Source organism: Typopeltis vanoorti, chromosome 6 (assembly GCF_054136105.1).
Source record: "Typopeltis vanoorti isolate ZY-2024b chromosome 6, IOZ_Tvanoo_1.0, whole genome shotgun sequence".
Lineage (NCBI taxonomy): Eukaryota > Metazoa > Arthropoda > Arachnida > Uropygi > Thelyphonidae > Typopeltis > Typopeltis vanoorti.
The window spans coordinates 79,553,323-79,614,270 of record NC_143554.1 but is presented as its reverse complement, the minus strand read 5'-3'; the positions used below and the strand labels follow the sequence as shown (position 1 = coordinate 79,614,270).

General features: G+C 35.1%; 1 protein-coding gene across 1 annotated transcript; it reads left to right on the top strand.

Moving 5' to 3' along the window:
- The first annotated feature begins 518 nt into the window (after positions 1–518).
- Positions 519–42,586, top strand: LOC150105607 (sodium-coupled monocarboxylate transporter 1-like). Its single transcript, XM_090394939.1, has 12 exons — positions 519–755; positions 2,023–2,088; positions 2,195–2,314; positions 14,181–14,335; positions 18,513–18,653; positions 20,954–21,089; positions 22,463–22,667; positions 27,154–27,308; positions 37,414–37,631; positions 37,821–37,918; positions 40,973–41,054; positions 42,219–42,586. Exons 1-12 carry the CDS (start codon positions 588–590, stop codon positions 42,253–42,255), a joined length of 1,581 nt encoding a protein of 526 aa, XP_090251065.1. The 5' UTR covers positions 519–587; the 3' UTR covers positions 42,256–42,586.
- The last annotated feature ends 18,362 nt before the right edge of the window (positions 42,587–60,948 follow it).

Below are 60,948 nucleotides of genomic sequence, written 5' to 3'. Positions count from 1 at the left end.
TTCTCTTATAGTAGTGAAGTTCTCAAAGTTACATCACAAGGTTTTTCATGGAACCTTAGTATTTTTTGTATTGAAAAAATCCGATAAATACCCAACTTGTTAAATGTAATCAATTTCATTATATCTTGGATTCCTCATGTATATAGCAAGAATTACTAAATTAAAAATGTATGACTGATTTTGTTCTTTAGTTAATAATGTGCTTTTGATTTTTCGGTAATTTTAATTGATTGTGATAACAGTATTTCCATTACTATAATTCACATATTATTCTGAAATTTTAATAATTTCTTTCCTATCTTTATTATTTTAATAAGATATTATCAGAAAATGTTACATTTTTATTTATACGAACAACCTTCATTATTTTATTTATTTATTTTTTTTGCAGACATAAATCTATTCTCACCAAGATGACCACGAATTATACTCTAGGAGTTGCTGACTATTCGGTGATTGCAGTTGCATTGACCATTTCTGCTGCTATTGGAATTTATGCCAGAATTGCTGGAGGAAAACAAGTGAAAATTGACGAGGTATTATTAGGAGACAAGAAAGCAGGCATTCTTCCCCTTGCGCTTTCTTACATGGCTACCACAGTGTCAAGCATCCAGACTGTAGGGTTTCCATCAGAAATATATAGATTTGGCATTGATGTTGTTTTTATGATTATAGGTGACATTATTGGGTTGAGCATAACGGTAGTGTTTCTCTTCCCAGTGTATTTTAAAATAGCAAAATTCACCATTAATGAGGTAATCAAAAGTTGACATCGTCAATTCTGTGTCTAAATATATATTTTGTGCATGCAATTTGCATCCATATTACATATCTAGAAATAAGTCAGAATGTCCGAGACAAAACACTGCCATGTCTGTAGAGTCCAGATAAATCTCTTTCAACTAAAAATCCTGATAAAGGTTTTTCTGATTCTAGACCGATTTAAATTCAGGTCTTTCCAATCAATGAGCTTTGGCGAAACCGAATGTGCTACGAGGATATTCGCTAAATAGTTTATATTTATCAAATATGACATTAAATCTCATAAAGAAACTAAACTATTGTGGGATTTGTAATGAAAGCAAACCAGTACCATAGTCATTTCTGTCATAAAGGAAGGTGATATATATGAGTATATATGAGTTCACTTAAAAGTACTGTATATCCTAATAGACAACAGCAACATTAAGTGAATTCATATATGCTTTACAATCAATTTTAAATTTCTTAACTTCTGAAGATATGAATGACCTTTTGATCTGAAGTGCAAAAAATATTTAAATAACACCTGCTCCAGCTAAAAATGCCAAAACCAGACATCCCCTTGACACTTCGCAAACTTTGAGGAAACAAATGATACCATTGGGGTATAGCATAAATTTAAATTCCTCACAACACGTTCAGAGGATCCATTTGCAATTTGTCCAGTGGGAGCTCCAAATGGGCCAACTGAGGTCAGTTCCACTTACTTTCTTTTAGCGGATATTTCTTCTAACCTAGAGCAGGTAAATAGAACAGATAAAGCAACAAGGGAAGATGAAATAATAATGAAACAAATCGTGCAGAAATATCTCTGAATGTCAACTTCTAATTTAGGATTGTTAGAAATACACTAAGAAATTGAATTTATCTTATCGGATATTTTAAAAATCTTTCATTCTCCTATATCGCGCAAAGATAGAATATCAGTAATACTGTGATAATTATTCTTAAGGCTTCATTTATTTCTCTTGAAAATTATATCTTTATTACAAGAATATGCGGAAATAGGCGAATATGGCAGAAAGAATCGAAGGATTTCCTGCGCCCACTTTATCATGAATGCATGGAAATTCTGGTAAGCAGTGTACGATCGATGGTTAAGCGAAAAAAAAAAGATTTTAGAAAGCTTTATAATCATGCAATTTTTGTAAACCAAAATATCTCTACATCTTTTGTTTTATTTTATTTTTTTTATTCAAATCATCGTATTATGGAGATTTAAACACTCCCTAACACTGTAAATTACCGTTTTTAATTTAGTATTTGCAGAAAAGATTCGGGGAGTGTATTAGGACATTTTCCTCACTTGCGTTTATGATGCAGACAGTAAGTATCATTTAGAAAAAAAATGTTTTAATTTTGATATTCACTGCCTTTTATTTTACTCTTTATTTACTTCATTTGTTGATGAAGTTTTCTTTTTGTTTTACAGATTTTCTTTTCTGCTTTGATTTTATACGCAAATGCAGTAAGTTTAAACTGTGTTACAGGAATGGCAGATTGGGCGCTGATTTTTATAATTGGAACAATCTGCACTTTATATTCTACAATAGTAAGCACCAAGTTATGTCTCAATTATTATGTCTTAATTATGTTAAAATATGATTATTGTTTATATGTATTTAATATATGTTTATAAAATTAAATTATTATTAAATTATTGTTGTTAGCGTGGGTTTACTAAAGTAAGATCGTGTTATAATAATCTTCTTACTTATTATAATAAGATGGCAAATACATTGGATCAGGGTGATGCACACATCAGTCGTATATTTAGATTATGGAAAGGAACTTTGATAGATTGACGGTTGGTAACTAGATTTGAAAAAATAGGGTTAGAAATTAGATTCGTGCATCAGGTTGGTGATTGTTTGTCTGATAGGTATAAGCATGTTACGTATGGGGAGATACGAGTATCTCAGAAAAGGAAAGCCAGTAGTGGTGTATCCCAATGGCCTGATTTGAACCGTTGTTTTATAACTTGTAGATTAATGATATTGGAAAATGTTTGAATGGTGATGTACAGTTGTTTTCAGAGGATTCAAAGTTAGGAAGACCTGTGAACAGGTCTTCCTAACTTTGCAAGGTTAAAACATGTAGAACACATGTTTTAACCTTGCAAGAGGACAAGAACAGTCTGTAAATGAGCAAATGCGTGAAATTACCCAGTTAACTGTAGAGAAGTATAAGGTTTTAAAAGTCAGTAAGTATAGATGGCTTGCACAGAATGCAATTGTTGGAGAGATCTTAAAGGTGACTCAGGATGTGAGGGATCTGGGTGTGATCACTCATCTCCTACTGAAATTTCGGGGGCAGCCAAAATTATGAAGATAGCCCAGCGGATTAAGGCATTGATGCGGAGGACAGTGATGTGTAGAAGGATGAATGGTATGGTTGTATTGTTTAAGTCTTTGGCAGGCTGCACATATAATAGGTACTAACGACAAGTTCAGTATGAGAAGGGATATGAAAGGGTTGTAGGAAGAGGGGAGGGTGAAGAGTGGGAATGTTTAAATCGTAAGTATATTACCTCGATATGAAAAAATGAATTAAGAAGTGATATGATGGCAAACGATTCGATGTGTAGGCTGTAGAGAAGAAATGGATGCGAATGTTTTTGTGTGTAGATTGAATTTTATGGATTGGAAAATTGGATTTGGATAAGAGGGACGGCCCACACGTGATTGCGCTTGGTATCAGGAGTCTTGTAATAGTAATAACAGTTATGAGATGTAACACAGAGAGTCAAGAAAAAACTAAATTATAATGAGAGGAATGTGAGCATATGTGTGTAAAAGCGACAATGTTATGTAACTATGTTATTGACTGGAATGGACATTATCATGAAAATGATTACGAGGAGAGAACGATTTCGATTTTGTGTGGTCCGGTTCAGTGTATCCGGAGAGTTCACCTAAAACAATTTATCGAAACACAATTTATCAAATAAACAATTCATCGAAAATCAATTCATCGAACAACAGTTAATCGAAAAAGCAATTCACCAAAAGACAATTTCCTGAAAAAGCAATTCACCGATCAGCAGTTAATCGAAAACACAAATTATTGAAACGCAATTCATCGAAAATACAGTTCACCGAAAAATGAATTATATGCATGTGGATTGAAGATTTTTGTGGCAATTTTTTATTTTGCTTTGTTTTGAGAGGGGATATACCTTTCATGTCACATATACAGTAATCTATTGATCATCTGACTCCGTTCAGAAAGCGATTTTTTGTGTGGCGAATATCAAGGACTGTTAACTAGCTGTACTGGTTGCAGTGAATGATAACCACTGAGGCGGGTATGGCAGATATAGTAGAGATGTTAAATGAACATTCCATAAAGGTGTTTCATTCTCGTGAAAATAACATCCCGAAAAACTTGAGGTCATTGGGGAGGGAGGGAGGAGAAACACTAATAGTGAGTGAATTGGAGGTATACATGAGGAACTGAGATAAACTCGGTGTCAATCAGGATGTAAGGATTGTTGATATATCAGAGCGTGTACTGAGGGAATGTTTCAAGGAGTTAAAATAGCTTAATGTACCTCTTTAACATTGCTCCTCTTCATAAATTGGGCGATATGACTATGGTTTCGAATTACATGGGTTGTGGTTAATTTATTAGAGAGGATGGTGAGTATCAGGATTCAGAATTATGATGATGATAACTTTATTTTCTTTGATGCACGGCATGAGTTTACTAAAGGAAAAAACTCGTGTTTTAGCAATCTAGTTTTTATTATAACAGGGAGACAAGTGAATTGGGAAAATGGGATGGAAATGGGAAAGAAAATGCGTACCGTTGGTATATTTACATTTTGCTAAATCTAAATATATGGATAGATTGCTGCATAACAAGCTGGTAATTAAAATGGAACAGATAGGATTGGATAATTCATTTGTGTGTTCGAGTGGAGATTGGCTGTTCTATAACTATCAGCAAGTTGGATGTGGTAGCGGATATCCCAGAAGAGGAAAGTCACTAGTGGAGTACTCCAAGAACCAGTTGAACATAAGGACCTTTATGCGGGGGGGGGCTGAAAAGTTCTAATAAACATCTAGAACAAAAATCAAAAATTATATTAAAGAAACGGATGTAAGTTACAATGAAAGCCATTTAAAAGCCGTTAACACCCATTACCCCTCAAATTGTAATAATGTATTCTTTTTCATTTAGATCTGTTCTTGGACCACTGCTATTTAATTTGTTCATTAATGATATAGGAAAGGATCTGAGTTAAACTGTACATTTATTTGCTGATGATGCAAAGTTGGGTAGAGCAATAGTGAATGCACATGATGACAAAATTTTGCAGGATGATTTGGATAGATTGACAGTCTGGGCTAATGAGAATGATGTCAGTTTAATGTGGCAAAGTGTAAGGTTATGCATTTTGGGGTGAAAAAATTTGCAACAGTATATCAAATTGGTGGAACTGTACTCCAGTAGGTTGACGAAGCCAGAGATGATGTGGGTGTGTTGGTAGAGAGGGAGTTGAAGTTTATGGGGGGGGCACATAGCAAAAGTGGCTAAATCAGCTCATCAAATCACTTGGTTACTGAAGAATACTTTGACGAGGCAGAGATAAGCAAGTTATTGAGCCTTAATTTATTGAATCTTGATAAGACCCAATCTTGACTATTATGCCCGGATCTGGCCGCCTGAGTTACTTCTTGATGGGGAGGAGGTTGAGAGGATCCAGAGGCGAGTGACCAAGATGATAGCTGGTTTATGGAATGAACTTTACGAGAACAGATTGAAGATCTATGGGCTACAGAAACTGATTGATAGGCGAAAAAGGAGTGATATGATTAAGACATTCAAATTACTGAAGCGTTTTTATAAGATTAATTCAGAAAACATTTTTCAGAACCGGTCTGGTGATGGGAGAACTAGGGGCCATTTTTGTAAACCGAGCAACAGTGTATTTAGCAAGGATGTTAGAACTGGTTTTTTTACTTGGAGACTGGCGAATGAGTGGAATAAGCTGCCAGAGTTTGTTCTGGTGCCATGACTGTAAATGTGTTCAAAGCTACGTATGATAGATACTGTGAGAATGCCGAATAGTTGTTCGTGATATGAGGTTTAGGGCATCCCTCAATGAGTCTGACTCCTTGGAGTTGCACATAATAATAATAATAATAATAATAATAATAATAATAATAATAATAATAATTTTTTTTAAACATTTTATTGTCTCAGATAAATTACATACATAGATTCAACAATAGTTTTATATACACGTATATATATATACATAATATTTATAATACATTACAATTGTGAATAACAAATACTGGCGAGTTATTAATATTTTTAAATTATAATAATTTTTTTTTAAATAAATAATATTTTTGTTCACTGCTAAAATATTTACACATACATATATACCATAGTTCTCTTGAGTATAATAGTAATATATTTTTTTAAAAAAAAAAAAACAATTTATATGTCTCAGTATAAGTTACATACAATAATAATATTTACCGTAATTACTATAAGGATTATACAGTATTTTTGATTTTAGAATATACATATTGCATACATAGCTGCTGTAGTAATTATATATATATATAATATTTCTAACGCATTACAAGTGTGTATAACAGATTCTTGTAAGTTAGTAATTTTCTTCCTAGAAGCTTGGCAGAGCTTATCTGAGGAAGATAGTAGATGAGAGAGAGTGGTGGTTTCATGGTTATGTTCCTATACTGGTCACAAGCCAGGTGTTGATTTTACTGTTTGTTGATACGTGCTTGAAAGACTTCGACTGCTATTACAGTTTAACTTTTTTTTATATTTTTTTATTTTTATTTTTGTGCAAATAGGGTTGTTTTTAGACGTGGTGTGTTTGTTTCTTTGTGTTCTTGTAGTGATAGTTTTTGAGAGGGGGGAGTTGTCATAGGTTTGTATGTTTGTGTGCATGTGTAGTGGGGAGAGAGAAACAGGAATTGCTCTAATTTTCATTCTCGCTATAATATTTATATAGTGCCTGTTTCAGCTCTCTGTATGTTCCTAGGTTTCTGTTGTCGAACGGCAGTTTGTTTATCATGTCAGGTACGTAGAAGTTTAGGGTGGCTTTGCCGTTGTGATTGTTGTACTTATATGTTATGTAGTTTGTTGACTGTGGTCTTGTTATTTCATATGTTGTTCTGGTTACTCTATATGTTGGGCTGTAGTAGTGTTTTAACATGACTGTGTAGTGGCGTAAGTGTTTCACCTTAAATATTTTGTGTTTTGTCCGTGCTTCTTGCATAAGAGTGGGTTGTTCCCAGAATATCAGTTTTATCATTTTATCTTGCAACCATTGTAGCCTGTTAAGTCTGTAGTCTGCACAGAATGCGTATGATGTGATTGCATATCTTAAAATGTTTTCACATAATGCTTTATAGATTAGTATTTTTATGTGGGTTGGGGCAATGTCTTTTAATCTGTATAGTTTGCTTGCTATTATCGTAAGCTTGGTATGTAGGTAGTTTGTATGGCTATTCCAACTTTGATCAGCATCGAAGTGAAGTCCAAGATACCATGTTGTTTTCACCTGTGTGATGGTTGTGATTTTAGGTTCTGCACTTTGTGTATAGCAGGATGAATGTTTGCCGTACTTCACAGGTTACATGTACCTCTTTGCTGTGTGCTGATCCTATACGTGTGATGTGCTTTCTGTTTTTCGTGTATGCTTTAAACCACTGGAGTAGACGACCTCCAATTTCGATATGGGTAAGTTTCGTTAACAAGGTTTTATGTGTTAGTGTGTCAAATGCTTTTGTTAGGTCAATGAAGACCACTAATGTTATTCTGTTTTGATCCAATGCAGCGTTTATTAGATCTGTGAAATCATCCAGGAGTGTTGCTGTTCCTTTATTTTTTTGAAAGCCATATTGTGTTTTGGGTATGATTTGAAATTTTTCAACGTATGTGGAGAGTTTCTGATGTACAATGCGCTCCATGATTTGGTTGATTACAGGCAGCGTGGTGATAGGTCTGTAATTACTTATTATGTTTCTTTTTCCCTGTTTGTTTATGGGTGTGATTAATGCAGTCTTCAGTGTTTCAGCTATGTGTCCCGTTTCGAAGATTTTATTTAACAGTTTTTGAACAACTGGAAGTAGGTCGGTTAAGTGTTTCTTGATGTCTTTTGGTCTGATTCCGTCTATCCCCGGTCCTTTGTTAGGATTAGTTTGTTGAATTGCCAGTGATAGTTCTTCTTTTGTTACTGTGGGGAACCACATCGACTGGGTTGCTTCCGTACCTAGTGGAGAAAGTTCTTTTGTGTGAGGAAAGGTTGTTTCTTGTAGCTTTTGGACAGAGTTCACGAAGTGCTGATTAAAGTTGTTTGCCAACTGTTTGAGGGATTTGGGGTCGCAGGCAAAGCTGTGTTTTATTGTTTCTGAGGTAGTGGTTCTGTGTATATTGTCCAGCATTTCATTAATCAGGTGCCAGGTTTCCTTTATGTCATTCTGCGCTGTTGTAAATTTGTTGCTGTAATAGTTTCTTTTTGCCGTTCGAATCTGGGTTGTTAGGAGATTCCGTTTTCTTTTGTATTCAGCTTTTAAAGCGATATTGTTTGGCGACTTCTTAAGTTGTTTCCATAGGGCATCTTTTCTTTGTATGTCTGTTAGTATGTTGTTTTGTTTGGGGGCGTATGTTTATTTTTGTTAATGCTTTGTTATATATTTTGTTAAATGCAAGTTTAAGATTATTATATACAGCTTCAGCAGAGTCTAGAGATGCTATCTGCATCCAGTCTGTTTTTCTGATTTCATCGTTCACTATTGCTTCGTTTACAATGCTATGATACTGTTTTGTAGTCTCAGTGATTTTTATGGGTTCTGGTTCAGTGTGTAACTGCAATGCTGTGAAATAATGGTCTGCTAGTTTGCATGTTATGACGGCTGCTGTGTGGCTGTTTGGAGGGGCCCTTATATTTATATGATCAATGCAGGTTGAGGTTGTTGTGTTTCGGAGTGTCTCTTCTCGTGTATAGGACTGTATGGATGGGGTTATGTTATATGCCGATAATAGGTCTAGGTATTGTTCTGTGTTGTTGTTATTTATGTTCCTAATGTTTATATTGTTGTTTCCTATTATTATCAAGTATTTTGAGGTACCTACTTTGGTGGCTGAAAGCCATCTGTGTAGTTCTTCTAGGAATTTTGTGGTGCTTAAGTTGGGTGGTCTGAATATTGCGTTTAATATCAGGGAGTTTTCTTGTTTGATGTTTTTAATTTCGATGAATATGTTTTCTGCGTATTCTAATTTATAGTTTATTTCTGTTACTTCTAGCTTATGTTTGGTAAATATTATTATACCACCGCCTCGTTTTGTTTGTCTGCAGTGTTTGTGTTGTTTGAAGTGTGGCATTTGGTAGGAGGTTGCCTCTTCGTTTGTCGTAGATACTTCAGTCAGTATTAAAATGTCTATTTCGTCTATATCTTCCTTCAGATAAGCTTGCAATAATAATAATAATAATAATAATAATAATAATAATAATAATAATAATAATAATAATAATAATAATAATAATAATAATAATAATTTATAAGACATGTCAGAGGTTTTGAAGAAATTCGAAGACACAGAGGTTCGGAACATCAAGTTTTTCGTGCTTAAAGAAAAGTCGTTAACTAAGATTAACCAAATTTTGTGTAAGTCTTTAGGGGACTATCCCCCCAGCATAACCAACAATTACTAGATGGGTGGCCAAGTTTAAAACTGAGCATCCTGAGACAACAAATGCTCACAGGTCAGGAAAACCTTACAAAACGATCACACCAGAAAACCTCGATCCAGTGCATCCCATGATCACCGATCATAGACAAATAAAACATTGTAAAGACTCTAGAGTTATCCAGGAAGTGAGTTAGGGTCATTATCCCCAAAATTCTGGGTATGCAGAAGCTCTCAGCAAAGTGGGTCCCCAAATGTTCGAATATCGACCAAAAGAGAAAACGCGTGATGTCACCTCAAGGGATTTTTGGTCATTTTGAGAAATCACGTACATATATGTTTTGGCTAGTATTGTGACTGCTGATAAAATATGACTTCGTCACTATGACACTGAGAACATACAACAGTCAGTGGAGTGGAACACAAAGGTTCTCCAGTGCCAAAGACGTTCCGAACCCAAAGTCACCAGGGTAGGTTCTTGCCATTGTATTTCGAGATATGGATGGTATAATCCTTAGTAATACATCAAAAAAGGTGAATGTTACAGTATCAGTTTATTTAGCAGCTGTGAAGGAATTGAAGGAGCTACCGAAGGATTTGCTGCAGGAAACTGAGCAGAGGCGTGTTGCTTTTGCAGGACAATGCACCTGCTTAAGAAACCTAACAGACAATACACAACTTGGACTTCCATATCTGCCTCACCCACCGTATTCGCAAGACCTGGCTCCATTTGACTGTTTACTTTTCCCAAATTTTAAGAAACACTTGAAAGGAACAAAAATTACCACAGATGATGAAGTCATATCTGCAGTTGCGGACTAGTTTGTACCACAAGGGAAAGCCTTTTTTCTCAGAGGATTCCAAATGGCACCAGTGGATTAACAATTGTATAACATTTCGTGGTGATTATGTAGAATAATATGTAAGTTACGTGGTTGTACCTCAGTTCCTTTTTGGTGATTATCACAAATTTTCAGCACACCCTCATAAGGTTTAAGTTTGGGAGGCACAGACGGAAGCAGAATATAGGATGGTGGGGAAATATCTTACTTGAGGTAGAGGAGATGAGGGATCTGTGATGTTGGTGGATAAGGACCTGAAATTTCCAAGATATTTTGCTAAAATTGTGAAGACAGCACAATTCATTATGACAATTACGCCTTGAAAATTGATATGTAGGCGTAAAGATGTAATGACACTTGCATAAGGCTCTATTCAGACAGCATGTCGATTACTGTGCCAAGAGTTCATTACTTGGTTTTCAAAAGGAAGAAAATATGTCGGCGATTCAGAGACGATTGACTAAGGTGTTTTCTAGTTTTTGGAATGTTGGACATGAAAACAGATTGCGAGAATGCCATTATAGCGTTTAGTGGATAGAAGGATGAGGGAGGAGGACGTATCGATACATATTAAGGGGTAATTATCGGATGAATGAGTATCAGATTTTTCAGGGAACTGGTGGAGACAGGAGAGAATGACCATTTCACGACCATTGCATAAAATGGTCGTGAACAAATTGGAAAGAACTGGTTTTTTCGCGTGGTGAGGGTAGTTGGAATGCGTTGCCTGGAAGTCTAGTGGGTGTGGAGACAGTGAATGCATTCAAGCCACAGTATGATGAGCTGTGTGTAATGGAGGGCCACCCGATATGAGTCGTTGACTCTATGGAGGTCTAATAATAATAATAATAATAATAATAATAATAATAATAATAATAATAATAATAATACATGCATACGGGCGTAGGACACGTTAGGTTCTAGACCACCGCCATATAGCGAATTTCATCGTGTAGTGAATTATTGCCTTTTTATATCAATTGCAGAATGCATGTAATAGCTAAATAACGTTTTAAGTAGTCATAAATATGCGTAAATGACGTAAATAAAGAATTCATTTACGTCAATTACGCAAATAAATATTTAGAATAATCGGAAACGTAAAAATTATTCTGAATCTCATGGCTTAAAGGAATAATCCGAAATATGTTTAGACATCAATCTACAACATTAAAAATTTTCCGATTTCAGCTATAAGATTGTCACGTTAGTATTAACTAATGTCGCCATTTTCACTGACTGGAGAGCATTATCTTTGTTTTTAAAGAAATACAACAACAGTAGTGTTAGGCAAGAGTAGCCTACGGCCCCTGTACGATGCATCGCTGTCAGCAAATTTAAATAATTTAATTCTTAGTAGGTAATATAATAGATAAGACACTTCTTTTTGCTGGAAGCAATAGCAACCATACTAGGAATTTTATCAAATTTATGACATTATTAACAACTATAAAAGAAAATAAAAGGTAAAAACAATTTACAATTCACAGCCAGAGAAATACCAAACCATAAGGAGAAACTAGCAAAGAACTTTGTAAATAAACAGCCACGGAAACGCAGGTGCGATTGTTTCACGGGAGCCGCTTGTTGCTAAAACATCGTATCAGCTACTTCTGCATTGTAAGATGGGGAGGCTAGAATGTTTTGATAAACACTTAGAACAAAACTCATATTAAAGAAACTAATATAACCTCAAGAAAGAACGTACCTTAAAATCCGTTGACCTCATCTTTCATAAAATTGTAATAATTTGTTCTTTTTCTTTTAGGATATCTATCGAACTTTATAGATATAATAGAGATATAGATCTCTAAAGGGAGTTCGAAATCTATCGAACTCCCTTTAGAGGAGCAGCAGAGAGACATTGCCTACAACAGAACTCGGGCCAGTGCATGGTCCAGTCATGTGTTATTTTAAGCGAACTCAAATGATGCAGGTTTTCCACATCAGATACTCTGGAATGAAACTGTCAACGTCCACCGATGTGGTGATGAGTTAAAGAGAAGAATTTTAGGGTCTAAAGAGATAGTTATCAATCCCGTCCATATTAATAACAACCTAAGCTAGAGCCTACCAGACTCTCACAGCTCCACCATTCAACATTGGAGCTCTCGAGATCTTATACGCGACATGTACACAATGATACAGTCAGAGTTCATTCTTCTATTTAAACTCTAGCCTTTATTCTTTTCAGTGTTACATACGTTACTTTATGTGTTAAAACATCAATTCCTTAGATTGGTTACTGGTATTTATGTTTATCTCACACCTGATGAAGTCTTAGATTTAGACGAAACTAGTAGTGTAATTAATGTTTTTTATTCAAACCTCGGTTCTACTCATTAATTGCCCTAGAACCGAAGCGCACAGCCACTAGGCTAACCGTGCGGACCTTCGACATATACTAGATAAATAAACAGACATTCTAATAGCGATACATGAATATAAAAATGGTACTCTCAACTTATCAGTGAGATGGTTCACTCTAATAATTAATTTATATATTGAAGTGTGGAAAAAATAATTCAAGTTATATTTCCACCCATTAAATTGGAATTAGTGGGCTTCCATAATCATTGATTTCGTTATATATAATTAAAATATATATATCATTTTGTTTTATATAATTAAAATATATATATCATTTTGTTTTATATAATTAAAATATATATATCATTTTGTTTTATATAATTAAAACGATGTTTACTACGCAGCACTATTCCATACGACTATTTCGGCAGTGCGCCACCAAGCGGATTTATAATTTTAGACAATTTTATATTTTATAAAGATCATTTTATATTTTATAACAACTATTGAAAAAAAAAGTAGAATTTAGTGAAATTATGAAAAATGTATATACACTTTACAAAATAGAGAATAAAAGCAAACTTAAATCTACTTGAATTAACGTGAGCTAATGCAAGTAGATTTAAGTAACTTAATGGGTGCATCTTTTTGACAACTCGTCTAGCAGTGTATAGAAGTTCTTTTCGCTATACCCTTTGGTACTAATTTGGTCTAGCTACTCACTGATGAAGCCTCAATAAAGGCTGAAACCGGTCTGGGTAGTGACCGCCCACCATAATGCAATAACAGCATATATTTCCTATATATATATATAGGAAATGTGTTTTTACATTATGGAAAATACCATGAATAGCAATCAGAACTTTACCACCTTTGCTGCGAGTTGCCCGTGATTGTACTACGTACTAGGACTACTTGCATTAGCTCACGCTAGTAGTCGCCGATACTTTTATAGTTTATTATACTATATTCGGCATGAAACTCTCTGATTCCAATCTTTGAGTTTCTTATTCGGTTTTAAAACAATGTGGTGTTTAATATCCCCTTAATTTAAATAATGTATAATATGTTTATTATATGAATGTACATATGTATATATAATGATAATGTATTATATACCTCTTTGCAACTTTATACGTATCGTAAATTGGACGAGCTTTTTGATCTTAGGTTACACTATGATTATCAGAATTTTGTACAAGAATATGAATCTTACAATAAAATAAATATCTATCTGAAAAAATTAATTTTTAAAAAAATGGAAAAACTCTTTTCAGAATTGTGTTCATTTCTACAGCTATTGTTACTCCCTGTAAAATGACTGCGCAACAGTCAAAATGCGCAACAATGTATTGTATCTGTATATATTAATGTTTTTGGGGTAATATTTGTTAATTTGAAATTTTTTACGAGAATTTCAAATTTACTACAAGTTTGAGATGTAAGAAAATTATTGATTTTTATGAATATATTAGAATTTTTAAAATCACTTCTCTGAATTTATGCATTGAATTTTAACAGACCCAATATATTTTGCCTTCAGCAGAATAAAAATACTAATTTTCCAACCTTATGATTTCTTTTCAGGGTGGAATGAAAGCTGTCATATGGGCCGATGCGTACCAGTCTGTGTTAATGTTTCTTTCTGTATTTCTGATGATTGGACGGGGGATTGTTGCTGCAGGAGGTGTTGGAAATGTAATTGATATCGGATACAAAGGAGACAGATTACATTCAGTCACGTAAGAAATAAAATAGGTTATATCATCCATATTTTATTAAAATATTTCATTTACATACTTACTGACAATAGTTGAAGTTTCCAGTTTTATTTTCTTGATTGGTTCAAATATGTAGTTATTTTTTATCAACCAATAATTGAATGACGTTCTCACTTTAGCTATGGTAGTTGGGCGCAGACAATACATTTTCATCTACATTGTGTACATCAGTGGGATTAAGTATTAATTCTATTTGCGTATTCCATATCTTTATAATCGACTAATTGTGGTCCTGGCATATTGTCTTTCAGGATAGTATTTAACTCAAACATTTATATCAGATCTAGAAAATAAACAAGTCATACAGACACCTTGAAAATGGCTGTATATAAGGATTCCTAACTATAAAATATTTAACTGATTGGTTTACTTGTAATTGCAGTGAATTGTTTCTGTGATAGATAGAAATACTCAGATCGGTAAAAGCATAAAACATGTATAACCACTTTAAGAATTTTGGAAAATTCAGAGCTATTGGTTTAGGGTAGAGGAATGTAATATCGTTCGTTTGACGAGCTGATGTCCAAAAAAAAAAAAAAACTAAACGATATCCTTAGCCTTCTCGATTCGAAAGGTAATCATATGCACTCTCTTAAAGAATGGTTGGTAAATAATCGAATAAAAGTAATCATCCTAGTTTAATTTATTTGTTTGCTTTTGTTTTTCCAAGATAGTAAACATTCTATTTCGAATTCATGAATGGCTGAACTCGAAATAAAATGCTAGTGATGCATCGTCTAACTTTATTAGCTTATGGTAATAATAATCGGTGTTCAAAAATCAAACATTAAATTTTACATAGAGGACAAATGGATTTGATCTAAACTTGAATATTTCGTTTTTAACCAAGAACATATGCGTTTACATAGAGATATTCTCATGACTAATTTTCATGTTTTATTTGGTTGTAGATATGACCCTCCATAGTTGGAGGGGATTTCAATGCACAAATCGGAAAAGATGTAGCTGGAAACACAAAAAACATAGGACAATATGCCTACCACGACTAAACTAATACAAACTGCCATCTTCTTGTGGACTTTTGCAACTCCCAGAACTTGTAGAATTAAAGTAGAATTAAACTCTGACCACAGCATAGTAAGTGCTCGAGTAAAGCTACGACTAAGGGCATCCAAATCACAGAAAAAACACCTCAGAAACAATTGGGAAGAATTAGAAGACTCTAACAAAGCGAATCAATTTCAAGAACTCACAAAAAACAACCACCCACCAGCAGTATCGAATGATAACCCAAACAATGAACTTAAAGCAATGACTAGCATCATTAATCAAGCAGCCTCCCAATCATTTCTTCAATCAAACACAAAAAAAAGTTAGATAAAGACTGGGTAACAAAGAAACAAGCTCACTGATTGACAAGCTGAATGAAATAAAAAATGCAAATTAAAAACCCAAGATTCCATTGAATATAAAAATGAACTAAAGCAACTAAACATAGAGGTGTATGAGACTCTCTGAAAAGATAAAGAAGCCTACATCCAAAACTTCTACCAGGAGATAGACAGCTGTCAAATATTGCACAAGATAAGAGAAACTTACAAAATAAGCAAGTGCCTAAGCACGGCTGAAAGAAAACCCAGAGTATTGAGAATCAAGAAAAAAGATGGAACTCCGTTTGAAACAAGACCAAAGAACTTAATGAATGGAAGACACACTTCCAAAGTCTTCTGAACATACCAACCCCCAAACATTGATTTCATCTCGAAAACCATAGTACTGAGAACAATTAGCATCAACTGCGACGATTTCACCATACAGAAGTTCATAGTGGCCCTTCAACAACAAAAAGCAGGAAAATCACCAGGAGCAGATGGTATCACAGGTATTAAAACATTGCTCTATATACATCAAAGAACAACTCCTACGCATATACAACTTTCCACTTTCCTCCTGCAAAGTTCCTGAACAGTGGAATGAGGGTCTGATAATACCAATTCCAAAAAAAAAAAGGGTAATCTGAAAAAAACCTGAAAACTACAGCAGAATCACACTCCTTTATACCCCACTAAAATCTATAATAGAATGATATTAAATAAAATAGAACCACACACATATAACTTCATTACCTGGTACAAATCATGCTGGATTCCTAAAAACACGTGGCACTCTAGAACACATTCACTGCATCAGAAGACTAATAGAGGGTTCAAAGGGCAAGAACTTATCATTACTTTATTGACTTTGAACTTTGACTTTACTAAAGCATTTGATTCTGTTGACAAGGAACGACTATGGGAAACGCTCAAACGTTTTGGCATTCCACCTAAAATTATCAGGGCAATCAAGTCACCCTACCAAGGATATCAAGCCAGAGTACTAGTTAAAGGAGACAAAGCAGACAGTTTTTCCATCCACAGGAGTACTACAGGGAGATAATCTGGCCCCATATATATTCATTATAGTGATTGCCAATATTTTTAAATTAATTAAAGTTAAATCTGGAATCCTCATCAAAGAACCATATACACAGATGCACCTTGAAGACTTGAGCTTTGAAAATGATATAGTCCTTATTGAATCCAACATTACAGATGCCCAAAACCACTTCAACAGCCTTAGGAAAACCGCAGAAATATTTGGGCTAAAACTAAACTCCCAAAAAACAAAGATATTAAAAAAATCAGATGGATGGACACATTTATAAACATCAAAATGATCACCTCGATGAAGTAGAGTACTTTCTATACCTAGGATCACACTTTTCAGATTCCTTAACAGACATAAGACAACAAAACAGAAATCACTCCAGTTCCACAGAAGTCTTAATAAAGTATGGAAGTCGAGCCTCATCTAAAAGGAGACGAACATTCGTCTTTGCAAGTGCACCAGCCAGTCTATCTATACGGCTTCCAGACCTGGAACATGTAAATGAAAGCAGCAACCAATATTATAAATAGTTGTGGAACTACTTGTCTAAGATATATCCTGGATTACTCCTGGCAAGACCACATTCCCAACTCTACTATATTAGAGGAAACCCAGCAAGATCCTCTAGTTAGCACTGTTCAAAGAAACCAAATAAAATGTCTTGGCCACCAACTCAGTCACGCCCCCCCCCCCTGCACCTTTTGATGCTCTGGTCCTCTACGCCCCTACAGAGGAAAACGAAACAGAGGTAGATACCGAATTCAATATTGGAAATACGTCAGCAATATTCTCACCGTTTCACCCCAACTCTCCGCATCAGAGATTCGTCAGTTAGCATATGGAAGAGAAGCCTGGTCTTCCTTCACATCATAAGAACCTCGAAGTCCTGTTTTTGTGTAAATAGCCTACTTATTTATTCTGATTGGTTTCGCTATTTATAACTGTAAATTTATAAATAAACGATGATGATGATGATGTTGAGATATGAACAGTTATTATTCAGTTTGTCACTGACAAACCTCCAGTAAGAATTCTGCTCACTGGAGGTTTGTGAGTGAACAAACCTCCAGTGAGCAGGATTCTCTGTTATAAGAATAAATAGTAAAAATTAAGCTGACACTAACTGCTGATATATTAAAGATGTGTAATATGATTTGCTCCTCGAAATAATAAGAGCATTGTTTTAAAATTGCAGTCTTTGAAAAGGGTAATGTAAAATAGGTAACTCATTAATAATAATAATAAAAAGCATGCAATAAAATTAATGAAAAAAATACTGTAACGTCGAACGTATGTAACCAAGAGTTTGGACACACAAATCAGCAGGTTCAGGGATTGAGCAGAAAGCTACACTTATTGTTAAGTTAAAACATATAGAAACAATATTGTGTTAGGGTTAGGCACTACGAGATGGCAGCAATTGTTGTGCTGGCTCTTTACTACGGGCTCCTTAAATTAATAATAGTCTCAACTGCCCGCTCAGTCTCTAAAATGGTCTCGTGTACTCCCTTTACGGGAATAAAAAGTCGTTAGATGATTTTTTTAACATATAGAAACAGATTTAAGTTTAACCGTGGTATAGTGCGATGTCCGTGTCAATTTAACCAATTACACTCAAGATGTTCTAGAAATAAGTAATGCTATCTCTCTCTCTCTCTCTTCGGAAAATATGCACGCTTGCAGTTTTAGATAAAACAGTTCCCTTTAATAAAACAGTATTTGATAAGGAATCATCTTACTTTCGTTACAGATTTGAATTTGATATGACTAAACGATACAACTTTTGGAATTTGGTTATCTGCACCACGATGTTTTCACTTTCAGCAAAAGGAATAAACCAGTTATTTGTGCAAAGATTACTTGCTGCAAAGTCATACTCCGATGCTAAATGGTAAGTATACTTAATATCATTCTTTAATTTGTTATTTGTTAATTCGTTTTCATTCTTTTTATAAGATGCTCTTTGGAGGGATCTGGTTAAACATCCGGTTTTGAAAGCTAGCAACTTGAAAACAGCTTTGTCAGACAAAGATCCATTGTTCATTCTGATACAAATGGGTTGAAAGTTTTTCCCCTGGAATCACGGACATTTGGAATTTCAAGAAGAAAAGCAGATTTTTGAAAATAGCAGCTTTATTTAATGCCTTAATTTCGTTCAAAAAAAGGGATATGTATCTTATGGAATCCAGTTTTTTATTTTCTCGTCTACTGGCTCATAACGAATCATCCCAATATTTATAGTAGAGGCATTGCTATTGCAGGTTCATGTATATTAGGGTGACATGTGACGGGCAAATTTTCCTTGTTTATATAATCGAACTGGACACGGTTAACCATTACTTGGTGATTCTCACACATAATGCGTAATTCATAAACATTACCAAGTGGCTCCTATTAGTCAAAAATATTTTGATTGTCTTTAAACAAAGTGACTCTGGAAATGGAAACACGAAATGTGACTTAACGGATCCCTCCCCCACCTATCAATTCATCTTAGACTAATGTGCAAGAAGAATTTTATATCTTCTTGACTTATGGTTTCAATATTCAGTGAAGTGCTCAGACTGGATTTATGCAACATATTTGTAATATGTTGCATGTATCCAATCACGAACACAGTGCCACCTGGTAGTCTTATAATCCCTAACAACACGAGGAGAAGAAGAAGAAGAAAGACGGGGAATATTTCTACGTGGGAGAAGAAATCAACATTATATTATAGTAGAATGTCTACTAAATATAAATGGCACACTTCGTACATGACTGGTAAAGAAAATGCCAAGAGTACTTTGAGAGTAGCCGAAATCAGGTGGTTCTGTGTATAGGCATGTAAACAATTTTGTGAGATAATAGTTACAATATCAATGTTTTGGCATCTACCATTTGAATTAGTGCAGTTAGGAAAGTCAGTTGGAGTTGTGAATTTTAAATCTATATGGTAGCTGATCTCATTGTTATCAGTGAAGAAGGAGAAAATTAGCAATTTATAGAAAGGAAAATCAAAAGATTCAGAATAGTTGGTTTCAAGATTGATGATTGACCTATGAGCAACTGTCATCTTTGATACAAACAGCGTCGGAATCTGAAACTGTGAAAACTAGGAGGAGGAGGAGTTCTTATCACATTGAAATCTGCATTTCTGTTAGCGAAACAGAAGTGAGCAATGACTCTGGAAAGGATTTTGAAGTTGGCCTTTCTTCAGATGAGTGCGTTGATTATGTAGATTAGGGCTGTCCAATCTTAGGTAATCCGAGGCCACATTAAAAAAAAAAAAAGATATATCCGACGGCCGCATCACATTGCGTATTTAATAATTTGGTCAGCAGCAGCGATACAACCTCGATAGCTGTAGAAACGAACAACACTAATTGTGCGCTCACGTTCCCGTGAGCACCGGACCATGTGCGTTGGAACCAGTGTCGTAGTTGGGGGGGGGGGGGTTCCCTGGCGGCACTTTGAAACATACCCTATACGTCGTTTTGACCTTTTGTAGTATTTTTGTTTTGTATTGAGAGGGGAGGGAAATTCAGGGATCGCCCAGGGCTGCTAAAGCCCTAGCAACTCCACTGGTTGGAACAAAACAGTGTAAGCACGCTTCTTTGACGCATCTAATATTTGAAACACACGTGGGTATCTAGTGATGTAAAAACACCAGATAAAATTCGCAACATCGAGATTATCGATTAGCGATAGAATTAAAATATCTAATACACATTCGATTCAAATTGTTATTTTATTTTTTCGCTGGTGAAAATCAAAACTCACAGGCGGGCTGCGCTGGCAGTGTTTTGGACAGCCCTGATGTAGATGATAAAATATTATGGTAATTCAAAGAAAGTAATAAATATTTGTTTAGTTAGTTACAAATATATCCTATTCTTTCTCTAAATGATACGTTTTTGTTAATGTAAAATTGTTACATTGTTAATTGCCAGGTTCCCCCTCTTCGAATTTGCCAGATGAATGCATTCGTATTTGAATAGGAATTAAAAGTTTCTTATAAAAAGGTAGTCAGTTGTCGTAATCACATCTCGTTTTAATGATCCTAACTGGCAGTATTGTAAACTGAACACTAGATTCCTAGTTCAGACTTGAAATAAAATCTTTTAAATACGTTAATAACATTTTGAAATATGTTAATAACAATTTTAAAAAATAAAAAAACGAAACTGTTTAACGTCTACTTTTTAGGATTCTTCCGATTGGATGGCTTTTATCCCTTGCGTTTGTTATATGTTTGGCTATTATGGGGCTTGTGATGTACGCTAATTTTTATACCTGCGATCCACTGCAAGATCCACAAGCTGGGTTGACATCACCAGACCAAGTAAGCCTTTCTTAAAAAAATATTTAAAAAATACATAATTATCAGAAAGTGACTAAGTAGTTACGTAGAGGAATCTTTCTCTACTTGGTGAAATAGTGTAGCTCTATCTAGATATGATAACGTAAATAAGAGAAGATTTTAAGTCAGCTAATGAAACGTGATGAGAAATTTAGCAAATTCGTCATACAAATCCCATATGGGAACTAAATTTACTGACAGCTATTTAACAAAACTTTAGTATCCTTCGTTATTTAAGGCGATCCATAACTTCTTTTCGTCTTTTTAACACCCTTTTACGAGAAAAACAGTTTTCTTATTTAATTTCTTAAACTCTTGATATATTTAACATAACGTTGTCTTTCAAAGTTCATTACAGTGCACCATATGAACCTTTCATTGAAAGGAAATGAAAATGAAATAAGAAAATCATACTTTACCTAAATATATTAGTTATATATACGAGAATTCAGAAAAACAGCTTTCGAAATTTGAATGCACATACGAGGTGGAACTGAAAAGTTCTCATAAACACCTACAACAAAAATGATATTAACGAAACTGATAGGGAAGCCATGCAGCAACCACGTCAGTTGTAATACCATGTTCTAATATCATTCACACCAGATGCAATCACTACTTCTGGAAGCAAACTGTTCTATTCACTCACTGTTCGGTGAAAGAAAAATATAGCTCTCATCCCCTTCCTAAAACGCACAGAAACTTACTCTCATGGACACCCTCTTCTTTCATTTCCCCACCTTTCATATAACAAACAAACGAAAATCCAACGTTTATAGTCCTTCATGATACTACTGATATCTGTATTTCACATATTTTTTATGCCTTGGTGTGATGCTGTGAAAGCCTTGTTATCATTTCGTATGTAATATATGAGATGAAATAATTACTGTTGGTTGGACAGCATAATCAAAATAATTTGTAATTATGCTTGATTCGTCACAGGATGCTAATATCAGTGTCTTAAGCTATATTTATTATAGGTTCATTAAGATTGTTATTTATTTTAATCAGGTAGGTTTCTATTCTATTCTATTCATAGTTTCTATAAGAATAGAATAGGATTTTTATCTTATGGCCTGTAAATGGAGTTCAGTATTAAATGTGTCCGCTGATAGAGTTCTCTAGCTTTAAGCAAAATTTTTCGCATATTTATCTGAAATTTCGTTTTTAGTTGACTTTCTGCGTATTTTTGTTCCATTTAAACAATAATTCATCCGCTGTCTTTTTTCGCTACAGTAAATATATATATTTGAAAGGAACATGTTTAAAAGATTTATACTAATGATTTAATAAGAACTGATTCTAAAAGCAATATAATCATATATCTAATATTATTTGCACATTTTTTGCAGCTGTATGCATATTTTGCTGTAGTGTTGTTCTCCGCTTATCCTGGTCTGTCAGGGTTATGTGTCTGTGGCAACATATGCGCAGCATTAAGCACCCTTTCTTCTGCAATCAACTCGTTGACCACTGTATTAATGAAAGACATCATAAAGCCATACTCTTGTTTCCAATGGCTTAACAAGTATAATTCCTTCATGGTAAGGCTCTCAGGTAAATATTTTCGGAATAATTGATTAACGTTGTTACCTTAATCGGGAAAGAATTTGGTTCTGTGACACATAATTTTTAAATCCTGAAAAATTGGTGATTATTGTGAATTTATTGAGTGTGCGTTTCTTAGATTTATTAATTTATTTTAGTTTATATGCAGTATGTTATTGTACTTTTTAATGCAGTTATTGTAATACAGCATTTAATAGCATAATTGTTGAAATATTATTAGTTTTTATTACTCTTAAGAATGGCGCAGGAAACTAGTCACAACACGGCAGTGTCTAAAGCTCAAGTTAAAGTTGTTACTACTGAACAGAACGTTTGTCTTAATGAACAAAAACTTTCTGCGGTGATGATAATTTATCTGAGGATAATCTGACATTGGAAATATATCGATTAAAATAAATTATTACAAATTCGTCCAGAGAATTAGAAAAAGTGGAAAACTGTTTAAGGAAACTTAGACAAGATAAGAAAAAGGATCAGAACAAGAAGATGAGGTAAAGCACTGAACTTGGTAATCATAATATTAATAACAGGATTGGTCAGTTAAAGTCTAAGGAAAAGAGATGAAATGCTATGGTGATTCAACCATAACATTTACGTTTGCGAAGAGACTCATTACTTCTAGTTTCCCTGAGGGGGGGATTAAAAGATAGGACAAACGTAATCGAAAAACAGAAAAGAAAAGTAAAAGAGATAGTAGTTCTTGTAGGAAGTAATAATTTTAATGGCAACAAATGGTATGAAAGAGGATATGAAAGGACTGTTGGAAAAAGCGATGAAAAAATGTCAGAGAGTAAAAATTGTAGGTTTGCTACCGAGATACGGCAGTACCGAGTTTCTTCCTTCCTTCCTTACCGTGTGATAGCACAGTAGCCGTGAGTCCCCTTTTTATGGGGGGGGGGGATACGGCACCATCTATTCCCCCCAAATTTTATCCGGACTCCGGAACCGGCTGACGAATCAAGCCTATGGCTGGGTCAGTATTCCTGGCTGTATTCCGTGTGTGTTCACGAGACCGGTTTGCCTGCTTGCGGGATGAAAAACCCCAGAAAAACCCTACTTCCCTCGCCCAAGACCGGCTAACTTGGCTATGGCTGAGGAAGATCCTCAAGCTCCTGGCGTCGTCGACGGGAACCGAACCTTGGACACTCCTTCCCCAGACATATGGTTGCGAAGCCCAAAGCCACTAGGCTAACCGCGCGGACAGTACCGGGTTAAGAAAGAGGGTGCTGATAGCAAATGATTTCAGCGCAGGCTGAGTAGAATTTAATTGGCATCAGCAGCCTAGAAAACTTACTTATTGATATGAGACCTAAGGCAGAGAGTCAGGCGAAACTAGATCATCAAGGGAGGAATGGGAAAAATGTGTGTGAAAGTTCAGCTATAAGTATTCAAACGTGATATAGATATGAATGGCTTCGAACATGGTTATAAATCTGACGAAGGGGTGGAAAAATATGCTTTCAGTTCGGACCTTTTGAGTATATCTGGAGAGGGAAAAGAGAAAGTTCTGCAACAAAATCAAATACAAAGGGATTGAATTCGTTGCTTTATTGAATATGATGTGGCCTAAGTTTTTTGGCATTAGTGAAACCTGGCTATCAGAATCAGTTCTGGTAACTGGGATCGAGTGTAAAGGGTATACACGTTTTAGAAATGATAGGAGAGGAGGAGGAGTACTGTTAATGATATCAGACGACTTACATCTAGTTAGAGTAGAAACGCAAGAAAACAATAGTGGTGAAAATGTCCCATGTAGTGGTGAGTTTGAATCTGTCTTGTGTAAAGTAGAGGCTAACGAAATGAAATATATGGTAGCGTGTTGCTACACGCCTAATGACTTAGCTGCAGGGTACGTAGAGATGCATCGCCAATTTTGCCTTATGGGTATTAAAACCACCTTACGGCCATTATGGATCAAATACGCATCCTCATACGCTTCGTATCCATCATATATTTCAATGTAATATCAATGGTATTACAATTTTAATGTGCACTTCGCATCCATGTTTCGTGGACGTACATATACGTCCTGGCCGGTAGCGTGGTTAAACGAGTAACCATTATGAGTGATTTTAATTTCCAAACATTGATTGCGTAGACGGGAAATCTCCTGATAAGAATGAAAAGGAATTTATTGAATTGTTTTTTAAGCAGCATGTGAAAGAAGGAACTCGAGGACAAGTCTATTTGTGAGAGTGATCATGGTATCGATTTGTATTCACCAATTCCATTAATGTTCCCTTTAGAACAAGTTATATGCTGAACTACAAAGCTGGAAATTATGATCAACTTAAGAACATACTATGATTGGTCCTGTGGTGTCAGTTACTGAATGGGAAAAATGTCAGCAATGCATGGGTATTCGTTGAAAAAGTGCGTAAATGAGGCGGTCTCTGAATGTATCCCTAGTGTCCGAAGAATAATTAAGTTGGGAGTGAAATGGGCGTGTAACCTTATTAAGCAAGAGATCCACAAGATGAAGATGATATGAAAAGAATATCCTGAGAATAAGAGTGAGAGGGGGTAATGAAATATATAAAGCTCAGGCCAGAAAAGAAACGAGTATTGTTAAATTGGAGTATGAAAAGATATTGACTCTGAAAGCTAAAGGCAATCCAAAAGAATTTAATTTTTACGCTGAAAGGAAAAGAAAGAATGAATGTGGAAAAATAACTTAAATGAATGCCGATGGTACTCTAGTGTGAGAAATTAATGAATGCTCACTTTGCTAAGTTATATCAACCAAGTGTATGTAGCATGGTGCACACGGCTACTGTTACACTGGATAAAGAATTAGGGGTGCATTAAAATGAGGTTGAGGAGTTGTTGCATAGCCCGGATAACAATTTGTGAATAGGGACAAATGGAATATCAAGACGTTTGCTAAAGGAATGTTCAGCCGAATTAGCTAGAACTTTCACTTGTTTATATAACTTGAGTCTCAGCTCAAAAATAATACCACATGAATGGCAGGCATATGTGATAGTTCCATTATACAATGCTGGTGTAAAATCTGATGTGTGTGTCTAGCTACCGACCTATCAGTATTCAGGTGTGGTAGTGAAGATGTTAGAAAGTTTTTAAGACTTCGCATACAGAAATAAGTAAACAACCAAGATATACTCTTCAAGGAGAAGCATGTTTACTAAAGGAAAGTCGTGTTTTAGCAATTTGCTCGTATTTGATGGCAATGTTACTACCTAATTGGATAAAGGGAATGGATGCACTATGATAATGCTGGATTTTGCTAAGGCATTTAATAGGATACCACAGAAAAGGCTGTGGCATTATATTACAGTCCCAAAGAATATGGGATTGGAATATAAACTCTTGACTTGAATCAGTGGATGGTTGCCAAACACATATCAAAAAAGTGTTAAACGGTGGATGCGAATCTGCGAGATTTAAGGTGACCAGGGTGTACCTCAGGGTTGAGTCCTTGGGCCATTGTTGATCAGTCTATACACTAATGACATTAGGAAGGGTTTAACAGGAGATTTGCAATGTTTCCGATCATGCGATGACAGACAGGGCAAACAGGGATGCCGCTGATAGCCAGCACTTTCAAAATGATTTGATTTGGGAAAACAAAAATGTATATCAGTTCAATGTTAATAGGTGTAAAGTTATGCACTTTTTGGGTAATGAGGTTTCCAGTGGCATATAATATTAGCGGAATTATGTCACATGCAACTGATAAAACAAAGAATGCATTACTTTGGATGTTCGTTTTTTTGTACAAAATGTTGTTAAGATGTCATTCAAATTCCATAATTCTCTATCAGTTGTCCCACAGAACATTTTAGATCATAAAATATTTACTAAAATCATGCAGTTCTGTGTGTAAACCTTCTGCATCAGGACTGCCCTACTCTCCAGTAACTATCACACATTTTTCAGAGCAGGTGAGGGTTGAGGACATGTCAAACATCGCCCATGTTGCACACATTTATTTTCATCGAATGTATTAAGAAAAGCATCATGCTAAATGCCATACTTGGTTCTCGATGAATGCTAACACTAATATATCGTTTGCAAATAATATTTCTACTTTGAAGCATTTATCATGAACAAAACATTAAGCAAGTTCAAGAAGTTGTCTTAGAATGGAAATAGTTTAATGTCTGAGTGCTTTCTAAACATCAGAAGTGCTACACAGATAATTCACATATTTCCCAAGCATAATCAAGCATAATGGTTCTCCAATAAGAACATACAATAATCTAAAATGGTCACCTCACTTATTAAATAAGGGCTCAATTGTACTTAACCTGTGGTCAGATGAGGGTGATGCTTTTAAACCAAAAAGGCTCGAAATAGTCCACAATGTTCTTATATCGAAAGCTTGGAAAACATGTGTGTTTTATCAAATCTGTTTTATTATTCCTTTCATCATGTTAAAATGCTTTTGTGTAACATATTTACTCAGAATTTCATTAAATTTTACAACAAAGTTAATTTTCATATTTTTCAGCTGCCTTCTTCGGATTTTTGTTTATCGCTTTATCATTTTCTGTTGGATCCTTTGATGGTGTCATTCAAGCAACTGTAATTTTCTTTGCAATATCAAGTGGACCAATGTTAGGAGTGTTTCTTCTAGGAATGTTCACTATAAGAGCAAATCAAAGGGTGATTATATTGTTATATCATTTCGTAAGAAAATTTGGTGGTACATAATATGATTATATCAGATGATATTTTTATAACATGAACAACTATGTTTGTAAAAGGATTCGATTTCATGAAATATCATAGGATGAAGTCATTATGATATATGATAACGAAATCTCCCAAATACATTTAATTCTTAATAAGCTACCCATTAAAATAAATAAATAAAATAAATAATAAACGTAATCTTGCTTAGTACAGTGGAAATCTGATTTGTATTCAGAGCGTTAAGCAGTCAAAGGTAATACCCTTTCACGTTCAATTCCAGTCGCTAACTAGAGGAACCCTCTTTTCGAACAGTTCCCGTTCTCATCCGCGGGTAAGCGGTTTTTTTCTCCCAAAAACTAGGGGTTCCTATCCCACAATCTCTAGAAAATCGACTGTGTGACTGGCGCTGTCCTTGACAATAATATATTATAAATGCTATTGTACAAGTCCATTTTTTCTAAGGATTATCAGCATGTTGTATACAACATATTTCTATATGATTCTACACTGAAACAATGAGGTGTATGGGGAGAAAAGGTTCTAAAGCTGTTGTATAAACTGAACAAGAACAAGAATTTGTGGGCACAGCGACGTTGTCCAGTCCTAAATCTGTTTAGCTGACTCCAGAGGTATCGAGGTAGCGATTGAATCCTGCCGTATTAAAGTTGAGATCTCTGATCAGGTATTTATTTGTAGTTTGTAGTTCATTATAGAATTTTCACCAGTCCCGGAGACCAGATGATGGTCCCCAGGACTGGTGGAGAAAATTCCACAATCCATATGGAAGATCTACAGGCAAAGCGGTATGCTAGAGGGGAGGTGAACAGATATCTTGATGAATAGGATGACACATTATTTCTGATTTTCTTTATTTCTTTAATGTTAGCTTCTTCTCTTCTAAATCATGGAGGAGTGATATGGGAAAGAACAAGTATTGTTATCATAAGGTGTGTGCCCACGAGAGCGATCAGTTTGGCTCCAAATAAACAATACTCTGCAAAAGGGGAGACAATTAGAAAGACTTAGAAAATCAGTGATTCTTTCTAAGAGTCGAGTCATTACAACTCCAAATTGCGACGGTCAACTTATTTATGATGTTGTTCTTGGCAGATATCTTTAACTTTGTTTTTTTCTCCAAATCTTTTCGGTAAGTTAGAATACGGCAAACTGACACAAGGTAATAAAGGTAACAAAGTAACAAGGTAACAAAGGATTAGAGGGATGATTTCATGGATTAAATGGATTAAAAGTTGAAGAACCTCGTAGTTATTAAGGTGGGAAGGAGAAATAAGAGTTATGTTGGAATTACCAGATAGTCCTAACGTTCAAAACAATTTTGTGAGAGCCCAGATCTTTGCTCAGCGTCTCCTCAAGGCCATGGAAAGTTATGATATATGAGTGACTGTCTTGAGTGGCGATAGATGTCATCAGAATAGATAAACTTTCAGCTAGTTTGGAGGGGAGATGTAGGAAAGAACAGGTAACCATGGAAGAGGAGAAGAATCGTAAGGTACCAGAGATGATTCTCATTGTTTGTTAACCTGCGTGTCCACGACGGTCGTGTGTTGGCTTCACCTCTAACCTGGTGAAGAATACTCTGCAACGGGGGAAGATTAGACTCAGGGCTGCTCTTCTAAGAGTCGAGGCATTGTAATCCCAATTTGTGTCAAACCCTGTCATCTGTGGAGAATTTCAAAGTCACACTTTTGCATGAGGGATGCTGTGCAGACGATGCCTCATTACTGATGACTGCCTCATACACTCCTTTCCTGGAGGTCTCAGAAATTTGCATTTAATCGTACACAATGCCATCGACTGGTTATCGGAACTATCACTCTCTTTACTGTTTGGCTTTATAATTCCCCCCGTACAATAAATAAATAAATAAATAAAACGAATTCCTAATTTGATCCAATGGGATATCAGCTGCGATGCTGAAATAGTTTTCAGCTGAAAGGCTGTGTCTTTTGACTTAGCTTTGAAGTGTATAATTTTAGTGAAAGAGAAGATTCTACTATATACAGAAAAGCATATTTTCCATCTGTATTTATCATAACTGGCGTCCAACACCAAAGCACGAACACTACTTCTGAATAATACAACCGCAAAATTCAAACGAATCAGCTTATGGCGATTTGTATAATAGACAATTTCGAGTAGAATAATGGTACACATTCAAATTTTCGAATCGCGCGCAAAGGAGTCACGTGGTAGCACTCAACGGGATAAAGGGGAAAACGCAGCGTTCAGTGAGTTTTGTTTGAAAGAAGCTCATTTTGTGAAGTAATAAAGTTGCAAACTTGGATATCTTCTAAATGCCTCAAAGACATAACCTAAGTGATTACAGCGGGGCAGAATTATTGGAAACTTGAAGAAGGCCGCAGATCGACTGATATTACCAAATAGTTTGGAATCACAAAGCGTTATATCCAGGCTCTGGTTAGTGTTTCAAACCAATAGAATGTGTTTCAGAGATCTGCTAAGTGGTCGCTGGCACTCTACGACGGAACATGAAGAAAGACGTTTGGTTATAACAACAAAATGCAATCGACGCTTCACGGCAGGTCAGCTTGTAAGTCAGTTCCATTCAAGCATAAATGTGCGAATATATCGATGTATCGCTGATATAACTGTGGCAAGACGTCCTGCGACAAGAAGACCTATATACTCCGAAGGCATGTCGGCATCATCTCCTTACCCACAGCTCATCTTAGAGCACGTTTTCAGATTTAAGTTTAAAGCAACATTAAAAATTGAACAAGAGAGTAATGGGCTAATGTGTTCTTTATATGACATTGATTTTAGTCTTTTCTCCTACTCTAGACGACACTTGATGTGGGGTGAAAGTAGTATTGCTTAACAACGCGAGGATGTTCTGGAAAGGGACAGAAACTGCTGTTCTGATATTATGGTATTATAATAACAGAACAACAGTTTCTGTCCCTTTCTAGAACATACTCGCGTTGTTAAGCAATACCAGCGCGTTGGCTATCTTGGAAAAGATACTATGACTAGTGAACGATATTGCAACGAAGTTCTTCAACGTCACGTTCGTTTGTTTTGTGTTTCTGTAGGCACACAAGCAGTGGAGATACACGCCACGACAGCGCACACAAGCAGTGGAGATACACATCTAGAGACCGAAGATACTAATCGATTGTGTTTTCCACTAAATCATATATGATATCCCTTGCCAAAACTGGTTAAACCTCCGATTTCGATGTATTACAATCGCTCGAAGGAGGATTTTCGAAAACGGTGGTGAGAACCTGCATACAGGAATAGGTTGTTAGAGAATGTTTCCTGAGATAGACCTTGATACGTTTAGAGGGGATTGTTTTTTTGGTCAAGAAACTGCATGGAAGATTGTTACGTAAGTTATAGGATTATGGGGTTTGGATTATATAACATAAACTTGGAAAAGAGGATGACTGACTGACCAGCATCTTAAGTGATGTATGGATGTACGTATGATTTTTCTTGTGACTATATGTGCACTACAGAGATCAGTCATTGGTCTGTTATTATCGATTTTTTTTTCTTTTTTGTTAATGATATTTTGAAATATGCTTGCATGAAATATTTCAAATACCTTCTTGATGATGCAAGGAGAGGGAGGACAACCCAGATCATTTGTAGTGACGTTAATAGTCTGAACCGCGAGCGTGATCCAGATTATTTAAAATTATGCATTTTCGTGTGATGAGATATATAGGGGTATATTATACAGGTAGGCTATGTTAAAGAAAACTGATCCAGCCAGAGATTTTGAGGTTTTGGTCGATAGGAAGTTAACTTCACGAACCATAAACAAAAGTTGTAAATACAACTCAGAAGATAACTGTCACGCTGAAACGAATATTGGAATGTGAGGATAAGAAAGTGATTTGGCCTCATTACAAGGCTCTGATGAGACATCATTTGGAGTATTGAACCCAGATCAGGTCTCCTACTTTTCAAGGTGATGTTGATACTGTGGTGGAGGATGAAGAGAAGAGTTTCAAAGGTAATACTGGGATTGTAGAAAATAGAAATGAGGACAGAAAAACATTCTCTGGTTGGCATGCAAAACTACTAAACAAGAAAAGCAGAGTTATAAGATAGCGATGTGCAAAGAATGAATGTAGATGAGTGTCTGACTGATACATTTTCCTTTGAAGGTGGTGAATATAAGCAATGTGGATTAATTCATTAAATGGTATTTCAGCTGAAGTGTGTGATATCCAAATTCTCTCAATGAGTATCCGATTTTAATGGAGGTAACATTCCTCTGGTTATCATAAAAATGTTATCCGTAAAACAGCGCGTTGGCTATCAGTGCCCCAGTGTCTTATGCATGCATCTTAAAAGTCATCAAAGATGAGCTAAGTGCCCTTTCGTTCTTAATTCCGTTGTTATATACACTTTATTTTAACTGATGTCTTTTTCGATATTCCTGTAAAATATTCTTAAATTGAGGATAAAACTGAAAAATCTTTGCAAACGTATCTTATTTGATTACAAAAAATTTTATTAAATATACAAAGAAACATTCTTTGTTAAAAGGAAGTATACTGTAGATTGCAATTATTTCAACGGTAACATTCAGTTGGCTGTTGTAGCGTTAATAATATTACACAATCTCCAGTTTTTGCCTATGCCAGACGAACACAGAAGTTCAATATTTAGATCATGAGTTGGCTGTGTGTGTGTGTGCGTGCGTGCGTGCGTGTGTGTGCGTGCGTGCGTGTGTGTGTGTGTGTTTTGCGTTTTCCTCCCAATAGTAACCCTACAAGGTGGTTATTTATGATGTCAAACAAGAATTTTAATTAATTCTGTGTAATACTTTTCGATAAGTTCTGTCATGACACTGGCCACTTGTCTCCGGAAGAGATGACGTGTGGTATTAGGGGCATCCGGATCGAGTCTAATAGCTGACAGTCGTAAAGTATGTGGTGAACAGTCTGTTGAAAGTGTGGACTGAAAATGCACGCTGGTTATTCCAGGATATGGAATCTGTGTAAGTAATGTCTTAGTTTTCCGTGTCCCATCAGTAGCGTGGTTAAACCTGAAGAAATGCCGTGTATTTTCAGCCGGAGTCTGTTTCTGATGCTAGGAAAGAATTCGTTTGCTGTTGATCCGTTTTTTGATGTTTTCCGTTCTTCTTCCCACATGTCTAGGCTTTACTCTTCTGCAAGTGCTTTTATAGCAGATTTCGACAATTTCTGGTAAGTTGTTTCTAGCCGTTCGTTTCTAGCTGCTTCTTTAGCCAACTGATCCGTTCTCTGGTTTCCTGATATTCCAGTATGCGTTTTCACCCAGCAGAACTTGATTTCCCATCCCTCTAGAGTGAGATTTCAAACCAGATTTCTTGTCTGTTCTATCAATGCAATATGGTTGTTCTGGTTTTTTATGCCGTCTATGGTGCTTCTACTATCGCTGTATATTGTTGCTGTCTTTTGCTGAGAGGTGTTGAGTTCTAATTCCTGCAGATACGTAAGTGACTGAACTATAGCAAGCTGTTCTGCTTGGCTGTTGGAACAGAGATGATGTAGTCTGGAGCTGCAATCTTGTATAATGGACTGTCTGTTGTATGCAGGGAAAGAACAACCGACGTTCCTTTCGGTTTTGTTTCCGCCAGTGTATATTTGGAATTCGTCACTTTCAGAACTTTCCTTCTCCTTAATATTTATTTTCTTTGCTGGGTGAGGCCACTTACTGTAGAAATTTGGATCGATGTTGTAACTTTCGATATATCTTCCGGAAGTGACTTCATATATAAGAGATAATTCTTGTATTTTCAGGCAGATCGGTGTTAGAGTTGCAATAACGCAAGCTGCCTCGAAAGATATTGTCCAGTATCCTTTAATTATGCGTATGGCGAAAAGGCGTTGAGTTTACTTTCGGTTTTTCTTTGATTTTAGTGTATGTGTCCAGGCTGGAGCAGCATAAGATATCAGTGGTAGTATAGCACCGGTATATATCGTTTTCAGCGCTCGTTGGCCTAATCCCACTTATCTTTGCCGACTTAGCGAGGTTTACAATTTGTAAGCTTTTTTTCAGCTACATATGAGATGTGCTTATTGAAGGTGAATTTTTCGTCAATTGTTACATCTGGGTATTTTAGCTCACTGGCTACCTCGAGAACTTCTCCGTTTAGGAAGACTGTTACAGGTTGTGTTGATTTTTTTCGTGTGATGTGGAGCACTTTAGATTTGGTTCTATTGATGGTCACTTCTCGCGTGCCCACTCTGCAATTTTAAAGAGTCCTTCGTTGGCCGTTACTTCTAACTGTAAGCCGTCGCGTCCCCGAATCATTATCATCGCATCATCGGCGAAGGTTATGACTTTTGTTTCAGTAGTGACAGGAAGTCTTAAAAGCGGATGTTCCAGAAATCTGGCCCACAGCAGGAACCTTGAGAACATCATCGTTTGATTTTTTTCGTTACAGTTGTGGTTTTTAGTGTCATAGTTGCTCTTCTGTCTGAAAAATATTTTTTTGTAAGGTAGAGTAAGTTTTTAGGTAATTTTAAATCTATTAATTGATTGATTATGGCTGGCCACCACGTAGCATCGAAAGCTTCTTGTACATCGAGTGAGATCAGTAGTACGTCTTTTTATTTTTGCTGTAGACTGTGTTCTGCGAACTCTTTCACCTTCATAATTGCGTCTACTGTGCTGGACGGAGGTCTAAATGCGTACTGATTGCTGCTTAATAAGTTTCTTGAGGTAGACGTAGTGCATTATTCGGTTTATTAGAAGTCTTTCTGGTATACCTTACTAGCAACATTTATGAAGCTGATTGGTCTGTATTTGTTAATTTCGTCGGATGTTTCTTTTTTCTGGTTTGATTATAGGTATAACTTTTGAGTGTTTCCATATTGAAGGAAATCGTCCTCTTTTTAGGCATTTGTTGTAAACTGTTGTTATGAATTCGGGGAATTCGAGAAAAGCTGTTAAGAGTATGGCGCTGCTTATTCCTTTTTCTCCAGGAGTTTTTCTTGGATCCATTGATCTTAATATTGACTCGATTTCAATAGCTGCAAATGAGTCGTCGTCAGCAAAGTCCATATCTGTTTCCATTCTTTGTTTGTAAGTTTTGTGCATTTCTTAATCTGTTGATTCATCGTCAAGGAAATAAACTTCTCTATCATAGTAGCTGCAGTTTCTGCTAAGTTTTTAGTGTAGCTGCTTTCTGTTTTCTTGATAGTTGATAGTGTAGGTGTTGTTTGGTTCTTGCTTGCTGCTAATTTATATACGCAGTTCCAAGGATTCGATACGGTTGAAAATGTACAAAATGTTTCCATGATTCTGTTTTCGCGTTTGTAATTTTGGGCTGATAGCTGTATTTGGCTTTACAGTAGTGCTATCTTCTGCTCTCTCTTGGTTATTGTATGTTCTTTGGTATAGTAGTCTGAGTGCGTTGATACGTTTTCTTGGGACTGTTAGTTCGTCGTTCCACCAAGGTACTGATTTTCTTCCAACGATGTTTAGCTTCTTGGTTGTTCTGAGTGTTTGATCGCTGGATTTTTTCAAACCTAATGAAAGTGCAGAAGTAACGAAGTCTATATCGGTTTGTGCAGATGCCCAGATGGCTAGGTTTTTGTCTAAGCTGAGCTGTTTTTCGCTGTTCGCATTTAAGTGATGTTCTGAAATTAAGCGTAAAAATTCTCTTTTTAATGCTTTCATAAATTTCTCTAGGTTGGTTTTATTGGTGAAGTATTTGATGTTAATACGGTGGTTTTTGTTATCTATTCCGTTTACATTTTTGTTACTGATGATGAAACTTATTATGCGATGGTCAAAACAGTTTTCCTCTTCTTCGTATTTCCATTCAGAAACGAGGTATAAAATAGCGTTGTTTGCCATTGTTAAATCGATGAAGCTACTTCCTCTGGTATTTTCTAATGGTGGAGTGTTACAGTCGTCGTTTAGTATGTGTAGGGAATTTGATGCTATGAACTCTTCCAAATGTTTACCTCTGTTGTTTGTATTTTCGTTAATCCATAATACCGAATAGGTCTTGTTATCTATTCCAAGTAGTAGACCGTGGTTGGTGGTAAACTCCGTGATGTTGCTCATTTTTTCTAAGTCGTGTTTTATACGTGATAGTCGAGATACATACTCGCAGCAAAAGTTTTAATTGCTCTATACGTAATTTCAATAAGTACCGAGTCCTCTTTTCTGTGTGTGCTGAGAAATTAATATTGCCTCGACTTCAGGGTTTACCATGAGTATTGTAGCTCTCTTTCTTTCAGATCCTTTTGAAAATATTTTAAAATTACTTGGGAAGCCGCATATTTTGTTGTTGATGTTGTAGGGTTCTTATATTAATTCGGTCCTATATTTTTTCTATGATAGAGTGTTGTAGATTTATTTGAAGACATGCCAGGGAAGCTTTATTATTGCTTTCCATAATCTATGTTTTGAATTTTGAGCTGTTTGTAGTAGTTTGTGTGTGTGTGTGTGTGTGTGTGTGTGTGTGTGTGTGTGTGTGTGTGTGTGTGTGTGTGTGTGTGTGTGTGTGTGTGTGTGTGTGTGTGTGTGTGTGTGTGTGTGTGTGTGTGTGTGCGTGTGTGTGTGTGCGTGTGTGAGTGTGTGTGTGTGTGATCTACAACGTTCAAACGGTTACTTTTTGGACATAATAGAATGATTTTTTTTTCTAAATGGGCAATGCCATCCCTTTCACGTGACATTGGTCTATTTGAAAGAAACATTGCCAGTCTGAAGAGTCTCTGATCATGAACATTCCAATAATTGACGAATCTGATATATAAAATTCCATTTCATGGCCATCATGGCTATACTATAGAAATAACGAATCTGTGAAGCTATGGTTTCACAACTTCTGTGGTTTTTGTAATATACCGCAAACTCTGCGGAATCCTTGGGGGTGTCTCAGCAGCAACGCTTCGCTGTACTGCTCTTGGTCCCGTTTACTCTGCAGCTGAATACTGCTTGACCGTATTGCTGAACAGCGCCCATGTGTAGTTAGTTGATGTTCAGCTTAACATCATTATGCCCTTATTTCTGTAACTGTGAAATCAACTCCAACTTACTGGCTCTCAGCGATACGCAACTGTCCACCTCCACAGATGAAACTTTATTCTACTTAAATACAATAAAATCATGGAAATCCAAGATCTTCCAAGACCTTCCAAAATTTCTAGAGGCAGAATGTCCCCATAAATAAATAGGCTAAAGTCAAGGCACCCTCCAATCCTAACAGCGAAAATCTTGCTGTGACAAATTTTAACATGAATGAGAAGTGGAAAGAGCGTAATACTTCAAAAGGGGAAGTCCATGAATTAGTGGACCCAAGCCAGATGCTTTCGGGTTTTGACCTAGCAAGGTAAACTTGGTCTACCATTAAGAGAATCCGCACCAATCATGGGAAATGTGCAGACCATCTTTACAAATTGGACATGATTGACTCACCCATGTGCGACTGTGGATCACCCCGCCAGCCAATAAATCATATCACAGAAGAAGGTGCCCAACTTACACACCATGGAAACTTGTCGGATTTCATCCACGCTACACTAAATGCAGATGATTGGACAAATTTACTAGTGTCTTATATCTTATGCATCGTAAAATTCATCAAAGATCAGCTAAGTATACTTTGGTTCGAGATTCCGTTGTTATACTGTATATACTTTATTTAAGTGATGTAGTTTTTCGATATTCCTGTAAAATATTCTTAATATTAAATTAAATTGAGGATAAAACTGAAAACTAACCTACACATAAGTTGTAGTCTATTCTTGAGTGTCTCTTTTATGACTGTTTTATATCATGTTTAAGTATTTCGTATTTTACACTAAATCTTTATATATTTAAAGATTATTGTAATGTAAAGTTCCATGTGTGAGTCATACGCTAAATAAATAAATACACAACTTCGTTATTCTCCAGCAAGAATGTATTTCTTTGACATCACAGTTACTAAACATTTAATAGAATATTCCTAAATGCTAAAAAATTATCAATTGATTAAAATGTTGGTACATGTTTCTGATTATCTCTTATTTAGAAAATGCTCTAGAAAACGTGTATGTTAATAAAAAATAAATGTGTTCATTTCCTGCTGCAGGGAGCATTGGTCGGATTGTGTCTAGGAATCGGGATTGCTTCTTGGGTGGGAATTGGAATAACATCCGTGAAAAACAAAACATCAGAAGCATTGCCGTTATCCGTGGAACTATGTAATTATACCACAAACGCCAATAGCAATTATGCTGTAGATATGTTTGAAATGAACGGAACTTGGACGTATTCGACAGAAACAACCGTCGGACTAACGGAAGAAGAGTGAGTAGTTAAGATTTTGATTTTTTAAATTTTTCCTTTCTGTTTTTTTTTTTTTTTCAAAACTAAAATACACAGCTTGTGTATATCTATACACACAATATCATTCATATATCGTTTATTTTCATATCTATTCAATGAAAAAAAAATTCAATATAAATGATAACTTTCAATTTATTTACTTTTCTTCAGATATATCTTTCCACTATACAAACTCTCCTTTCTGTGGGTAACTGTTTTTGGCTCGTTATCAACAATAGTAGTGGGTTATCTAACAAGTTTCCTATCTGGTAAGATAAGTTTCTTTATTTGAGAGCAGATTTCATTCATTATAGCAAATAAATGTGTTGCATTACGAATTGAATATTAAGAAATAATTTGGAAAAAAATGGTAAGAACAGATTAAAGAGTACATCAGTTTAATTATTCTTAAATCTGTTCATAAATGGTATAAAACTGATAATACATATTAGCTTAATACAACTTAGCAACAATGATGTTCAGTAAAAGTAAACAATGCAGATTGTTGTGGAGAATGGATTCTTTTTAATATTTTAATATAACAGCTGCTATTCAGTTTACTTAGGGAATCCTGCAGCCTTGCACTCAATTTATTTATGGAATAACATCATCTACATAAAGTAAAGAACTAGAATTTTTTAGTTCTCATAGGATGTTCAATTGCCAATTTTCTTGGTACTGTCATACATGTGGATGATGAATAACAGTGGTCATAATTTTGCCCTTGTCTCATAAGATTTAATATGAAATATTCTTCCTGTATCACAATCAATTCTAAATATGACTTACAGCTAAAATATAGACAGATCTACTACACTTAAACAGAGAGCCTTGTTATATTCCTATGTTTTGTTTGGTAACTATTCGAAACTGACCTATCTAGAGTTTATCTTAGCCTTTTTTATACAACGATTGCGCAAATCTTACAAAGAACATTTACTAGAAAAAATTCTCTGTAATTTTCGTTTTCAGTTTTACTTCCTTTGATAGAATGAGACGATGATAGCTTTATTCCTTCGGAGTAGCCATTCGAGCTACCTTCCCATACTTCAGTGTTTTGGTGGCTTATTATACCTCGAGTGTTGAAAAGCACGCAGGATTTTATTCCTCCTGAATGCTACATAAACGTGCTGTCACTTCTTGTTTCATTTAACAATCTTTCAAGGTAATTTTCCATCGATATAAAATATTTTTACCTCAGTTTCATGACAAGTATATTATCTCCGATTCCCTTTTAGAGTACTGTTCAAGATATCTTGTCCTTCCAGATATTTATTTACTGTTCTCATACTAAAATCTTCCCATTATAGTTGTTTAGCTAGTTTTTCATAGTGCTTTGCTGTCATGCATTTTCCCCGGTATTCTCTCAGAGCAAGTGTCGAATTATCTGCCAAAAACCTCAACGTCGTTTCTGATTTTCCATGATTGTCTCTTTAAATTCTTAAGTCTAGACTGAATTCCTATTTTTATGTAATTGAAGACATCCTGACTGACAGACTAAATTTTCTGTAGCTTCTCTCACTGAATCTCCAAGGTATGGTTTTTGTTTTAAAATTATTTCATTTTTTTCTTGACGAAAATGAAGTGTGTGTACGTGAGTCTACATTTCTCTCTGAAGCTGTTTTTAAACCTTTTTTTACGTACTTTTCTTTTCAATATGATATTCAGTTTGAACTGCTCAAAATCCAGAGGTGATCACTTCCTATTTTAATTTCTCCATGTTCACTTTTACCCTGAACCAGGGTGAAGATATTGCTATCAACAGTAACATAGTAAATGACACTTTTCTTATTTCTTCCGTCTTATTTATGTGCACATCTCCATCTCCTTATCGTATATCATTAGCTTTGCAATTTTCTCCATTTTCCGAAATATTTCTAATTATTTCCTACCTCTGCCATTTATATCTCTAAAAAAAGCAACTATTGTTTTTTTCTTTGTTTCGGCTGTCTTCTTTAATTCTAAAAATTCTCGACATCTTCCTTAAAAGAGCCTTCTTTGGAACCATAGCATCAAATAGACCGTTTTCTAATTGCCGATTCTGATATTTGTTCACATTGCTGTACTTGATATTGCCTGTCATTCGAGATGATAATCATCATAATAAAATATTATATTCGGAACATAATTATGATTATCCTCATAATTATATTCTGAATATAACACTGCATGTTTCTTGCTTAGAAAAATCTCATGTCTTTCTTTCTGTCACACCTGTTATTTCGATTCTGTACTTATTCAATACTTCTGCTACTTCCATCAAGTTTGTGTGCCAATTGTAAACTATGTTGATGTTGAAGTGGAGTTCGTTTCAGTAGTTTACATTTTTTTGTTCGCTCTGGTTCCCAAACTAAAACAAAGGGAGACCTGTTTAAGTGGGCAATGCCTGGGCTAGCATGAAATTCTATTATGTTTCAGCATCATTTTGTATTATGGTTTAAGGCAATAGGACAACAATTTGGACATCTAAATCCCACACTACTGGATCATTCCTCAATGTTTCATTATCTAAGTAGATACGTACTTACGAGATACATCACAAGTAAGTGAGATTGTGCATTACACCAGAACCTATTGTCGTTTCTCAGCACTCCCTTAATTATCCACCTTAGACACTTAAGCTGGTAAACACGATTGATAAGTATTTTTCTTTAAAGATATGCATAAATATGGAAATCTCTCCTTGATTCAATGCTTTATTAATTTACTTAAATGAATTTATATTCCTCTATATTCACATTTCATCGTTCACTTTTCGACCATCAAATGGGGTAACAAGTTCGTTTGGCTATTCTACTATAACTGTTTATTTTTAATGAAATAACACGTTTTGTGTATTTATAATGACTTACGATAAAACGTTCGTGAGTGTTATTTTTTTGTAAGTTTCTGGTGTTCATGTATACAGTCGCAAAAGGTTTGAGCACATCCTAATTTTTTCCGGAGACAAACTTCCCAGTGCAGGAAATATAAAAGCAAAGTCGAATACACGATAATCGTGCAGAGATGTGTTGTAATGTATATGAGGATCATTATTTTAATATAATTTTATATGATGATTCACAAAGACATAACAAACTTGTTTTGTTTTCACTAGATTTATGATTCAGTTCCACCGAAATTTAATTGCCAAAATTTACTGTCTTGTGGTACTAATAACACAGCATTACTATAGTAAAGTTTATGAATGTTGTAATAAAATTTATTTGTCATTTAAATAAATGCATATTTGAAAAAAATATGTAACGAAGCCTTACTTTATATAGCAGTATAATTGTGGAAGGAATACAAAAGAATTATATGTTTGAAATATTTTTCTCTAGGATCTACTACGAAGGCACAACTGCAGTTGGTGAGCCCGTTTGTAAGGAGGTATGCGAAAGATTACGAAGAAAATCAAACCATGTACGGAATTTCCCCTTTCTTTTGTAAATGCTAATAGTTTTCCTCTTTCGTTTAATGGTCATTGAATACATTTATGCTCTTCATTATAAAAAAAATTCAGAGAAGATTAGCACACAATAAATTAAATAGGAATAAATGTAATGCTAAACTTAACCGATGAATAGGATGCTACGGATAATATTTCATTACTGATTAAGGAACAGTTAGGGAATTGCTACTCATAATATGGATCGGGGGTTCTTTTTCAAGGCGTGAATTCTTTTTTTTTCCCTAGCAGTTTTAATGATCTGAAAAAAAATCACAAATAATTTGAAAAGGAAAAAAATTGAAAGTATTGTAAAAGAAATGAAAGAATTATCAAGAGATGTTTCGTTGAAAAGATAACTAATTAAATCAAACTAAATCAAATCACTGTTGCAATAAATTTGGTATGATAATCAGCAATAAAATCGCAGAAACTCTGAACATCAACTTCCTCCTGAATGGAGAACCTGTAGAACAAGTATTTCAACTATTTAGGCAGAAATTTAGTGAATATAGCAAATTTAATTTAGAAATAGACAATCTCGAGTTCGAAAATATATAGTTTCCTTCTTTCCTGCTGACCACTTGTTCACGCGAGTCTACTGAATGTTCTCTATGAGAAGGGATTGAAGATCTATGGGTTACAAACGTTACTCGATAGGCGGAAATGAGAGGGGCTGATCGAAATAAAGCTATTAAAGAGATCGTATAGGATCGACAAGGAATCTTTTTAATGTACGATGGCAAATGAGAGAAGGCATCATATTCGGAGAGCGTATAAGAGTGTAGTTAGCACAGATGGAATGACTATATTTATATGCTTGTAAGGTGGTGAATATATGAAATGCGATCTTGAAAATAATCTGGAATATGGATCTTTATATTTGTTTGATTTTTTCTGTGTTTTAAGGAATGAAAAAATTGTTTAGTGGAGAAAATGCAATAACGTGAGGAGGTTCTGATGAATTGAATGTAGGTTATCATAATATTAACGATTGTATGTATTTATTATTCGGATGCTAGTTATTCAAATAATATGATAAAAATCTGATATTTATGTCATTCAGTAATGAATATTAATTTCTAACAGTACACCATAAATGTTTAAGTGCCTTAAAGATTTTTTTATATATTTTACAGAAACTTGAACGAGACTGCTCCTCTTCAATCCCAGTGAAGCTTGTATACATTGCATATGCCAAAGAATGTTAATAATGGATGAAAAGAACAACAGGGGAATCTTGCCTAATAATAAGTTACACACAGTTTTATTAATATGAGAGCAGATGATATTCTAAATCTGAGGCAAAATAAGAATGCAGAATATGTAACTAACTGAAATGATGATTTTTATATTAGGGAGATATAAAAAACCCGGCCCTATATTAATTAAGGAAACACTATTTATCTCATTTCATAAATTATAAATCAATTATAACTTCTAGATTTACAAATAATTTTCATATTTTTAGTAGTTTATGAAACCCTCCCGTTGCATGTATTCTAACATGAAAACATCAAAGGAGAATATTTTTGAACTAAAGTATTGAGAAAATCTATTTTATTATATAGACGTATGAATCGTCCCTAAAATATAATAACAATACAATAGAATAGTAAAATACAACAATAAGACTAAAATTAATTATAATTTTAAAGTATAGCTATCGATATCATACAGTCGAAAGAAATATATGCTTGCGAATTAGCGCCGTGAGGTCTCTTTGCAAATTAGATTACAAGAATATTAGAGATAATATTTTCTTTTCGACTACTTTCGGCACCCCTTTTGTTGAAAACTAGAAGCACAGAAAATAGAAATATAAGTAATTTATTGTAATTCGTAATTCCATTTTTTTCTATAACAACTTCAAACATCGTAAGATTTGTGTTTCAATATTATCAATATTTTAGATTATTCTTTTTCGAATACGAAACAAGACCGATGAACACGCTAAGTGTATCGAGCACAGTCATGTGAAACTCATCACCTATATGAAATTATAATTTGTATAGAATTTGGATCATTATAGCATTTAGGAGGTTTCTGAAATGGCTAGCATGTTTTTGTACAGTAATTCTGTACTCTCTTCTAACAATTCGGAATTATAAAATTCAAAAGTAATAATTATATTCGCCTCTTATTTTATACCGAATTCAACAAGCATAATAAAATGATGGAAATATTGAAATATATGGTATTAACGAAATTGATCGCGATTTAAGAAAATCGTGATCAACTTCGTTACTTTGAAACTATTACATCAGAAACGCTTTCTACAGTGTGTCCCAAAATTCACGCAAGAAGTAATTTTGATAGAAAACACAGGTTTTTAAATAAATATTGTAATTTCTTATTGATTCATAAAGTATACAGTATAGGGTTATGCATGGAATAGCATATCGGGTAAATGGCCTCCACAGCTTTGCTGGCACATACGCACTCTTTTGTCGAAATTTTCCATGACCGTTTTTTGCATAAATGTGGCTGAATTTCGTTGATACAGCGCTCAATTTCCTCCTTCAAGGCGTGGGTGGTCGTGGGCTTGTTGCCATAAACCCCAGACTTCAAAAAACTTCAAAGAAAAAAGTCCAACGGCGTTAAGTCACATGATCTGGGCGGCCAATTCTGATCACCAAAAGGGGAAATTACACGACCAGGAAATGACTCATACAGTAATTGAATTGTTTCTCGGGCTGTATGGCATGTGGCACCGTCTTGTTGAAACCACATGTCGTCCTCATCCATATCTTGCAACTGCCCAATTTCCCAAGGCACAAAAAACTGGATTATCATGTCGCGATAGCGAGCACCATTAACTCTTATTGCCTTACCAGCCGCATTTTCGAAGAAGAATGGACCGATGATGCCTTCAGCCCATAATCCGCACCAAACAGTGATACGTTGTGGATGCATTTGTTTCTCAACAATCACTCGTGGATTTTCTGAACCCCAAATGCGACAATTGTGTTGATTAACGAAGCCATCAAGATGAAAATGAGCCTCATCGCTGAAGATGATTTTGTTCGAAAAATAAGCATCCATTTGTTGTTGTTCCATAATCCATTCAAGCGTTGTTCTTTCGTGTAGCGCTCCATTTTTAATAACCCTGAACTGTCAGCTGTCACGCTGTCTTTTTTTTTCTCGTTGGCAACACTTTACCGCACAAATGGCGCTAAATTTAAATCTTGCGTGAATTTTGGGACACCCTGTATATCTTTCTTCTTTCTTTCTTTCACTTATAGTAAACTGAATTAGAAGCAACAAAATTGGCAACAGTTTGAATCCGGTGTTAGTAACATTGAATTGTTCTGGAAACTTGGCATTTACTTGATTTCGCAGAAGTGTTTTATTACTCTCATTCTTATTTTCGGTATTACGTGTATGTAGTCTGAAATCATTTTTAATAAATCGTTTGATCTATTATTTCTAAGAATTATCCCGTTTTAACAGGATTTGAATCCAGTTTTCTTTCCCAAGCAAGAGGTGCTTAATGGTTGTTTCTTGTATAGGATCCAGGTTTGGTTCCTCTAATTCGAAAATGTCGGTATTTCAGTTAATGAAATGTTAGAAATACCTAATGACATCTTTCGACACGTGTTCCGAAATTCAAAAGATAAAAAAACATTTAACCTATGACATACTTCGTGTACAAAATTTCCGCAATTTTCTGTTATTAGGGTCAGTCTTCGAAACATTTAGCAGAAACAGCACTTTTCTTGCACACTGATATACCTTCAAGGCAATGCTCTCAGAGGCATGTCTTCCTGAATACAAATTATGAATAAATTCATATAATTAATAAATTAAGTAGCGATTCCAAAAAAAATAAAAGAAAGAAAGAAAAATAAATTTAAAAAAAAAAAACATTATATTCGATTGAAAACTTGATATGAGACTAAAGAGGACATGACAATGCCTTTTGATGATGGAAACCTTAACGTACTTTTACATTTTACAGAGAACGTACCATTTATGTGAAAATAGCATGTTGGAAGATAGTAATTAAGCGTGACATTAACCTTGAATGAAGAAAATGTATGATGTTGCATTTTTATGCAACATCATACATTTGTGAGTCATTCCTCAATTTCAAAAGCAACAGACATAAATGTCAGTTGCTTTTGAAATTGAGGAAAGTTATTAGTGAAATAAAGAGACAGATAAGTAAACAAAGAATGATTTTTGAGATAAGTCCAAAAATACACCTACGAGACAGTTTATTATACTGAATTTCTAACCTACATACATTTTAATTCAGATTTGGTGCTTTGTGGAAATATCACCTAGACATTACAAAATTAAACAAATATTTTTCAACTTTCGTATGAGTTTCATTTACATTCAGAGGAAAAATTCTTAAGTTTATAAAAATATTTGTATAAATATTATAAAAATATGTTTATACTTCTTACAAAAATATTCTTTAGCTTCATGAGGTGTTCAAATGATATGAAGGAGAACACTTCAACGAATATTATCATGTCACTTAGTTCAAACTTTTGTCATTTTTTTTTAAACTTACTTATATAAAGGATAAATATTTATTTTGTTTTTACACAGGATTTATTATTGTTATTAGCATGTTATTAACAGGACATCGTACGTATTTGTTTGGAGCTTTTCTATTAATTATAAAAAATAAGTAAGAGTTTATCAACAAATAATTTATTAAAAATTAAAAGTAAAAATAAATTAAAATAAAATAATTATATATATATAATTATATATATATATATATATATATATATATATATATATAATTATATATATATATATATATATATATATATATATAATTATATATATATATATATATATATATATATATATATTAAATTAACAATAAATTAATTTATTAATTATTTTAATTTAGTAATTTTAATTATTAATTATAAATTAAATTATAAAATTTTATTAAATATTAAATTATTGGATTATTATTAAGCATAATCAAAATTATGTTCATACTTCAGGAAATATAGTACAAAATATATATATGGAATATTTTTCAACTAATTTGTTATTTTTCAGTTAAAGAATTAAATTAATAAACCACATTTATTTTTGTTATAAATAAAACACATTCACCACGGTAAAGAAGTATATGTTTTAATTGAGATTCTGGAGATGTCTTCCACGTTCCTTGTTCATTAAGCAAGGGAAAGACGGAAGGAGAAACAATCCTGTGTTTCGTTGTACGTATCCGTAGTGTCGGATCATTCTGGCGATAGCGGGTATGAAGACCATAGTGAAATTCGCCTACTAGTTATATTTATTTCTAGCACTGAATATCAATAAATTTCTGACTGTGACTTTGAGATTAATTTCTATGAGTTGTAATTTCTTCTAAAACCAGAAAACCGATCACAAGCACATTAAGAAAATCAGTACGATTTTAATAATTAACTGAGTTCACTTAATGACCAATCTTATGTCTACTGATGTAATATTCAGATTTTGGAGAGTTAAAAGAGTGCCACAGAATAGTATACATATATAATAGTATAATGGATCATCGACTTATTTGTTTATTATGTTCGGTTATCGCCCTCATAGAACGTTTACCTTAAGATTATTGACACAACGCAATATACAGAAAACTAATCCATGGTGATCTGCAAGTTCTCCGTTTATTTCTTGTCAACTATTCCAGTTTCAGGAATCTTCTTCTTAATTCTTTAAAATGCTAAAGAATTGGAGATTGGCCTTTTTTTCACATATCTCAGATGCTGAATTTCAATTTCAAATACTGTATATCCTGTTGCAAAAGTTTATGAGCGTGGAATGAAAAAATTTCATTTTTTTTATTCACTTTTAAAATAATTACGATTTTAAGTGCCAGACGACTCTTTAATATATATATTTGAGAAACATCAATGTTTTTTTATCTGTCTGTAATATTTATGATCCCAAAAGTACAAACAAGCCTTTCAGAGAAATGCTAACAATTAACGCATAATATACTTCCCTCTTAGACTTGACTGCTGTGAAGTTGTCATTTCCAGTTATTACAAAAATGACTCGATCTGCAGACATCGGATAACTTCGAAGCTGTTGAATCGTTCAGGGCACTAGACGGTGTCTTTTGAGTAGAGAAAAGAGTGAGCATTTCATTACGAAGGTTACTAACCCCGACTATGTTTGGAACGTGGTTTCGTATTTTGTATAATTTATGTTTCTTTCATAGTTCATATTCTGCGGTTTCTTTCTACTAAACTTAAATGAAGAGTTTAATAAAAATTAAAATGCGGAACCAATAATAATACTTACTACTTCGAATCTGTGAAACAAACAGCAACGTCCTTCCATTTTCACTGTTATTACAGAACACTACTTGCAAAGAAGTCAACGAACACAACAGTAAGAGGGAAAAAATAGCCAGTCATGGTACCCACCTTAATAAGATATAGGAACTCAATTCGTTGACTGCAGAATCCTACGAGAAATACTCTCCACAAACGTATCATTCTTCCTATTGGCATGAATAGGTCCTGAATAGTTGTAAGCCGGACGTACTTTGACCTCACCAGACGGCCAAGTTAATCCTATAGATGTTCAAACCGCATTGAATCCCATTTCTTTGTGGAGGCCAGTCACGTGTGGTGATTTTCATGTCCACAAACCACGCGCTTACAGCAGCCTTATGATACGGTAATGTCTTGTGGAAGGAGAGAACTTCTCAGTTCCCGAGAAACACCACATCATAGGTAGCATTAGATTGCCCAGAATGTTCAGTTACCTCTCGAAGTTGAATGTTGGTAACACCTCAGATATACAGGTCACAGGCCAAACCAAAAAAAGGACGGCCCTACCATAAGACCGCCAAGCCCTAATTTCATATTTTCGGTTACCTAATCCGGCTTGTGCAACGGGAATAAGCTACACCCACATCCGACCATATGCTTCGTAGAGAAGGTAGGGCGATTCGTTCTTCAATCACACAACTTTTCAAGATTCAGCATTTCACTGTACACGCTCTTTGCGTCACTGAAGAAGATGCTGCATGTTGGTTCGGATAATGTATGAGATAATGGATGCAGTTCAACAATCGAAAGCCATGTCATGGGTCTTGGTTCTAAATGTTTCTGTGCTTGGTTCAGTCGATGCCCAGAACTCCATGTAACATGTCGGCCAACGAATGGCGGTTTCTACATAATATCCTTCTTGGCACCTTACTGTCAGATTCGATGAGTGTGGTACACTGCGATACTACTTCTAGTTGACTGCCAGCTCTTCCATCTCAGTATGGTATCACTGAATCTTGACCTGGGTTTGGCCGAATTTTCAACCAATTACCGAAAAGATAGGCCTGCAACATAGTATCCTATAACAACGTCTCTTTAAAACTTGGTCAGTTCTCTTCTCGCTCCCGCAACCATTTTATCGGGACTTGGGAGCATCACATTCCTCCTGTGGAAGAACCTCTTCAGACTACTTGTTTAAATATGATTCTTGCATGACATCAAGAAAGACATTGATGGCACGATAAAAAAGTAGAAGCTTTTTCAACGTTATCAGTAAATGTCATATACAAGTTTAGATTTGCTTGCCCTATCCGACATTCAGAGGAATTAAAAGAGGATTCCATTATTCAGGATTATTAACTTAATACAACCTTAGACTTATCGAGTAGTCTAGGGGTAGTTTGAAATAAAACAATATATTTCTTCAAGTCAATTTTTCATATAATATATTGATGAAAATAAATGAACTAAACTTCTTTATGCCAGTATTATATTTACTTTTCGATTATTTATCGCATTACACTGTAAGGAAAGGAAAGATTAGGAAAAATGGTTTACAAACTGATTATTCCAAATTGAAAAGTATTAACAAAAATACGTTTATACAGCCAGTATAATAAAGCCCTTCTTGTTTGATCTCTCCAAGACTAAGTTTCTTGATTATCTCATCGTTATTCCACTCACAGATCTGTGGTCTTTCCTATAGCATTTATATTTATTTTTATCTTATTTATTTATTTATTTTTAAATAGCGTTTTGGGTTAATATTAGAATAACTTGTTCCATTAAAGATTTAAACGTATTAGACTTGTAGTCTAAGCTGCTTTGCCATAAATGCAAACAACCCAACCCAACCCAACAACCTAGTGTCATTGATATTTTCGTTCCCCATGGATATGCGTGTAGACATGCAAGCACTAAACCTCGACGATTCCACGTGTCTTACAAAACACAAACCGACTTGATAACATATTCACAAAAGAAAACACATTCTACTGGGTGATTATAAAATAACGTCAAGTGTTCAGAGCCCTCTAGCGAGTAATGTATTGGACGAAACACACCAATATTCGGTAGAAATACACAGTGGCACATGGGGATTCGATTTAACGAAAAAAGTTCCAAAAGTCGCCAACAAGGGAAATTTTGGCGCTGCCAAATTAATTTTAGTAGGTGTGACTAATGAATGACTAAATGGCAAATGAGAGACAGCACACATCAGTTTCATGATGTTCATTGTTAATTACAAATTAGGTCCAATATGACCACCATTCTGATGTTCCAGGAACTGCATACGGTGCACGACATTTTCCACAGTGGCTCACAACATATCGGAATTGATTTGTCTCACGTGTAACGTTATTCGATCTTTCAAAGTAGGAATATCGGGTACATGTCCTTGATACACAATGCTTTTAAGAAATCCCCACAGCCAAAAGTCACAAGGATTGAGATCAGGCGATCTCGGTGGCCATGGCGTGGGAAATGCACGACAATGATTCTTCTGTCAGAGAAATGTTGACGCAAAACACGCTGAACCTGAAGTCCGATGTGGGGTGGAGCACCATCCTGCATGAAGATGGTCGAATCGAGACATCCTCTTTGCTGCAGTTGTGGAACCACAAAGTTCTCTAGCATATTGGCATACCTGTTAGCATTGACGGAACAGGTCACTGGTCCATTTTGGTGATTTTCTTCATAAACGTATGGACCGATGATAAAAGATGCTGTAAATCCGCACCACACTGTGACTTTGGGCAAGTGGATAGGCATCTGCAGACACACGTGCGGATTAGTTCCAGCCCAAATGCGACAGTTGCGTGTGTTAATATCGCCGTTCAAATAAAAGTGCGCTTCGTCACTCTATAAAATCTGTCACGGAAATGTATTATCCACTTCCATGGCGCTGAGAATCTCAAAGATAAGTCGATTCGTGTGGTCGCATCAGCAGGGCGCAATTCTTGAACATAACTGATTTTATAGGGGTAAAACTTCAACATCTGATGTAGGATTTTCTACACCGTTGTGTATGCGATATCCGTTTGCCGGGATATTGCTCGTACACTGCTGGTACCCTGCACATTCGTCATCTCCTGTTCCACGATTGCAGTTGCAACTTGTTCAACTTGTTGGTGATTGATTGGTTTGTATCCCCTGCCTATCTGCACTGCTAGAGTTCCAGTAGTTTCAAATTGCCGAATCAGTTTTTGTAAGTTTGTTATGCTAATCGGTCTTTTTCGTAAATTTTTCACAACCCGAAAATCACGAAGACAAGCACTGACATTATTGTTCCACTGATAATAGAGTTTTCACTAACAAAGCACGCTCACCTAAGGTAAGAAGCATCGAAAAGCAGTTCGTCTACGAATGATAAGAAATCTCACAGGCTTTCCTTTTATTGCATGATCGCTCACAAGAAACGCGATAATGCAAATGAATGCATTTTCCCGGTAAACAGCGCCAAAATTTCCCCTAGTGGCGACTTGTGATACTATTTTTTTCGTTAATTCGAATCCTCATGTTCCACTGTGTACGTCTACCGAATATTGGTGTGTTTCGTCCAATACATTACTCACTAGAGGGCTCTGAACACTTGACGTTATTTTATAATCACCCGATATATACGAGGGCTGTTCAATAAGTAATAAGACTAATTTTACTGTCGCGAAACCACTCATCACAATATTAATTTCTGTGGAATAAATAAATGTTTCTGTCTGTATTAGCAAAAGAGGTGGATAGATGGCGTATACGGGCTGATGTGCCAGAGTGTCACGTGACTAAACGCAAGCTTTTTTTCGGCGCGCCTTCGAGCCGTGACCAGTCGTCGAAATAGAAGCATCCTTGGAACAGCGTTATGCGATTAAATTTTGTATGCGTTTGCAAAAATCGGCATCGGACACTCATAACATGATAAGCGAACTTTCCACGATGAAGCAATATCGAGGGCAAGTATTTTTCGCTGGCATAAAACTTTTAAGGAAGGAAGGCAAAATGTGGAATATCTTGAACGTGAGGAACGCTGTAGAATCCGGGAATACTGTAAACGGCTCATACTATGCGGATGTTTTACGAACAATGGTACAGTACGTCAAAAGGAAGCGTCCATTGCTGAAGAATGCAATGGACGCTTCTTATTGCACCACGATAATGGAAGGCCACATATTCCTGGTAGTGTAGTGGACGTTTTGCAGAAGAACAACACAGATATCCTATCACACCTTCTATACAGTCCTGATCTCGCACCATGCAATTTCTGGCTGTTTCCTCAGCTCAATAAACCACTAAGAGGCTCAAGGGCTCAGAGGCTCAGCTCAATAAGCCACTAACAAAGCAAGTGTAAAAGCTGCGGAGGCGGTTTTGAAAGAACTCTCAAAAAACGGACTTTCACATGTGTTTAAGAAGTGGACGCAACGTTGGGACAAATGCATCGAGTCTCACGGTAGTTACTTCGAAAAAGACAATGTAAATGATGACGATTAAAGGTAATCTGTTTTCTGTATAAATATAGTCTTATAACTTATTGAACAGCCTACGTAATATGAAAATAGGCAGAAGCACTCAAAACATCAACTGCATCGGTAATGAAGAACGTATAGAACAAGTAAAATATCTGAGATATTTAGGCGCAATATTTAGTGAAGATGATAAATTAAATAGAGAAATATACAACAGAATCAACATAGCTGGTGTGGTAGGAAGTTTACTGAATAAACGTATATGGAATAAGAGAGAATTCAGTCAAAGCTCTAAATTAGGTGTGTGCAAGTACACTGTTCAAACCAGTTTTAAGTTTTAGATCTCAGATTTGGTTTAGAAACAAACACTTGATCAAAGACTGGAGACCACAGATTAAAAATTCTGAGAAAGATTAAGGGAGGGGGGGGATGTGCCATCAGAGTCAGTAGAATTTTAAAATTAGGATATTAGGAAAGAACGATCTATTGTAAACATTCGGTAATGTTTTAGCAGAGCTCATCTCAGTGAAGAAAAGAACATTTGTTTAGCGACCCGTTCACACAAATATTAAAGTTTAACTTACGTCGTTAGAAATTGTTAAAAATCTGAAATTACGGATCAATTTAATTCATTCTGTTCATAATAGATGGCAGCACAACTAAGTAAAGAATTCGGTTACATTAAGAGAGAGACAGAAAATAGTTACAGTAATATACTTGGCATTAGTTCTGAAATTAATTGCTAAAACGTAATTACATGTAATTCTAATGAACATTTACTATTTTCTGGATATCTAAAGCATATATAAGTAAACTCTAAGTGTTTCGCTGCTCATAATGAAATAAATGTATTAATTTAATTACATTTATTTAATATTGCCTCTTCTATCTGAGTGCTTGCATTAATTAAAGATTCGTAACCGCTGATATCATTATTATTATTATTATTATTATTATCAACGTCATCAGAGGACGCTGTATAGGAATTATGTTTTTATAGTTTTAAAGTGGTTCTCCTGTTTTTAATTTGAAATTATTGCCACGTAATTCTATTTGCACGATGAAGGCAGACACACATAATTTAATCGATATCAGCTAAGTAGAAACCAAATTTTGAGTTCTGAAAACTGAAGAATGAGTGGACCATGGAGGTCACAAACGAGTAAAGAACAAGGGACGTCGACATTTTTAAAGTCACGCTACAGTTGCACAAGAGAGGAAAGGAAAGTCATGAAGTGCAACAATTGCCTGAAGGATCTCTGTCTTTAGACGGAAATCACATAACCTGTAGGAAATGCCTTAAGAATCTTTATTTATACTTTCCGACATTTCAGAAACAACCTAGTAGCGTAAATCCAATGCAAAACGAGGAATGGAGGTGTTTATACTACAGGGAGAACAAAGAACTTGAACTACTGTCGCCTACGGCGCAGCCGATTATACCGGAGGCAAAATCAGACGATGAACTGAATAGGCAAAAACTACAGGTGAGTCCTCTAATTTAAATTCCTAAAATATAGTACTAGAAAACGGTACAAGAACTCTTTGATAAGCAGAACGAACAAATAACAAAAAATTAGCGAATATGAGGATTTTGTTAAATATAATAATTTCGCAGTGGATGAAATCTTGAAAACGGGAAAAGACATCAAAATCAGTGTTCTGAGTGACAGGAAACATAATTTGATAAAAGAGTCATCCAAACTACGTCAAGAACTTAATTCACTAAAACTACAATGTGAACTTTTAAACTTTTAAAACAACATAAAGAAGTTCTTGTCATAAACATCTTCCTGAAACTGCACCCACAAAAAATTTCAGACACGTAGTTTTAAAGTTAGGCCTTTCAATTGATATCGACTCCAGCATAACGATATTGATCCGTTATATTTCATTGCCTGGAGAACAAAATCAAGTCTTTCCAATACGCTCACCAATCATAGTTCTTCTTACAAGCAAATTCACAAGAGACAATCTCATAAAAGGCAGGGGACTGAAAAAAAAACAGTTGCCAAGGACTTGTACGAATCACAAAATGCTAGATTGTGCTTCCAATACCACTTCTCTGAAACCATAAAACACAGGTTCAAGAGAAACGGTAAATCCATCCACCAACTTGCAAATGATTTAACCAATACTTTGTAGACTACATCGAAGAACTACAGAAAAATATCTTTCCAATTACAAAATGTGATCCTCCACTGGTGCCACAAGCAAAACACTCATTATTGTTCCCAACCATAAAAGAATCAGAACTTCTCTCTGTAATACATCAAATCAAAACAACCTAAGACCCAGAAATCGATGATATAAGACCCAAGGATATCAAAGAATACGCAACTAGCGTAGGCTCTATCCTACTAAAATTAATAAATAAAATATGCAAAACAGGACAGATGCCAAGTATGTTAAAGGCTGCATTATCACACCCATATACAAGTATGGAAAAAGAAATTTAATGAGCAATTACAGACCCATAGCAACATTACCAATTACCAACAAAATTATGGAGTGGATCGTACTAAGAAACTCTCACCATATACAAAGAATTTTCCTATTATCCTCAAAGCACAATACGTTTTTTTAGAAAAATAAGGGAACAATTTCTCTTGAAAGACTTTACTGACGCAATTAATACCATCTTAGATAAAAAAAAATGTCATGTAGTCCTTATCGATTTGACTAAAGCATTTGACACACTCACTCATCACACCTTATTAAAAAGCTGAGACATGTTGGAATAGATGGGCCTCTGCACAGGTGGTTTATAAACTACCTTCAAAATAGAAAACATATTACACGTATCGGGTCAAACCGCAGTAGAGAATTAGCACTAACCTGTGGTTTGCCACAGGGAGCTGTTCTCTCCGAAACTCTATTCAACATTTATATTCACGATATTAACCAGCTACTCAAAGGTAAGATCTTCCAATACGCAGACGATACAGCTATAATATCCAACCGTAATAATGCAAACATAGCCCAAAAAAATATGCAACATGACATAAATCTACTTATTCACTGGCTCACCAAAAACTCCATCTAACTAAACACTCAGATAAGGCAAAAGTAATTTTATTCAGAAATCCACTGATTCTACCAGTTGATAATATATATATAACCATACAACATCCACTGTTCAACATTAAAAATACACAGAACAGTAAAATTTTGTCATCAATCAGGTGGAAATAATACGATATCTTGGAATTTGCTTCCATGCAGATATGAACTGGAATAGCCACATAAACCATCTACCAAACGAACTCCGAACAATAACTGGCAAACTTTACATGTTAAAAGACATAGTTCCCACATGCCTAAGAGCACTAATATATAGTTCGCCCACCGTTTCCAGGTCCCTGCTGCGCGTCTTTCCAAGAATAGTCGATTCATGCTGAAGGGGAGAAAAAAATGAAGGCCGTCCGAATTGGTCGCCAACACGCGAAATCACGTGATTTATAGGTAAAATTTTCCAACTGTTATACAAGCAACATAGTTAACTACAATAATCATAAAAGAGAAGTTAATTTTCCGACCGGTAATAATAAGCAACTCATCCCATTATACGGACTGATTACCCTATTATCGGAATGGATTCTTCTTTTTCTGAGATGCGCAGAAGTGTCGAGGGACCTCAAATCGGTTGGCGAACTATACAAAGCACTATGCCAAAATATACTAAGGAACTCTATAACAACGTATGCTTTCTGTGCACACTACAAACTAAATGGATTAATGTCATTACAGTACAAAATGATAAATGTAATGTTTTCGAAACAAAGAGACAATATCGGCTTTGTATACACCGTAATGTTAGAACACAAAATACTAACTGCAAAACACTTATGCAGCTATGCTAGAACATTATTTTGATGCCAAATACAAGACAGCCAGAAATGCGTACGATATAACAAAGTATAACAAGGCTTCAGAGAACTAATTTATATCACATATAAATATAATAATCAGACATGCTAAATAAACTACCTCTTGAATACAGCAACCTTACAAACTTAATGAATTACGTGTGTGTGTGTGTGTGTGTGTGTGTTCGTGCGCAGAGCTATCAAAAATCATCCTATTTCCAATACAGCAATCAAACCAATAAACAATAACTAAGTGGTTACTAAAAAGCTTCGAGGATGCAAGGTGATAAATTACATCTTAACCAAGATCAAGGCACACAAAAAAGGAAGCCATTTATTACATTCAAGTGCTGTACTTACAGCACTTATATACATCAAAACAAAAATTATAAATATATATATTTTATTGTTATTGTATAAATACTGTAAAAATGTAATCTTATTCAACAGCAACTATAAATTATCAAATAAAATAACAATTATTAATATATTATACAAAAAAGGAAAGTTTTTATGTTCATTGTTTAAAAAAAACAGAACAATATGTTTTGTAAACTTATTGCATTTTTATTTTTTTATAGAAATCTTATGTAGAAAATGAACCATAATCTATACTTTGTAAAATAGCATGTGGGAATATCACTTAAGAAGATTAATGTATATATGTAAAATAAATTACCACATAATTCACGATGAAAACAAGATATCATTCAACAACAATTTGACTAGTGATACAAAGCAATTCAAATTCTACCGAAGAATCTAAGAATAGGCTGTCAGGTAGAGTCCTAAAACATGGACTATTTCAAGTAATGCCGTCTTTTGAACATCGTATTGGGGTCACTTTGTTGATGTGTAATTCTTGTAAGTAGTTGGATAGCTGTTTTGAAATTGAACCAAGTGCATCGATAACTCTGGATGACTTTGGTGTGTTTAAGCCACAGCTGAGCACTTCGATTGCCACATCTCGATATTTAGTACAGGAACTTTGTTGATAATATTGTTATGACAGGGTACTGCGATGTAAATAATACAAACATGTCGTTGTTCGATGTCAGGACTATTGTGTTCCAAGTGCCGATCAGTTTGTATTTATTCGAAAGTCCCAGAGAATTTTTGCTGTTTCGTTTTCTAGTACTGTCTCTGTTTTATGCTGCCACCAGTTATCAGGCCGAGGAAAGTCATATTTCTTTCACACGTGCGAATAAATTATTTTGGCTACTTGATCATGGCGATATTCATAATCATTTTGAGCTATTTTGCAGCAGGCACTGACTAGATGTTCTACAGTCTCATAATCATCATCAGCATCTTTATTATTATTATTATTATTATTATTATTATTATTATTATTATTATTATTATTATTATTATTATTATTATTATTATTATTATTATTATTATTTTAATGAAATGCTGGACAATATACACAGAACCACTGCCTCAGAAACAATAAAACACAGCTTTGCCTGCGATCCCAAATCCCTCAAACAGTTGGCAAACAACTTTAATCAGCACTTCGTGAACTCTGTCAAAAAGCTACAAGAAACAACCTTTCCTCACACAAAAGAACTTTCTCCACTAGGTCCACGAGCAACCCAGTCGATGTAGTTCCCCACAGTAATAAAAGAAGAACTATCACTGTTAATTCAACAAATTAATCCTAAAAAAGGACGGGGGATAGATGGAATCAGACCAAAAGACATCAAGAAACACTCAACCGACCTACTTCCAGTTATACAAAAACTGTTAAATAAAATCTTCGAAACGGGACACATACCTGAAACACTGAAGACTGCATTAATCACACCCATACACAAACAGGGAAAAAGAAACATAATAAGTAATTACAGACCTATCGCCACGCTGCCTGTAATCAACCAAATCATGGAGCGCATTGTACATCAGAAACTCTCCACATACGTTGAAAAATTTCAAATCATATCCAAAACACAATATGGCTTTCAAAAAAATAAAGGAACAGCAACACTCCTGGAAGATTTGACAGATCTAATAAACGCTGCATTGGATAAAAACAGAATAACATTAGTGGTATTCATTGACCTAACAAAAGCATTTGACACACTAACACATAAAACATTGTTAACGAAACTTACCCATATCGGAATTGGAGGTCGTCTACTCCAGTGGTTTAAAGCATACACGAAAAACAGAAAGCACATCACACGTATAGGATCAACATACAGCAAAGAGGTACATGTAACCTGTGGAGTACCGCAAGGAGCTGTCCTATCTCCCATTCTATTTAATATATATACACACGACATAAGCCAACTCCCCTTAAAAAGTAAAATCTTCCAGTTTGCAGACGACACGGCCATAGTATCCATTCACAACAATGCAAATATCCCTTAATAAATATGCAACACGACATCGATCAAATCACTAACTGGTTAACCGAAAACGGCATATATATAAACCCTGGAAAAACAAAGCTAATGATATTCAAAAAACCCCAAACCCTGCCCATAGAAACTAAATATCTCACTATCAAACATTCATCCTCCTATACACAAAGTGCAGAACCTAAAATCACAACCATCACACAGGTGAAAACAACACGCTATCTTGGACTTCACTTCGATGCTGATCAAAGTTGGAATAGCCATACAAACTACCTACATACCAAGCTTAGGATAATAGCAAGCAAACTATACAGATTAAAAGACATTGCCCCAACCCATATAAAAAAACTAATCTATAAAGCATTATGTGAAAACATTTTAAGATATACAATCACATCATACGCATTCTGCGCAGACTACAGACTTAACAGGCTACAATGGTTGCAAGATAAAATGATAAAACTGATATTCTGGGAACAACCCACTCTTATGCAGGAAGCATGGACAAAACACAAAATATTTAAGGTGAAACACTTACGCCACTACATAGTCATGTTAAAACACTACTACAGCCCAACATATAGAGTAACCAGAACAACATATCAAATAACAAGACCACAGTCAACAAACTACATAACATATAAGTACAACAATCGCTACGGCAAAGCCACCCGAAACTTCTACGCACCTGACATGATAAACAAACTGCCGTTCGACAACAGAAACCTAGGAACATACAGAGAGCTGAAACAGGCACTATATAAATATTATACCGAGAATGAAAATTAGAGCAATTCCTGTCTCTCTCTCCCCCACCACACATGCACACACACACACACAAACCTATCACAACCCCACCCCCTCTCAAAAACTATCACTACAAGAACACAAAGAAACAAACACACCATGTCTAAATCCAACCCTAATTGCACACAAAAAAAGAGTTAAACTGTAATAGCAGTCGAAGTCTTTCAAGAACGTACCAACAAACAATAAAATCAACACCTGGCTTGTGACCAGTATGGGAACATAACCATGAAACCACCACCCTCTGTCATCTATTATCTTCCTCAGATAAGCTGTGCTAAGCTTCGAGGAAGAAATTATTAACTTGCAAGTATCTGTTATACACAATTGTAATGCGTTATAAATATTATATATATATATTATAATTACTACAGCAACTATGTATGCAATTCATCTGAGACATAAAAAAAATAATGATAATAAATAAATAAATAAATAAATAAATAAATAAAATAAATAAATTATTATTATTATTATTATTATTATGTATATTCTGAATTCAAAAATTCTGTATAATCCTTATTGTAAATATTGTAAATATTATTATTGTATGTAATTTATACTGAGACATAATAAAATGTTTTAAAAAAAATTATTATTATCATTTCGCTGGAAGGCAAAAGGATTAACTAAACGTACCGAATAACGCTGCCCACAACGTAGAGAAAAACCGAGTCAATACCCTGCCAAAAGCTGCAAAATAAGGTCAGTTAAGTCAATCCTTGACCTCAGTTATTGATATTGATAATTTAGATTCATTTAAAAACACGGTGAAAAAAATACTTAATTTCCACAAATGAACAAATGAACCAAAAATGTAAGGATTGCGAACATCGTTAAGTTTAATTTCATTGATTATAAATTGTTCATTAGAAATGAATTTAATTTATCCCATTCATAAGAGATGGCAGCACTATTCAGTGAAGCGTTTCACTACACGCCAAATTTGGTTGCAAAATGAAAACTAAAGCATCATCATCATGATCATCATCATAAGCCATTTTTTGTCCACTGCTCGTAGAATGACTCCCCGAAGTCATCCATTATTCCTATCTTGAGCCTTTCTTGAGTTCCTGCCATCTCTTTATTATCATCCTCCCATCGTCTCTGGTCTTTCTGTCTCTTTGATATCAGAATGATATTCTAGAGATCATCTTTGTTCATTTTTGAATGTTACTTCTTGCAATATGACTTGCCCATTATTATTTGGATTTATTAATGTACGGTTATAATATCACTCACTTAGTCTGAGCTCTAAGCGAAGCAACGCACTTTCTATCTAGAATAAAATCCATTAAAGATCTCTTCATTTTCCTCTGGGTAATCTTCAAATTGTTGGTCAATATTTTTAGTCAAAGTCCAAGTTTCATTTCCATATCTCATGACCGGAATTATACAACCGTCGTATATTTTTTTTTTAAAGAAGACTGTGATATTTCGTTTGAGTGCTTGACGGTATTCCTAAGGCTATATACAACCAATTTGAATTATAGGTATAATTTTTTCTTTACGAAGTGATTTCTTTACGAAATCATTTCGTCTTGTGCTAACAGGACATTATCAAACACTGTAACATGATCAGGCCATCAAAAAATGTTCATACCTCATTGTCCGTCGCGCGTTACCAAGGGACGCGTTCGGGTTTTAGGCAGAGGGACCCGTTCGAGAAATATGTTACAGTCTCCCTTAGACACCACTCATCAGCACTCTGCTAGAGGAAACTTCATCAATGGGCCCGCTACCCGTTTGGGGAGGTATTTAGGGGCAGCGCAAAGAAATGGTTCTACAAAAGGACGGAAATGGCAACGACAACGGCACCAGACTATGGCTTTAGGCAACTGGAACATCTTCTTTCTGACAGGGAAGGAGTTGGAACTGATTGAGGAAGCCAAGCGCTACCGGCTAGACTTAGTCGGGCTTTCTTCAACCAAGAGGAGAGGCTCTGGAACTGTCGACCTGGATAAGGGGTGGAAGCTCTACTACTCTGGTGTGAGCCCGACAATGTCTGCTCAGGCGGGTGTGGGGATACTCACAAGCCCCCAGCTGTCAGACTGTGTTGCTGAGTGGATCCCATTGGGGGGGACGGGTATGTGTGTTAAGGCTTCAGATGAAAAACCATGAT

What these genes read in the sequence shown, in the direction of transcription:
- LOC150105607 (XM_090394939.1), top strand. Translation starts at nt 588, where the DNA reads ATGGCTACCACAGTGTCAAGCATCCAGACTGTAGGGTTTCCATCAGAA. An exon ending in TCATACTCCGATGCTAAATG is followed by an intron (nt 18,654 to 20,953) that starts GTAAGTATACTT and finishes TCTACTTTTTAG; the next exon opens with GATTCTTCCGATTGGATGGC. An exon ending in TACGAAGAAAATCAAACCAT is followed by an intron (nt 41,055 to 42,218) that starts GTACGGAATTTC and finishes TATATTTTACAG; the next exon opens with AAACTTGAACGAGACTGCTC.